At 38.3% G+C, this 72,089-nt stretch overlaps 3 protein-coding genes across 3 annotated transcripts in view; 2 read left to right on the top strand and 1 right to left on the bottom strand.

The window, feature by feature from the left end:
• Nucleotides 1-23,039, top strand: part of LOC140230849 (protein FAM227B-like) — a 28,038-nt gene extending 4,999 nt beyond the window's left edge. The window contains exons 5-17 of the mRNA XM_072310996.1: nucleotides 1,361-1,473; nucleotides 2,198-2,302; nucleotides 3,205-3,303; nucleotides 4,038-4,142; nucleotides 4,912-5,038; nucleotides 5,720-5,851; nucleotides 6,516-6,655; nucleotides 7,585-7,739; nucleotides 8,708-8,785; nucleotides 9,727-9,871; nucleotides 11,209-11,271; nucleotides 13,792-13,824; nucleotides 22,883-23,039. Of these exons, the coding sequence (XP_072167097.1) occupies nucleotides 1,361-1,473; nucleotides 2,198-2,302; nucleotides 3,205-3,303; nucleotides 4,038-4,142; nucleotides 4,912-5,038; nucleotides 5,720-5,851; nucleotides 6,516-6,655; nucleotides 7,585-7,739; nucleotides 8,708-8,785; nucleotides 9,727-9,871; nucleotides 11,209-11,271; nucleotides 13,792-13,824; nucleotides 22,883-23,017 (1,430 nt within the window). The 3' untranslated portion in view covers nucleotides 23,018-23,039. The remainder of the gene's footprint in view (nucleotides 1-1,360; nucleotides 1,474-2,197; nucleotides 2,303-3,204; nucleotides 3,304-4,037; nucleotides 4,143-4,911; nucleotides 5,039-5,719; nucleotides 5,852-6,515; nucleotides 6,656-7,584; nucleotides 7,740-8,707; nucleotides 8,786-9,726; nucleotides 9,872-11,208; nucleotides 11,272-13,791; nucleotides 13,825-22,882) is intronic.
• Nucleotides 23,040-30,395: 7,356 nt separating this feature from the next.
• On the bottom strand, nucleotides 30,396-54,845 carry LOC140230586 (N-acetylgalactosamine kinase-like). The gene is made up of 9 exons (XM_072310729.1): nucleotides 54,759-54,845; nucleotides 48,917-49,005; nucleotides 41,267-41,390; nucleotides 40,420-40,657; nucleotides 34,643-34,741; nucleotides 33,572-33,724; nucleotides 32,666-32,876; nucleotides 31,345-31,552; nucleotides 30,396-30,609 (listed from the first exon to the last, which is right to left on the bottom strand). Exons 1-9 carry the CDS (start codon nucleotides 54,818-54,820, stop codon nucleotides 30,396-30,398), a joined length of 1,398 nt encoding a protein of 465 aa, XP_072166830.1. The 5' UTR covers nucleotides 54,821-54,845.
• Nucleotides 54,846-55,282: 437 nt separating this feature from the next.
• On the top strand, nucleotides 55,283-59,712 carry LOC140230584 (large ribosomal subunit protein mL65-like). Its single transcript, XM_072310727.1, has 4 exons — nucleotides 55,283-55,972; nucleotides 56,214-56,322; nucleotides 57,286-57,447; nucleotides 58,088-59,712. Exons 1-4 carry the CDS (start codon nucleotides 55,283-55,285, stop codon nucleotides 58,354-58,356), a joined length of 1,230 nt encoding a protein of 409 aa, XP_072166828.1. The 3' UTR covers nucleotides 58,357-59,712.
• The last annotated feature ends 12,377 nt before the right edge of the window (nucleotides 59,713-72,089 follow it).

Raw genomic sequence — 72,089 nt, 5'->3', positions numbered from 1 at the left:
TGAAGTTGAATCTTTATCACTTTCATGTGATGCTACCCAAGAAACTGATCTCATTTACCACGCTCCCCCACTACTTGATTTGGATATGCAGAAACAAACAGTAAATAGATGACCTGTAAAATCAACAAAGAGAAAATATGATGGATTTTTTGTTTCTTGGAGAACTGTTCCATTTGCAAGTGCATGTATTTTTTTTTAAAAATCATTGTCGGAGTAGATGCTGTTGTGTTCTTTTTGTAGTTTTCTTTGCAATTGAGCAAAGTCTTTAGTCTCCACATTGCTGCCTTTCGTCTGATGCTGATTTGATGTTTCATTTCTAAGTGAAAGGTAGTCAATATTACTATTTTATGCAACAAAAATGTAATGAAGAATTAGCGGTAAGACATCAATTTGTTTAATGCATGCAAGACATGATTGCATTATATGTGTGGAATTTCTGTCTCTGTATTGGACATCAATATTTCATGCATAATTCCATCATTAAAGGGGCTGTACAGAACTGGTCAAGGTGCGGATTCATGCTTTGAACATTCCTAAGTGAGATAATGAGAAACCTCCTATGAAATATGAAAGAGCATGCAATTTTAAGAAGAATTCAACGTTTATTTGATGAAAATCGGCTGCCAAATGGCTGAGATATCCCAAAAAGTACTTATAATAAAAGGCGACATGCCACAACTTTATTAGGATCTCTTTGTTTCACCTTGTTTTTGGATATCTCAGCCATTTCAAAACTGATTTTCATCGAATAAACTTTGGGTACCCCTTCAGAACCAAATGCTCTTTGACATCCCATAGAGTGGTTTCTGAATGTCTCGCAAAAGGTTAAAAGCTAAATCCTCACCTCGACCAGAACTGTACACACCCTTTAATTGCTTTTTGATATAAAACCATACAAACTTATGTCTTGTCAGTCAATAATGGAAAAAAAAAATCAAATGACGGGTCTTTTGATTTACTTGAATAGCATTTTGTGTGTGAAAGAAAGAAAAGAGAGAAATTTGGGGTTTTTTTTTTTTTCCCCCACAAAGTGCAGATCTACTGAGCAGTGTCCTTACAATACACATCAAAGTATGAAGATGATACAAAGTTACCATTCGAATCACTCTTCACATTGATACCTGTTGAGGACGAGTCCAGAGTATACTCAGGCAGGTGTGTATGGGAAATGCGTGTTGTAACAAATCAGCCAGTCCTCAACGGGTTAAAACAAAAACACACTAGTATACCCCATACATGGAGGTGGTACACAATTTTGATGTGATACAATTTCATCTTACTTTAATGATTTTCCTTTTTCGTGTTATTGTTTTTGTTCATCCTCCCTTCATCATTTTTTCCCTTTGATCATGAAAAACAGTCATGCAGCGAGCTGCTAATAGCGACATGGTGAAAGCGCACCGCGTGCAGGAGAAAGACAATAACACTGAACTCCGGGCACTGATCCTTGGTAGCAAGGCCAGGAGTATGGAGGTACGTCACCAGCGATATTCTCCTTACCACCAATTTTGATTGATGTCATGGGCCAAAAACTGACCATAATGAATTCAGATATTTCCATTAGAGAGATCACCTGGGCTACCCTTTAAACGCAATTGTATCAGCTTTTGCATGACACAGCAGTAACGAATTCTTGCAGTGTGGATACCGATAGGTGAGGCAAGAGAACTTAAGTATCCTTTAACTCATTGCGTTATGAAAACTTGGCGTGCCATGTAGAAAATCAACATTTGGTGAGATGCAGTAGGTTAAGTAGTGAATGGGTAGCCAGTTGTAGTAGTACTTGTACACACGGATGAAACTTCTTTTGTCTCCTTGAAAGAAGCGCACTTGAAACTATGACAAAGCTGTGAAAAGAACAAATTAACTCCTTTTCTGGAGAATAGATGCAGTAGGCAGTTCAATGTTGTAGTCAAATTTATACATGTTTTCTCTCACAGTGGATTACTACCATACAGTCCTGTGATACTGACACAACAATGATAGCATCTCCAGTCTGAAGTAAAATAAACAAAATGCATAATTTAGTTGATACTATTCCCCTCCAGTCTGTGAAAGGTAAGAGATGCTAAATGAGTTGATTTTGTTCTTGAAAACCTTACAAGGATGTTGTTGCCTTGTTCGTAAACCAGAAGATACTATTGATACTGAATATGAGTGAAATCTTGGTATCATCATGTCCATGTCTTTGAAACAGATGATGAGCTATCCAGGATTCAACCGGAATGAGCTGAATGAGCTCCCCCACGGCTTGGAGGCACCCCAGATCCTGGACAGGGTCACCCGCGCCCAGGATTACAATGTAATTCATTTTCACCTCACATTCAACCCCTCAGAGTCAGTCATGATTATTTGTTAGCCTGAAAATATCATGTTAGATCCAACAAAATGTCAAAAAAAATGTTGAAATAGATGAGTCTATGTGCACTGGAGTTCTGTATAAGAATGCATTGATATGATACTGAGCTTCATACAGTGCAAATTGCTGCCACACCACAGCTATCCCTTTGCATAAAATTGTCCTTGTTTGTAGGGCCTTATGTGTTTTTAGAAAAGAAAAAGTAATTGGTATTTCTGATTAATGATATGATTGATGTACATTGTACATTAAGAAATAATTCAAGGGGGCAGAGATGAGGGTAAGTGATAGAAAGCAGGATCACAAAATATTAAAAGATCGTAAAGACATGTGTTTGTATGTTTCATTATCCCTTTCATAACCACCATCACTAAATGCCCTTGACATTACACACAAGTGGGTTGAAAATGGTAATGATGGACAGTTCAAGATCCTTGCGATTTCAGTGTTCATGCATCTTCAACAAAAGACCGTTTCAGTAATTTATTACAATTGCTGCTCCCTCCCATTACGTTCCATTATTAGAGGAATTCACCTAGTCATTGCCAGGTAGGGCAAGCCTCTGACAAGCTTTATGGTTTTTAAAGGCAATCTTTTTTGAGCAAAGCATGCATAAAATCTGAATACAAATTTTCAGAGCCAGTCTATTCTGTGTGATCCATCTACATGAGACTAAAGTGGATAACCCTGTAATACATGAAAATTATTGTCATCGGAATATCCCACTTGAAATGGTACAGTGTACTTTCATTGTGAATCACTGTCAAGTGCTGATTAGTTACAAAAACCATGTGAGATGGTTTAAATGATCTAATTGCTGCAGTGTTTTGTTTTCTCTCCCTCAGGCTGGATTTAACAAGTTTTGGAAGAAACTCTTCCTCTCAGAAGCATCAGTGGCTGTCATGCAGGACATGTTCTGGTGGCTCTTCTTGGATAAGTATGAGGTAAAGTTTGCAGAACACCTCACACCACACCTTCCACAGGATGTATAACCAAGATCATTCACTTCCATATTCGTGGCAACTAGAATATAAACAGGAGAACTTCATTATGAGATTTCTAAGGGATGCGTATATACTTTTCACTACTGAATAGATAACAGGTAATTCAAATTCATGAAATTCTTCTGTCGAGGTTTTTTTTTTATTGACACTGATCGACAAATTGCCCCACATCGAAATTGCCCCACATCGATGTCGATGTAGGGCAATTTGTCAATCAGTTGCAATAGATAACAGGTGATCTCTTCAAGAAAGAGTTAAGAGGAAATATTGTTTGATGATTTTAATTGATTTTTTTTTTTTGATATGTGATTTTCACCTCTGAAAAGAAGCCTTCCTTATCAGAGGTGAGTATCACAAATAGAAAATGAAATAAATTATTTAAAGACTTCAAGACTTTTATAGGAGGCTCTTTCACTTTTAAGTTGATATTAACAATCGGAGGCAGTTTGATCAATAACTTTGGCTGTTGCATTTTTCCTTCTCATGCCAATATTGCAGTCTGGAAATAGAATTAGATAGAGGGTAGATAGCCAGCAAATTAGAGGTGGTACCTTCCTTTGAATTAGAAATTATAGGCCTTGTCTATAGTATGCCATGCCTACTTAACATTGTAATTTTCACACCAAGTGAAATGATGTGTCTCTGTATTTGAGGTGTGTGTGTTTCTCCTATAGCCTGGAAAGGAGGAAGACAAGAAGAAGCTGTTCAACCGAGTAGCAGACAGCTTTGTGGCCCTGTTTGTCAGCGTCAACCCGGAGATAAAGGACAAGTTCTTTGCAGTGAGTGTCACAAAATGAGATGGCATTCTTTTTGTATAGTGCTATTCTGTATCGTTGAAGAGAACACGAAGGCAAGGTCCATGTATGTTCAGACCATACTGGTGAATAATCTTTGTGCATAAAAATGATGATATTGTGCATCAAACTTAATAATGGACGATAACATTCTTTTCAAACTCTCTTGATGCTTTGTATTGACAAAGCAGTCAGAATTAGGAAATTTTATCATATCAGATAATATAATATTATAGTAATTTGAAATGAAGAGATAGGGCTTACCCTTAAAACCTGCTCCAACATAATGTAGCAAACAAATCTTCCAGTTTTGCTTTGATCATCCTGTGTCAATGTCAAAATGGTACTTCATGTCACACACATAGATCTTGTATCTTTAATGTAAGGTGTTAGATGTTCTTGGTGCCACTGTACATGCTCTGGTCAAATTTGACAATCATCACAAAGAATTTAGTAATGATATAGCAGACATCAAATAGTCTCAGTCATATCATATGATAGATACTGTAGATGTCAATAAATGAACTGCATTACTATGTAGGGATAGCATAATTGATGTAATGGAGAAAAAAAAATTGTGTTTTTTGTTCTGTTGTGTGCCCAAATCATATGCTGTAACTTTAAAAACAGTCATGCAGCTATTCTTTGAACTGAAGTTTTTATTTGAATAAGCATGAATTAGTTAAAGTTACAGAGATTGTAAGTATAAACATCAGTGTTTACTTTAAAACACTGTATCTGTCATGTGTAACAGGTGTATGCAGACTGCCTAGCCCAGGCCCTCTTTGCGGCTTACTGGGAGGCCTTCATCGACTCCCATCATCACCTTGGCGACCGCTTCCGCCAGCATGTCGCCTCTGTCTGTTCAGAACTTATCGCAGGTGGTAGATGTTCTCACTTTAATTATCTTTGTTTCTTATTTTTGTTGTTGTTGTAAATACAATGTGAAGACTTCATGTTTAAAGCTGGCTAATCTTTCACTTTAGATGAGTGCAACATGTTTATGGCATACACATCAATGAGCACATTGATCAGATTAATATCTATAGAGCACATATGCTGCTACACGTACATGATGCTTTGATGTTGTTCTGTAAACAAAACTACAGTTATATGCAGTTTGCTTTTTCTTTCTTGTTGAGTAGATTGATACTACAAATATTTTCCTTCATGTGACTACTCTAGCTGTCCTCTTAAATGAGTTAAACCTCACTGTCAACAAAATAGACACCTTAGAACAGGCACCCTTCAACAGAATCTTTTGCAAAATGTACTTTGTGCCTTTCCCAAAAGTTTAGTGTGAGGGATGTGTATACAGTGAGTGCAGTGATTTCTGCATGCACACTTTGCAATGTAGATAAATTCCTTATTATCGGTACTTAAAGATGACTTTAATTCTCAGTTTTGCAGTAAGAGTACACCTATTAAGCTGCAAAGTGTCTCAAACACACTAAGAAGCGTGATGACATATCTAATTAGAGTTTCAATCATGATAAGCATTCATATTCTGTATAGTGAGTGAATGTTTGTGCAATGTGTTTTTGATACATGTATGTACCAAGGTGTCAAGCCAAAACCGTTGTCATGGAAGCACTGGGATGTGAAGCGTCTGCAGCCAAAGAGCATGAACAAGGAGAAGGAGGAGGACAAACATCGGGTGGTCCTCATCAAGGAAGGGCAGATCAACAAGGATGGTGAGCAGTGCATCATGGGTCAATCCCATAATGCACCCTGAGTATGACAAAAGTTTTGTGATATAGTAAAACAGATAATAAGCTTTGCTTTCCATCAGCTCAAATGGTCTCAATCAAAAGAGTTTCTTAGCCCTTAAACCAATTAGGAAACTTTTGATTTCACAGAAAAGGGGCAAACTGAGTATTCTAGTAGATACTCTACTGTATGACTTGATTGAGAAAACTCAGCACGAAAGATCGCATTTGCCAAATGTAGCTATTATAATATCCTCCTGTTGTAGATTTAAAATTGTCAGTTCTTAGCCTTCCAAGCTCTTGCTCTTTCCCCAAAGAGAACATTTTCTTTTTGATGCAGCTTTCAGTGATTACAAGGGAGGGAATCTCCTATGGGTGAAACATTTACCTTTGCAAAGCTGTAACATGGAATAAAGAAAAGCAAAAATAGATTATTATTGCATAAGAAAGAATTACATTACTGTAAAAGTGGAAATTTTGTGTCATTGGCCTTTCTAGCAAGAACAATGCAAAATTAACAACAGTCGTAGAATGAAAACAAAAACTAAACCCAGAGCATTGCCCATATTATGTAGTTTTATAGCAACTCTGATTATGCATGAAATGCCCAGATAATTACTGATGCTTGTACAATGTGTTCTTTCCACAGCTGACTTTTCCGTTAACTTGGACATCCTTGATGAGACAGACTCACTAAATGACGGCTCGACGGTGTCTCGTGAAATGACGCTCGCCAACAAGAGTCTTCGCTTCCAGCCCACCAATGTAGAGGGAGCACAGGCCGCAGAGGTAAATAACAGGAGGAATCCAAAGTGGGGATTCAGTGTTGCATTGTGCCTCAATTTATTACTGTACGAGCTGAAATTTTCGCGGTGGTTTTATTTTCGCGAATTTCGCGAATCGCCTTTGAACCGCGAAAATAACAACGCGCAAATAACTAAGTTCAGTTAGACCCTCGAAACCGCGAAATTAAGAACACGCGAAAATGTCCTCCAAGTAGCAATTCACGAAAATATCTGTACGCGAAAATTTCAGCTCGTACAGTAGTTACTGTAAAAGTGGAAATTTTCGCAGTGTTGAAATTTTTGCGCATTTCGCGCTATCAGAAACTAGCGCGAAAATAAAACGTGAATATTTTTGCTTGCCATATGTTCCTGTCGCTGATGTCTTGATGCCACGGAATTAAAAACACGCGAAACTCTTCTTATCCGGCCGAACACGAAAAATTAGTCGCACGAAAATATCCACTTTTACAGTAACTCTACAAATGAGAAGACGCCAATGATATAACTGTGTAAACATTGCTTCATTTCTGTGAAAATGAAATCATGAGTCATAGTTCATGTGATGAACAATTTAATATTATTCCTCTTTTAGATTATCAAAATATTATCCTCAGTGTATTAATTTAGAACTTGTAGAGCATGTCCCTGTCATTTACCTTGCATAAATCATGCTGAGTGTTTTATATTTCCATAATTCTTTTTTTTTGGGGGGGGGTGGGGTTGGTGATTCAGTGGCATTTAATTCCAGCCAGTATGTATTGGTACAAGTATTAAACATTCAGTCAATTTGAAAATGATGTTGTGCTCTTCTGTGGAAAAACCTACATATTTTCTCGAATGAACTCCTCCGATATGTCGTGCTATGATGTTGAAATGTAGAGTACAGTATAATTCAGTTGTGTAATACCTTTGCATGCCTTTCATTTCCGTCAGTCCCATCAAATAGGACCTGGTCCCGACTTTGAGCGGGTCCTGTTCAACATCAAGGGGCGGAGTCCGCTGGTAGCCCACTACCTTCACATGAGGCAGCTCGCTGGCAACAAGAACGTGGGCAGACACGTCCGTAGGACTGAGATTGAGAAACTTCCGTATCCTTTTGAGACACAAGTAGTCCCACTGTTGAACCAAAAGAGCAGAAGCACTGTACAAACTGCCTTTTGATTCTGAAGTGCTTCTGTAACAGTCAGTTGAGAGCAACAAAGGCATTAGCGATGTGCTAGATCTATGTACCAGTACAATGTATATAACTGCCTTCTGGTTTTCAGCTGTGATATCTGGGACCCCCTTTCATGCACTTCCACAGAAATGTAACATTGTAACCTTTAAGTGTACAACCTGTAGCTCTGTGGCAACAACTAGGCAATAACCAACTAAGCTCTGAGTTTGCTGTTGCTATGGAAACTACAGCTATTGTATTTTACAGTCATAGCTGTAGTGTGTTTTATTACTGTCTTTCTTGCTTTAATAAAATTAGGCCCTTGCCAGTGTTTTGATAGTAATACCTTCAAGAACAAGCAACAATTTAACAAGTGTTGAGGTGTGCATTATAAAGGAAGCCACATTTTACCCTGAAATTAATGTTTGTGTGTTTCGTAACTCCAAGGTAATGATAGTTACAAATTAAGTAACTCAGGGTCAAAATATGTGGAAGTAGTATTATCCACCAGTTAGAAGAAAATCAAGGAAGATTGCTCTGAAGGATATTACTCATTGCTGAAACTTCACCATTTCAACTCTATTCAATTCAAACTTTATTTTCATTTTTTTGTTTCAACAGAATGTACAAAGAATATGTGAAATTTGACATGCTTTTTATCGAATGATACACAGGTAGCAAATAATTACCATATGATCATGTGTATGGTCAGAATAAGAAGAGGCAACATAGTAAGGTACAGAACATATTTATTTATATATTTTGCACCCAAAAAAGAAGAAAAAAAAGTGAACAGGTAAAAACTTGTTAAGCAATTTTATATCATGATCATGAAGTTTGTGCTGGATTTTACAGTGGTAAATAGTACATGTGTATTCATGACCCTTAACCTATGGCCAGTCCTCCAGCTCCAACTTACCGTGAGGTCATCAAAGACTCCAACCGCATGGCCAAAGCCCTCAGCACAGAGTACCAGAAGTGAGTGAATCAGTGGATAGATAGATAGGTAGATAGATAGATAGATTAATAGATTGATAGATAGATATAGATAGATAGATAAATAAATAGATAAGATAAGATATATACAGTTCTGTAGATTTAAAATACCCTCAAATAAAGGGATGGATGAATGGATGAAAAGGTCTGTGGATGAATACATATATGAATGAAAAGGTAGATATATAGCTAGATAGATAGCTAGCTAGCTAGCTAGATAGATAGATAGATAGGTAGATAGATAAATAGATAGATAGATAGATAGATAGATAGATAGATAGATAGATAGATAGTAAAGCATACAGCTGCAGACAGACAGATGTACATATAGACAGATACATTAATATCTGTGTAGATAGATCAAATTGAATGTAATAATTGTATGTGCATTAAGAAATAGAAAGCCAAGAAAATCACATTGAATCATTCTTTAGAGGATTCTTTGCTTCAGAGAGACAGTCATATGTGTATACTATGTGTATTCTAAGTTGTTCTTCACAGTCCTTCCATCATAGCCATGATTAAAAGGAATTCATATATATTTTCCTACTGAGCATATACAGCATTAATGCAAATGAGTTTTGGCAATGCCCATTTGACATACACAATCAATCAATGTTGTGTACAGACACAGATGATCACAACCTTAAAGCATTGATGTCTACCCCAACTTTAAGTTTATCATCCTCTGTAAACAATGAGAGATTTGGGATTTTGATAGATCTGTATCATTAAAATCCTTCATTATCTGTTGCATACATCTGTGAAGATTTAAGACATGGAAAGAAAAGATGTCACATAGTTGTGCCTTCACAATGATTGTTGTTTTAAGAATGAAAACATAACATACTTAGAAAAGGAGAAGTTGCATCAGAGTATGTCATGTGATATCCATCTTCTCTTTCCCACCACGATTTTTTCAGGATCAGTGATATCCTGAGCAAGGAGCTTGCTGCCATTGAGAAGCAGCGGGCCCAGCAGACCAGGGAGATAGAGGCGTTGAAATCACAAATCCTACAGAGATCCTTTGACACCAAGATCCTCAGCGAGAAGATCCTAGACTTCAGGGTAAGGAGTAGTCACCAGCTCCAAAATCATTAGTGCCAGTCATGTCTGATGGAAATGCCTCTTTCAGAACTGTTGGAGGGGGGAAGGGGGAAGGGGTTATGTAATTTGCCCCTCCCCACATTCCTCCAAAAGATTTCAAGCCTGATACCAATGACAGGGAAATCCTATCATAGCAAAATCTCTGGGACCTACAGATTTTACCTCATTTTAAACATACTAAAAAAAAAAAGACACTAGCTAAATACAGAAATGGAAAATCATACTGCTGAGGCTTCATTAAAAGCAGCACCATGTCAAAAGCAAACTGTTTATAATGTTTGCTCCCCATACATATCTGCTTCGCTGTGTTTGGTTGCATGATTCAAATTAATGATTTGTTGTAGGGCATGATAGCAGTTGCTGTGAAAGAAAGCTGATGGATGGGGAAGATGTGTCGTGGTGTTGAATTGAATTAACTTTTTAAAACTCCGTCAGCAACATAATGTAAATGGTACACTGAAATAATGGTTGTTAAAGGGTTAAAATGCTTCAGGGATGATGATTAAATGGTCCCTTTATAAATATTTGCTGCTCTTGTTTTGGTGTGAAACAAATTTGACCGTGAAAGTAAAATTCACAAAAGATGTTTTTTTATATTGCCTAGAGCTGTGCCGTAGATTTGGAATTCACTCGTTGCAGAAAATGTTGAAGTGTTTGCTAGATACATTGCAACCCTTATTCACGACTAGAGATCTTTTAAGGTTGGGGAGGGGTAGTGTGAAGGTCATACCAGGTGTGTACAGTGCGGCATAGCTCTAGGAAGAGCTGTATATGTAGAGAGAAATTTGCAAGGCAGAATTGACTTGTATCTCTGTATGATAATGATTAATCACGTACAAAAAGTAATTTTATTCGTAAATCATTTCTTATAAAGTGCTATATCTAGTTACAAACTACTTGGAGTGCTTGCTGCTCTCTCCAGGATAATATGAAAGAAAATAGAAAATAGAAAAAAAATCTTGATTAAAAAAAAGTAAAAAAAAATAGTACAATACAAAACAGTGCCATGCCATACAAGGCAATACAATACAATGACAATGCCTAAGAAGAAATGAAGAAATGACTAAATATGTACACATATTGGGTGTAAGGCAGTGTTTGATCTGTGGGCAAATGATTAAAGGGATTAATCAAGGGGGAAAAGTCTGTAAATTGTTCGTACTGTACGGTGTAGTAGTGAGAATGCTTGTAATTTTTATTGTCCCCTTTTTTTCGGAGGTGGTGGGGGGATGGGGTGGAAGGCATGGGTATCAGTTATTGTTGTTTTACTGGAATGTGCTGACTTCCTTTGCCTGTAGGAGAGTGGTAACAAGAGTTTCCAGAACATTCTGGATATATCCGAGTATACAGCAGTCGGAAAGGTAAAACTGAATGTCGGGGATTAGGCCCCCTTCCGGTTCTTGGCATGCCTAATCAAATTTTTGTTATCTTGCACCCTAACAGCATGACTTCGTTCTCTCTTGTCCTAATTAAGATGAGACTGAGATTCTTGAGCAACATCAAAAGAATTACGAAGTTGCTCCACGCATGTTGATTCAGTTGTTTGTATGTTGGTATGTTGGTATTTTTTTTTTTATGTCTTTCTATTTTTTTTTTCTTACTGGATTTGCCTGAGAAGGTGGTATCAATGACCGACTAATACTAGATTGCATGCCGATTGTTCTTTGCACATGGTCATGTAGGATACTAGCACAATTCAATTCAATTTGATTCGCAGGCCCAGTTCAATTTCTTGTGATTTTTCAATGTACTTTTGGGGAATAGAGCAATGGCATCTATATATGTAATGGGAATGTATTAGAACAAGGTTCATTTTTAACTGTCTGCAAGTTTCCAGAAAGGTGCCTACCACAATGCGATGCAAGAGTTGTTACAAAAATTTAACAGAAAACAGAACTTTTGTTTGATAATCTCAATCTTTTCTTTATGCTAGGTTAGTTTTTCTGTTGTTCTGTGATATATGTGTAATGGTTTCTTTCTGGATTTAATTTGTCTTTAATATGTGAAGCAGATTGTTGGAGGATGATTCAGACTCTCCCATGAAGTCATCCTAAAAACTGAAAAAAAACAAACAAACAAAAAACAAAAACATCAGTTTTCTGCAATATTCAACTGGCATTTTCCTGTACCAGTATCAAACTAGAGAAGCACTCGTAGAGCGCAGACTTCCGCCAAGCAGCTCATTTCCACCACTGATTTTTTTCTTCCATGGGGATCAGAGATCCACAGATCCACAGGGATTTCCACCCATACGTAGGCATGCTGAAAGTCGCCCAATTTCCCTGTACAGATTAGTTTTTTGTTACATCATCAACCTCCAGCTGCGCGACGTGCCTTGTCCCAGCAGAAACTAGAGTGTAAGCATGCACCTTAGTGTGCGTATATGCAAACCTAAAAAAATCTCTCAAGTTCATTAACCCTATCTGCCAAAATATTGAAAATCCTTCATAAAATCTACAAAAATTATTGTATCACTACCAAACTTTAATCATCTGTTCCTTGTGTCATTCTCAACCTTTCCTGTAAGTTTTATTTAAATCTGTTGACTACTTTTTAGTTATTTTGCACATGAACAAACAAACAAACGGTGAAGAAACATAACCTCCCCCTTGGCAGAGGTAATGAACATGACTTAATAACACTCAGAATGCACATGCATGCCCTGACAATGTTCTTTGATTTTAGAAACTAATCAGTGAGATTCACTGACTTCTCTTTCTTAACCCACTGAGGACAGGTTTGGTTTTGTTACAACACGCATTTCCCATAGACACCTGCCCGAGTATACTCAGGACTCGTCCTCTATGGGTTAATGCAACATCTCACGAGAGATGGTGTATTTGAATGAGTTGAATAGCCAGGCATTTGATAATACACAGTTAATACACAAATTCTGTTTGATGAACTTTGATGTACAACATACGTGGTGGTTGAGGGCTGATAATGCCAAGAAGCAATAATCTGCAAATTTGACACACTTTTTTTCTTCCAAACTGACTCAATTGTCCTGAGATTTTCTTTGGATTACTAGGTTTTAGTATTGCTATGTTGACATTGGCATTTCATTTTCTCAAAGCTGATTGAGCACTAGTCACAGTTTGGTCTCTACCCAAAATTATGTTTGCTGTGAGCAGCGAACATAATTGTTCATTCTACGTGCCACATGTATCAAAATGACTGCAAACAAACCTGTGGTGAAGTAGCAGGAAGTAAATGTTTTTTTTTAGATTAAAATGGAATAGGATTAAAGATGAGTATGTATGTACATGTAGATGGTACTGCTTAGATTTGTACCATGAATGTGATTGATCCTGCAACAGTACGTGTATATAACTAGTGTAAGTATTTCCAAAGGAGATATCTCTGCATTCCAAAGTCTCCTTCAAAGACAAAGAAATGTGTCACTGCATCGACGAATGCATGTAGACGGCAGTGTGTGCTTCCTTCATAGATTGACTTGCGAGGTATTGGAAACAACTTCTAGACAGGTCAAAAAAATGTTCTAGCATACTCAGCTCTGGAATTCGGTGGTATCCAAATACTGAAACTGTACAGCGAGATCAGCAATTTGTGAATTATCACCCCCTATATCTCTGTCTGTAAAGTGACTTGGATATTTTGCATACCATCCTTGCAGGTAATGGGTAGACAAAACAAATGAACAAACAAACAAAAATTACGTAGGTGGTCAGTGCTCAGCAGCAGTCACCTCAAGGTGCCTAGCTATTAAAAAGAAAAAAAAAATTAAATCCTGTATGGAAAAGCTTTTTTTGCTTTTCTTGGAGAACTGTGTTTCACCAATCACCAATAGCCTCAACAGCTTCTTCCATCTCAAGTTTACTCATGAATATGTTTGAAATCTTTCTATTCTATCTTTACAGGGCAAGGAAGGGATTCTGACTTTGATGAAACAGGTAAGTGATGTGAGGCCCCTGTTTTCACAGTGTCCTCTGTTTACTGAGTGCATTATAATCACTTTTAACACACAAATGCAGTCATTGCAACTGATTTACAAATTGCCTTACATCGATGTAAATGCCCACCAGTTTATTCAGTGCCATTGAGAAAAAGCAATAATCATGGACTGATGTATTGGGATGGGAACACTGAAGAAAAAAGAAAAAAAAAAAGCATTGACTGTTTGGTGTGTCTGAAATATGTTGATGAAGGGCAAATTTGTTATTGAAATCCAGGGAGGTGGGAAGAGATCTCTTCCCACCTCCATGGTTAATCAGTTGCAATAAAAAACAGCTCAATGCAAGAGTCATTCATGTGAACACCAAGCCATCACTCCAATAATTAACTCAACATGTCCTCTTTTTATCCCTATGTGTGGCTCACTGCTGTGTGTTTAGAGCTTTCAGAGAAATTGAAGAGTGAGAACACACAGTAAACATTTGTGTAATTTCCCTTCATGCCCTTTCCTTTGCGTGTGAAGGGCGTTAAAAGTAAGAACACACTCTAGATATTGCAACTGATTGACAAATTGCCCTTCATCGATATCTCGACGGAAGAATTCCATGACTTTGAATAATTATGCAGTACCTGCTGCATGCTATACGGATTAGAACCAACACCTGCTATCGGGTGGGAGCTCGGTGGTCTAGTGGAGATGACGCCTGTCCGGTGATCAGGAGGTCATACAACTGTACACAGTGTAGGTTCAAATCTTGCTCGAATATGTACGCCCATGGTTCTTTTATCATGGCTACTAGTAAAACACTGATCATTTCAGTGCTTATTTATGTCGATGTAGGGCAGTTTGTCAATCAGTTGCAATGAAAACATCTCAACGGAAGAATTTCATGAATTTGAATAAGAAAGCAGTACCCGCTGCATTCTATAAGGATTAGAACCAACACTTGCTGTCGGGCGAAAGCTTGGTGTTCTAATGGAGATGACACCTGTCCGGGGATCAAGAGGTCGTAGGTTTGAATCCTGCTTGAGTATGTACGCCCATAATATGATTTCTTTCATCATGGCTACTACTAAAACACTGATCGATTCAGTGCTTATTTACGTCAATGTAGGGCAATTTGTCAATCAGTTGCAATGAAAACATCTCAACAGAAGAATTTCATGAATTTGAATAAGAAAGCAGTACCCGCTGCATGCTATAGGGATTAGAACCAACACTTGCTGTCGGGCGAAAGCTCGGTGGTCTAGTGGAGATGACACCTGTCTGGAGATCAGGAGGTCGTAGGTTTGAATCCTGCTTGAGTATGTACGCCCATAATATGATTTCTTTTATCATGTCTACTATTAAAACACTGATCAATTCAGTGCTTATTTACGTCGATGTAGGGCAATTTGTCAATCAGTTGCAATGAAAACATCTCAATGGAAGAATTTCATGAATTTGAATGAGAAAGCAGTACCCGCTGCATGCTATAAGGATTAGAACCAACACTTGCTGTCGGGCGAAAGCTCGGTGGTCTAGTGGAGATTACACCTGTCCGGAGATCAGGAGGTCGTAGGTTTGAATCCTGCTTGAGTATGTACGCCCATAATATGATTTCTTTTATCATGTCTACTATTGAAACACTGATCAATTCAGTGCTTATTTACGTCGATGTAGGGCAATTTGTCAATCAGTTGCAATGAAAACACCTCAACGGAAGAATTTCATGAATTTGAACACTCTAGATATTTGTTTTGATTTCATTCCTACATGAGGGTTTTGTGTGTTAGAGCATTCAGCAGAAGTGTAGAGTAAGAACACACTCTAAATATTTGTTTTGATTTAATCTCTACATGTACTTCTTGTGTTACAGCATTCAGCATATTCAAGTTCAGAGTGAGAACACAGTCTGAGACATTTTATTTTATTTCATTCTTATCTGCACTCCCTGTGTACGAGTGTCCAGAGCAAGTTAACCCTAAAGGGGCCGGGCTTTTTTGGCTATGCTCAGGCCGGGGGGGGGGATGGATTCCGCCCCCCCCCCCCAAGATCTCGGCCATCGGTGGCGCGATCGCGATGAAATTTTGCATGCGTGAGACCTGCGTCATAATCTACAAGATTGTGTCATAAGATTTTTTGAAACAATCAATTTCTAATTTTAATTAATTAATTATGCAAATTAAGCTCAAGATCATATTTTAGCCTAATTAAAAGCATTGAGAGTCTAATTTTTGGTCTGTAAATCTGTTGCAGCATATTCAACGATTGTACATCACAAAAACTTTCAAAATTCATTTCAATTCTTATGTATTTTATTGTGTTCAGAATTTCTTATGTATTTCTTTGTTTTTCAACTTTTGTTTTTTCTTTGTTTTTTCATTGGAAATTGTCACTGACCACTTTTCTACCATAATTAGCACAAAACTAATCAATGAAAGTGATTAATTGTAAAAATAATCAGGTTTTTATGACTTTCACGACAGAGCACTGTTTTCCATAGGAAATGTACACAAAATCACAAAATTGTGCCCGTTTTGGGGCGACATTCCGTTACAAAAATGGGCGTGGCTTCGCAAAAGTACGCGCGGACGTCGCAAATTTGGTCTCAAAAGTTGCGCGAGACTTGAACAAACAAAGTCAAGAAGCCTCGCGACGAGGCCTTCTCGCGTAACAGAATTATAGCGCGAAACGTCGAGGGGGGGGGCGGATTCCGCCCCCCCCCCCCCCCCCCCCCCCCCCCCCCCCCCCCCCCGGCCCTTTTAGGGTTAAGAGTGAGTCACACGCTGTAGACATGTTTTTTTTTATTTCATCCTTCATAGTGCTTCCTGTTTTAGAGCATTCTGAGTAATATAGTGATGAGTGCCTGGTAAGAACACATTCAGACATTAAAGGGATTGTACAGTTTTGGTTGAGACATTTTTTTTTTTGGTGAGATAATGAGAAACCTCTTATGAAATATGAAAGAGCATGTAATTCTATGAGGAATTCAATGTTTATATGATGAAAATTGGTTTTGAAATGGCCGAGATATCCAAAAAAGAGCTATTCTAATAAAGTGTGGGACCCACACTTTATTACGATCACTTTGTTTTACTTTGTTTTTGGATGATTCAGTAATTCCAAACCCGATTTTCATCAAATAAACTTTGAATTCCTCTTAAAATGGACAGTATACTTTGCACTATATCATAAGTATTTTCTTGGTATCTCGCAAAAAAGTTAAAAGCCCAAATTTCATCTTCACCAATACTGTACCAGCCCTTTAAAGGGATGGTATAGTATTGGTGGAGATGGGGCATTAAGGGATGGTATAGTATTGGTGGAGATGAGGATTGGGCTTTTAACTTTTTGTGAAATACCAAGAAACCACTTGTGAAATAATAAAGAGCATACCATTCTACAAGGACATCAAAGTTTATAAGATGAAAATCAGTTTTGGAATGGCCTAGACATCAAACACAAAATAAAACAAAGCAATCCTACTAAAAGGTGAGTCCCACCTTTTATTAGGATTGCTCTGTTTTGGTTATCTCAGCCATTTCAAAACCAATTTTCATCAAATAAACATTGAATCCCTCTTGGAATTACATGCTCTTTCAGATTTTATAAGAGGTTTCTCGTGATCTCACTGAAAAATGTTAGAAACCTGAAGTTAGGTCTCGACCAAAACTATATGATCCCTTAAATTTGTATTCCAATCCAATCTACACTTCCAGCATGTCCGTGTTCAGTGTATTAAAGTTAAGAGTGAGAACTCACTTGTAGACATTTGTTTTAATTTCTGGGGATTGACTCCATGTCTATCTAACAATAAACTTTCATTGAAGAATATAAAATGTGAAGTTTAAAGGTCATGGTTCATTGTCCACTGGAGGTCATGTCTTGGGTTGGGGGGGGGGGAATCCAATTTTCGTCCTAGCTGATGAGCTCCATTTCATTAAAAAACAAGTCATGTTTTACTTTATTTCATTTTTAGCATGAGTACTTATGCAACAAAATCTAAGAAATCCCCTCCAAAACAAAATTAATTAAAGCAAAAAACAAAAACGAAAACATAAACACAAACCCTGGAACAGCAGACGCAATAGGAAGGAGAATACGTGTACAAAAAAACAGGATAAAGGTATACTGCATCAAGATATTATTTTGGTAGTTCGTTCTTTCGTTTCCGGAATTACTTAAAAAAAAAAAAAAAAAAAAAAAAAAAAAATCTTGGTAAAGCAATTAAACATAACTAGATCAGTTCTGTTCTTTGCTTCTGGGCTTTTTCCTTTTTTTATATTTGTTTTTTATTTGTTTCAAAAGAGAGAGACAGAATGGGAGGGTAGCCAGGGCTGGATTCATGATGTATCCACTGATAGATCCACTGTGTCAAATTTCTCACTCGCTCAGGAAGACATTTAAAGTTGTGAGGAGAATGTCGCTGCATCATTTACCGGAATAAAAGAAAAAAACATAATCCCCCGGGGGGAAATGAGAAGAAAGAGAATGATGCATCGCGAAGAGGAAGGAGAGAGGTGGAGAGAGGCCATCGCAGGATGTCTCAGTGATACTCAGACAGGAAGCGTGGGTGTCATCAACTGGGTGTCATAGACAGAGAACCATGTTTAGAGAGGATTACAGTCTTAAAGGACAAGTCCACCTTCATATAAATGTGAATTGAGTGAATGCAGCAATATTAGTGGAACACAACAGTGAAAGTTTGGGGGAAATCGGAGAATACGTTCAAAAGTTATGAATTTCTAAAATATATGCACAGTCACTGCTGGATGAGAAGACTACCGGTACTAAAGTGTATGATGTCACATGCATACAACAGTATAATATAAAGAGAATTTCACAAAATCTGTCTTTTTGAAAAAAGTGTTCATTTCCTTGACTTGTCACTGATGTATGTTTAGGGTAATATTATTCCCCCTTACCTTCTGAAAGAGGGAAATCAAGTGTTCTTTTTTTTTATGTGAGAAAAGTGAAAATATGTTGAATTTTCTTTATATTTTCTTTATATTATTTACACATGTGACATTACAAGCTGTAGTAGTCTTCTCATCCAGCAGTGACTAAGCAGAAACTTCAAAAATTCATAACATTTAAACGGATTGTCAGATTTTCCTCAAACTCTTGCTGATGTGTTCTATTAACAGTGTTGCATTCACTCAGTCCACAAGTCTATGAAGGTGGACTTGTCCTTTAAGTTAAATGCCAACACAAAAGAACGAAGATAACAACAACAATAATATTAATAAAAAAATGAAACATTATAAAAGTACTGGACGGAAAGTGAGAGAGGAAGAGATGGATCAGCAAGAGAAAGAAAGAAAGTGAGAGAGAGAGAGAGGGGAGAGATGAAATATATCCAACGACATATTTTTAAAAGGATGACATGAACTGAAATAGTGGTGATAGAGGTATGATTGAGAAGTATGTTTTTTGTCAAGGGGGATAGAAGGAGAATGAATCCCAAATATATATTTGGATTGATTCAACGCAGCAATATTAATAGAACACATCAGTGAAGTCTGAGGAAAATCGGACATCCTGTTCAGAAGTTATGAGTTTTTAAAGTTTAGGTGCCGCCGTTGCTGGACGAGATGAGTGCAACATTTTGACGTAACACAATTGGACAACAATATAAAGAAAACATAAAATTCAATATGTTTTTATTCTCTAGCACATTTAAAAAGCACTTGATTCACCTCCTCCAGAAAACAGGGGGAAAGTAGATTACCCTTAACATATATCAGTATCAAGAGAAGTGAATGTTTTACTTTCATAAAAAGTTAAATTTGATGGAATTATCTTTATATTTTCCTTATATCACTGTCTATGCATTATGTCACAAATTGTTGTAGTATTCTCATACAGTGATAGCTACACCAAAACATTGAAAATTAATATTGTCTGCAGGAATGGTCAGGTTTTCCTCAAACTTCACTGATGTGTTCTACTAAATATCGCCTCATTTTAATATTCAGTCGATATTGGGTTTTATTCCCCTTTGAAAGACAAGTTCACCTTCATAGACATGTGGGTTGTGTGAATGCAGCAATATTAGTAGAACACATCAATGAGAGTTTGAGGTAAATCGGACAATCCGTTCAAAAGTTATGAATTTTTGAAGTTTCTGCTCAGTCACGGCTGGATGAGAAGACTATTATAGCTTGTGATGTCACTTGTGTACAATGATATAAAGAAAGTATAAAGAAAATTTAACATACTTTTACTTTTCTGGCATTACAAAAGAACACTCAACTTCTTTCATTCAGAAGGCGGGGGAATAATATTACCCTTGACATATGTCAGTAACAAGTCGAAGAAATGTGCACTTTATTTAAAAGGTACAGTTTTGTGAAATTTTATTTTTATTTTCCTTATATCGTCGTATGCATGTGACATCATACGCTGTAGTAGTCTTCTCATCCAGCAGTGATTGCGCAGATTCTTTAAGAATTCATAACTTTTCAATGGATTGTCGGATTTTCCCTAAACTTTCACTGATGTGTTCCATTAATATTGTTGCATTCACTCAATCCACATGTATATGAAGGTGGACTTGTCCTTTAAACTCAGTCCTGCAAGATAAGTTGTCACATAGCAAAAGGTAACTTCTGTGAGGCTGAGACAGCAACATGAATGTGAGACTGTCGAGAAGGGGACGGGGGAGTGTTAGAGTCCAAAAAAGTACGTACACTGGGAAGCTGAGCTGCAATTTTAGCCCACATCACATTACGTATTCCCAGGTGTCCAGGGACTCTGAACTGTAAAGAGCCTCTGGCTTTCACTTGCAGAGCAACGTGGGAACTCAAAAGTGCAATATATCCAGTCGTGCTTTTGGCTCTGAATCAGGATGCCTTATATTTTCATATCACATTGAACTCAAAAGGACATTTGAGAGCTCTTTAAATGTTAAGCAGAGTAGGGGGATATGTTAAATTCCATCTCATTATTCTTTTTCTGCACTTCATGGGTACATTACGGAAACCAAGGATACATTCCAGAATAATCCATCATTTTAAAGTCACATAACAAAAAAGTAATATGACTTTAGAGTGTAGTACATGTACTTGGTATTTTAATGCCAGCTTATGTACCAACCACTCACAAAGGCAGTAGCGTCCAAAGTTGATGTATTTTCTATAGATTACTGCACGATGTAAGATTCAAACATTGTGAATGAGAAAGGTCAAAGAAATTCAGTAGATGCAGTCTGCACATCTAAAATTATCAAGTCATCAACTCACTAATGTATATCAGTAGGACAAGGTAACTTCTACACTTTCCTTTTGCTCTGCCAAGTTGCTTCATGTATTCCATTATTGTGCAGATACTTTCCAAAGGTTGATCACTTATCAGTTCCATTAATTTCCTCTCCTCTCACACTTTAAAGGAAAACTCTGCATGATTAATTTCAGACTTTTATATTTGAACAACTATAAATTGGTTATTCTGGGAACAGAGTTCCAGAATTGATAGTGATTGGGATATTGAAGAAATGAGAATGTTTTCAAAATCTACAGAGCACTATGAACAAGAATGGTGCTGTAGCAGCTTCACCATAGGAATGCATGAGTTTGGACTCAAGGAAGCAGAACAAAAGAAGAAAGCATGTATAAATTCTACATACTAGGTGACCTTGTTTAGCAAGCAGCATTTTAGTGGATTATATTGCTACATTTCATGCATTCTTATGGTGAAGCTGCTATTTCATCATCCTTGTTCAGTGTGATTTGTTTTGGGTTTTCAGAGTATTGGTTTCTATGCTTTAAAAGACCCCTGGGCCAGTTAATTCCACAAATCTAAACATGGAGCTGCCAATGTACGTCCTACATGATATGAAATTATGAAACTTGCCTGGCCTTCCCCTTTTTAACCGGTGCAAAGGCAACATGCTCGGGATATCCCCTTCCAAAGGGGCCATTTTGTTTGTAAAACTATGTCGGGTGGTAGAAGGCTTAGCGGTGCACCACATATTCTTTCTACACCGTAGGTAAGGGCCAAGCACCTACCCTAGAAAAAATGTGGTGCACCATTGAACCTTCTACACCATCCAACGTTCTACCGCCACGGAAGCCTTCAAAGATTTCATTAAAACTATGTCATCTTCCAGAGCAGATTAGCTTCCACAAGCAAATCCCATTATCTTGCAGTAGGTGTTTGCTTTCTTTCCATCGGATTTCCTGCTTGAAATATTATTAAAAGGTAGAAATTGATGCATCACTTTGAAACTGGAGCCAATTTCGTTTGGCCGTGCCATATGGTGTCCATATTCACTTTCTTGTTCCAGCAATTTTTTGTCCTTTCGTGCAATTCCCCAAGCAATTGACATTCCACTTGCTGCTAGCAAGAGTTATGAATCAGTTTCATAAAACAAAGCCCAGTAAAGGGAGGCATTCCTTATCAGATTTCATCAAGTGAGCTGTGATGGTACCACTGATCGAGCTGGTATGATGAATGTACAGTTATGATTTTAAAGAGAATTTTGCGACATCGGTCGAAAGCTGTGTATTGATTTTTGTTGGTCGCATGTTTGCCTCATCACACATCTACTGACGTACTCAGACCTATGTGCCATATTTTGTACTGTAGTGTATATTTGAGCTTGCTATATTTTGTACTGTGGTGTATATTTGAGCTTGCTAACCTATAATTCAAGGGAGAGACATGAGTTTCTACTTGAGTAAACCTTGGCAAAGAAGTACATGCAGTGACTACTGTAAAAAAAAAAAAAAATAAAATAAATAAAGAATCAAGACAATAAACCCAGCCATCAAATGTCAACCATGTACTATAGTCATAGGATTCAGATGGTGTAATTATTGGGAAACTTCTACATAACTGAAATCTAGCACAAGGCAGAGGTATGATGACACAAGTACCTGTTATTTCATACACATTCATCAAGATTCTTGACTCTGTGTCAAGTTTGGAAATTGCTGAATTTTACTGAAAGTAAAGTACCAGTACTTATGCAGTCTTGTCACTGTTTCATCAATCCAAGAGTAGACTTTTGTAAGCTGTATTCACCTTTTCATTTTATTTCTCTCATTCTCCTCTCTCTACCCCCCCTCAAGGAAAAGGCCGGACTTGCAAAAGCCAGACCTCACAGTCGGAAGACGGAGAGCTACACGACGGGGAGCTCGCAGGCAGACGAGGAGGAAGACGATGAGGAGCAGGATGTGGATGATGAAACGGATGATGGCACATAGGGCATCTTTACCATTGTCAGAGAGAGAGGAGAGTGAGCAGAGGAGATACATGAAAATGGTGAATGAGATGACACATTATCTGCTTTTGTCATAAATGCAAAAACAGAGACAACTAGAGAAGCACTCTGAGAGCGCAGACCTCCGCCAAGCATGCAGCTCATTTCCAACACTGATCTTGTTCTTCCATAGAGATATCAGTGATTTCCACCCATACGTACTTAATATAGCATTGTGTTCTGAAAGCCGCCCGATTTCCCAATATAGAAGCCTTTGTTATGTCATAAACCCTCAGCTGCGCGACGTGCCTCGCCCTAGCAGAAACTAGAGCACGCACTTTAATGCGCGCATGCAAACCTCAAATACGCGCAGCCTGAACTTGACCCTACCTTCCAAAATATCAAAAATCCTTCATAAATTCCCCCAAAATTCTCAGATCACTACCAAAAGTTAATCGTTTGTTACTTCTGTCATTCTCAACCTTTCCTGCAAGTTTCATCCCAATCCGTTAACTACTTTTTGAGTTATTTTGCACACGAACAAACTAACAAACGAATAAACAAACCAACGCTAACGAAAACATAACCTCTTCCCTTGGCGGAGGTAATAAAGAGAAATTGAAGTGTGTGTGTGTGTGTGTGTGTGTGTGTGTGGAGGGGAAAGGAGGTCGGAGAGAGACAAAAATAGAATGGTGGGGGGAGGGGAGGAGGAGGAGGAGAGAGGTGTTCCTGATAAATTCTGAAGGCATTCATTGATGCATTTAAAATCATGGTCTGTAGGAGGCTGTAAAGAGGTTGTGAGGCCTTACAGGAACAGGAAAGGGGACAGCTTTCACACCATCCAGTCTTGTATGGTTCTTTGAATGTGGAAGTTAAAGGCATGTTTGCCTGCAAGAAATGTGTGTTTAACCCGATCAGCCATAGATGGTGATGTGTGGATTATTCCATGATAGGTGTCAGATAATTAAAGCGTGCGGCGTAACGACCAAATTTCTGTACAAAAGGATTGCGGCCCTAGGGCAGATTAGGGAAAAGGAGTTTAATACACTGTGGTGAAAATTAGCACCATCAATCTTTGATCATTGGTGCACACTTCCAGAAAATATTACCCCATTCCGTATTATATTGCTTATGCACTCGAAGTGCCTTTTCTGTAGTCCTTTTAAAACCTTCATGTTTCTGTGAGCTATGCTGAAACTTTCCAAGCTGTTTCAGTAATATACCGTATGGTCAAATGCCCCTAAACTTAACCAACTATAGCACAGCCATCCTGTTTGGCTGAAACTGATAGTTCTACGAGTCTTGAAGAAAGGCTGTTTGCAATGCAACATGGATTTGAATTTATTGAACGCAAACATCAATAGTTTCCAGGCCTTCCCCGTAAACTGCCAAAGAAAGAAAACCATCTTGTGAACGAAGCACAAAGAAGATTTTACAAATTAGTGTCATTTTACATGCTAACTCATGCACACTTTCATCTCAAATGTCAATTGTGACAGTGCTAAAAGCATGACTGCAAATTTGCCAGGGGCTAGCTTGTTCAGCCAAGCTACATTGAGCAAGTATTTCAAACCGAACAAGTCCTGCCAAGTTTTCTATCTTTCTTGTTTATACACCGAAATTGAATAAGTGTGCTCTCCTGTTTATGCACTGAAATGGACTAAGTGTGAACGTGTAGGTGGATTGAATAATTCAGTAAGAGACATTTTAGCACTAAATGTCAATTTACCCCTAACATGCCATGTTTCCATTTACATGTATGTATAACAGGCATTTCATTGCATCGCATTTGTACATGCAATTGGAAAACAGTCATTGTATATGCCTCCAGATTTTGGTGAATTATATTTGTATGCACGACTGATTCCATTGTAGTTACCCCCACCCCCCTTACACAAAATCAGTGTGACTTTTTGTTGGTTTTGAGATGCACGGTCACATATATAGATAGAAAGATAGATACGAGTAGATAATATCTGTATCCAGATCTGTATATCATACAGATGTAGATACACTTGTACATACAGTGCTTTCCCATTATAACGAAATTTCGTTATCAAGAATTTTTGTGTAGCCAACAATAAAGTATGATTATGAAGATATTTATATGATAATTTTGGGACCTAAATTTTTACACATACAATGAGTAACAATTATGTTGTTACTAGTGTGTTTGCTGTAATGGGAGGGCACTGCACAACATTTTGTCTCAACGAAATAAAAATTTAAGTCCCAAAATCATTATCTATACATGAAGAGTTTGTTCGCAAAAACCGATAAGTCCATATTTGCCAAATGGAGATATTTGCGATTAAAGGTCAAGAAAAATAAAGAGAATAATAAGAAAATTTTTGCTTCTTTTGACCATAACTTGAAAAATGTACCTTTATATGTAGTGACCAATAAAAGGTATTATTTTGTACTTTATGACAGAGACCGTACTTCAAAATCTTCAAAAATGGACTTATCGGTTTTTGCGAACAAACTCTTCACATCTTCTACTTTATTGGTTCAACTAAAACAAAATTTCGATTTTAAAACAAAAGAAAACTGCTGGTCTGAAGGACTTCGTTATACTGGGAGTTGCTTGTACACATGTATACAATGCATGACTGAACAGAATACATTATACATGTATGCATATATTCCATGTATATAAAAATAAGTCTTTCTTGAAATTGTTGCCTTTTAATTTATACAGAAAGAGTATTTATTGTAAAGATTTATTTGCAAATAAAGTTATGTTCAGTTTGACAAGAGCAAATACAGTAATCACTTCCCGAGTTGATGCTTTCATTTCAGTTGTAATACAATCTTAATAATGTATAGTAAGGCTGGTACCGGCAGCTTCATACACAGGACAGTAAAACTACTCACAGATCAATACAGATACAGTCTTGCTTTTTTCAAAACAAGGACCTATAAAAAACAAGCAATAATAAATCATATTCTTCTGATGACAAGACAATGCCAATGGTATGGATTAATTGGAGCTATTCTACTTGTAATGCTCATAGGAGGGTACAATGTACAAGCGTACGCTGCAGCATTGTCTTCATACTTGTTTAACGATATATACAGTGTATTTATTTATTTACTTATTTATTTATTTATATAAATGAGATGATATAAAGAGATTCATGCATTTCTGTCCAACAAGTTTAATCATACCAAATTTCTGATGCATCATGTATCTTCTTCAGGGTTTCGGACACGATACTTAAAACTTTATCCCAAAACATGTATCTGTAGGTACCAAACCATGTAACTGACTTGAGTAAAAAAACAAAACAAAACTGGGCCCTCTCGCACATAAAGATGCAATCAAACACAAATCAGGTATCAGCCAATCAAAATGGAGCATTCACAGATTTATGATTGATTTTTTTTTTACATAAATTTGATCTTACCTTTTATGCAAGCAGTCTCACGGACAAATGATGTATCATAAAAAAATTCAAATAAGGCTTAAATTAATGACAGAGGCCATAAGAGCTAGTTGGGATATTGCTTCCTTTTTCATTACAAAATGGAAAGAAAAAAAAAAAGATCTACACATTTCATTCTACACAGATCAAATATGAAACGATGAATATACTTGATAAGGCACAGATAATAAAAGGAATATAGCATGTTTGTCCAGAGCTGGAATGTCTCGAGATCATTAGACTACACCCACCAATGTACAACATCTGAGTTTTAAGAAAATACATAGAGTTTCTTCCTTTTTTGAGGAGGGAGACTAATGCACACCACCATTTTACACATCTTATGTAAATTACAGTATTACCATATACATATATCAGAATGAGGTCAGCCATGAGTAAAATGCTAAGCCAGCTCTAAATCGTTGCATTACATGTAATCAAGTTTTGTTCCTCGGCAAGAGGCAACTGAAAAAGTTAATTTCCGCAGAAAAAGTGATTTCTGGTGAAAAGTTCTTTCCTTTGTCCACTTGGACTTGACCAACATTATTACAGCTAAATGGAACTTTCATGATCATCAACCACAGCTATTGCACTGATGATTTAACTTTTTGTGTGCCCAGGCACTTGGATTACTTTGCAAATAGTCCAGTAGATGGCCTCACAGACCATTTACGTGACCTGGAAAATACTGTACACTGTACAAGTTTTTTCATTGATTCGTATTCTAGAATAGGGTATTGAAGTACACTTTAATAGACTGAAGTCAGAAATTGAAGCAAACATAGATGATACCAAGTACCATTCTCATAAAATGGAAAAAAAAATTCACTTCAATGTTTATTGATTCGTGTTCCAGATGGTTAGATTTGTTACCATCTTGGCAACCTTGGGCAAATTTGGTGCAATCAATTTTAACCCGTTGAGGATGGGCTGATTTTGCTACAACACGCATTTCCCACAGTCGCTGACAGACACCTGCCCGAGTATACTCGGGACTCGTCCTTAACGGGTTAAGCACGAAGAGTTGATTGGCATTTACAGTACGAATGTATACAACATTGTTGCCATTGTTTGTCTAGAAATATACCGGTAGACAAAATTGTTTGGGGTAATAAGACGCAAACTATATTTAGAAAATTGCTCTTTTCTTTGCTTTTAACTTTACTTGCATGAACACCATGTCATGCATGTGCTATATCCCACCATCAAGTTCCTAAATTATTATGTCCATAAACTTGCCAGTCATCAGTAATGATATGGGATCCTGGCAGAATACTGTACACGTATAAGCCATAATTTCGCGAGTCTAAATTTTCGCAAATTGGAACTGCCCGACAATTTCGCAAGTGGTTAAAGGACAAGTTCACCTTCATTAACATAAGGATTGAGAGAATGTAGCAATATTAGTAGAACACATTATTGAAAGTTTGAGGAAAATCGGACAATCCGTTCAAAAGTTATGAATTTTTAAAGTTTTTGTGCAGTCACTGCTGGATGAGAAGACTACTGCAGTGTACGATGTCACATACGTACAACAATATAAGGAAAACATAAAGAGAATTTCACAAAATTTCATCTTTTGAAAAAAGTACTCATTCCCTTCACTGTTACTGATATATGTTATGGGTAATATTATTCCCATTGCCTTTAGAAAGAGGCAAGTCAAGTGCTCTTTTATCATGCGAAAAAAGTGAAAATATGTTGAATTTTCTTTACATTTTCTTTATACTGTTGTACTCATATGACATCACGAGCCTTAGTAGTCTCCTCATCCAGCGGTTCCAACACAAAGATTTTTACAATTCATAACTTGCATCTATTGTCCAATTTTCCTCAAACTTTCACTGATGTGTTCTACTAATATTGCTGCATTCTCTCAATCCTTATATCAATGAAGGTGAACTTGTCCTTTAAATTCGCGATCATGGAGTCCTGTACGAACGGACAAATGTGTACGCGTACACACATCCATATCGGCATCAGAGTCAATATTTTCGCGTGTTTTTAATTTCGCGAATAGCAGCTGACACACGAAATTCGTGAAAATAAAAACCTCGCGAAATACTCGGCGTATACAGTAGATCTCCGAGTGATTACGATCATCCATGATCTGCATTAGGAACCTGCCCGTCTCTCTCAACTACCCAATGTCCATCTCCATACTCTCCTCATGCCTCAGTTGTCCTTCGTTTGGAAGCATTTGGTTTCACCTATTTTGATGATTCTACGCACACCATTGTCTTGCAATCCTCCCAGTTTGCAAAAATTTGCAATAAGTACAGATCCTGGCTACAAATGCCTATGTATTTTCAATGGCTTTTAATATTCCATCCAAACGTGACCTATAGTAGTTGAAAATTAGCATTCCCACTATACAGGTGTAGCAATAAGGCGCGTTTTCATTAGACAAAGTTCAAACTATTGGATTATTTTGCAGTTTGAGAAAATAGCCCAACATTACGCATGTGCGTCTTCATTACCTTGAAAACAGCCTGCTTGGGAAATTAGCCCGAAATTGACACATTATAATACTTTGCATCAATACTCAGCTCAATGTGCTGTCCAAAATTGGCTTCCCCAGTATGAATGTGTGATGGGGCTGAGAAAATTTCAGGCTGATGGGGACGCAACCCAAATAGGGCGCTGATTCACAAATTAGCACACTACTGTATACGCTATAATTTTCGCGTACATAAATTTTCGCGAATTGCCGATGTCACACATTTTCGCGAGTGGTTAAATTCGCGACTGGGGGACCAGAGAAAATATAAAGTGGCAAAGAAAGTGTGAATTTTCAACTTACTAGCAACGAATGCTACCACAGCGACTGGGCTGTGTATAGTAAATGTAGTAATCGTTAGTCAGACGTGGACATGCATATGTACGTAATCAAGCTTAGCCAGTATGGTCTGTTTGGTAAGCCGTAAAATGTTCGTATCGTCAAGGCAAGGGATTCATTTTGGAAGGTAATATTTTCGCGTGTTGTTAATTTCGCGAATAGCTCCCGACTCGCGAAATTCGCGAAAATAAAACCCACGCGAAATATATAGCGTATACAGTACTTCAAGCACTAGACCAAGGTTTCGGAGGAAAGCTTTCCTGATCAAACAGTGCATTATTTGCATTTACATTCATGTAGCACAAAAAGCAGGTAAATTTGACATTGTGCTTATTTCCTAACCACAAAATAGCGTGTTATTTTGAAACTTTGGTCTGAGGAAGACAGGCCTCATTTGCCTCAATCCTGACAGAAAGGCCATGGTGACATAAATAGGGATCAAAGGGATGAAGTTAACTCCTTCTTTAATTGCCAATAAAGTGTCTGGATATTTGTGCCAATCAGCGAAAAAAGCTTTCCAGTTTGTGTGTCAGTCAACGGAAAGCACAGGTAGGGTTACAAACCCGGTAGCCAAGGGGATTCACTGGTAGCCCCATTCATTCGCTGCCAAACAGGTTACATTAAAAAATCAGGAGTAGCACCAGCCAGCAAATATATGCATCGAAGCTAATGCACATCAGTATACACACTCCAGTTGGCATTCTTGGGCTATGTGTATACTTTATGTACACATGAAGAGTTTGTTTGCAAAAACCGATAAGTCCATATCTGTCAAATGGAGATATTTGCGATTAAAGGTCAAGAAAAATAAAGAGAATAATAAGAAAATTTTTGCTTCTTTTGACCATAACTTCAAAAATATACCTTAATATGTAGTGACTAATATATCATTTAAAAGGTATTATTTTGTACTTTATGACAGAGACCGTACTTCAAAATCTTCAAAAATGGACTTATCGGTTTTTGCAAACAAACTCTTCACATGTACTTATGCAGAGATCAGTGATAAAGCAGTACACAATTCATTGTAGGAATTCTCAAATATACCCCAGCTGAGACAACTTTCCCACTTGATGCTTTCCCCATGCTACCAGACCTCTAAGACTGAGTTATTTTCACAAGGTGAACCCACTGTAAATGACAGCCCCTTGACCCGGCTGGGTAGCAAACAAGCTCTCCTTGACTCGGGCCTTCCTCTCAGCTGTCTTTCCATAGAACTCCTCCTCCACCTGTTGCAGGAATGCTGGCACAGCATCAGCGGGTACCATGGAAACGGTGCACCCCGCCCACCCAGCACCTGTCAGTCTGGATCCCAGTGCTCCAGCTTTCCTGAAAAGGGGGGGGGGGGACAAAAAAAAATCAAGTTATACATAATAGGAATATTCACTCAAAGTTACAGTCAGTGGAATATCATAATTCCTACATATGACATACATTGTAAATGGGCTCCTACGAAAAAAAAAAAAAAAAAAAACAAGGAACAAAACTTTTTTTCAATACATCCTGCATTGCAATGTGTAGACAGGAAAGGCAAGTAAAGTGTAATTTTACACAAACAAAACACAAATTGCCCACAACCTAAGTTTGTCTAGTTTATGTTAAAAAAAAAAGAGCAATAACAGTTTTTGTATCAATAAAAGGTATATGTATGTGAGCTTTTGAGGGAAATGAAAAGACAGACTCCAAATGGGTTTCAAGTGCTGCTACGATGTATGTGTAATCAGCTGCTGACCCATCTCGGCTAGTATTGCAACAGAACACAATCAAAAAAAAAAAATGTGAATTACGGAGAAAATAAGATGTTGCCCACTGCTACCAAAAATAATATTTTTTTCTCAGTGAAAGTTTCATAACTTGTATGTCTTAATTCTTGAACATTTGCAGGGACCTTGTGTTGACAATCAGAAAATATCCACAAGCGATGTTTTTATACATTGCATAAAATAACACCTGATGCAAGTAAGAGAAGAAAAACAGAAAAAAAAAAAGCACAATTCTGTGACTGGAGCAGAGGCTAAAAAGGATTTAGTGGCAGTCGGATCTGAAGCTGCATAGCAATCTCACTTGCACACTTGGGTGAGTTCATCCAGTTCCGGACAGCTGCACTGGTAGAGGTCCCGGCAGCTGGCGTGGCTTTCGTCCATCAGTCTGCCCAGGGAGGCTGCTGTGTCGGCCCCAGCATCGGGCTGGCCACACAGGGCCTTGAATTTCAGGACTCGGTTGGCCTCGCTGAAGACGTGCATGGCACGGTCGTGAAGCTTGAAGGATTGGACTGGGTGATGAATTGGATGTTGGATGGAGAGCCATTACTCATATCATATTTTTTTTTTTTTTTCTATAGAGATATTAATCTCTTGATTCATGTTTAAACCTTATCTATGACCAATATCATGTACCATTTCATCTTCAGGGAAATATGAAGTGGCCTTAAAGTTTCAAAGCAAATGATAAGAGTACAGAGTATGCTTTCATTTACTATTTGACTTCAGTTCTGCTCATATGGTACCTCCTGTAATTTTTTAACAAAATTTTGTAGCCATAGTGAATCGCCCTGGGTGACTAGCAATAGTCAGCAAACGGTATCCACCAGGCACACTGTGACATTGTGCCATACGCTAGAAGAAGAAGAAGCCATAGTGAATAGCGTTCTGTCAGAACATTTTACCATTTCCCTTTATATTTGGATGATCAGCCACTTCTTTTCACGATTTGCTATCATTCCTATTTCTATCTGTGCTTGTTTTTGTCCTACACATTTCATTTTCATTTGCCAAGCTGCTTTGAAGGAGAGAGATGCTTCTCTCCTGAGTTGCCTTGGACAGCCATGTGATATTTTGAACATAGGAGCCTCTTTGATATACACGTAACAAACTCCATGGGACCAATGAAATCACTTTGTTAATGATTTTAAATCAATGTAGTGTTGTATCAGGGTTTATACTCAATATGGAAGTTTGAGGCAAGAAATGTCACTTTGGTAAAACAAGGATTTTTTGGTTTTGGTTTTTTGTTTTTGGGGGGTTGGGGGTTGGGGGTTTTTGTTTTTGTTTTTTTTTTAATAAGGTTGAACCTCGTTATGATGAGGTCAGATAAAATCCTCTCATAACAAGGTAATTTTGCCGGACCCAACTCCTTATACAGTCAAACCTGTCATAGTGGCCACCTGTCCGTATCAGCCTCTACTTTCATCTCCCGAAGATGACTGCTCGATGGACAGGATGACTGTATATCTTTGTTCTTGTACCCTGACATACTGAGGAGCTTGATAAAACGAGGCAATTTTCCTGGTTTATAGGTGCTCGTTTTAATGAGGTGTCCCTGTCTAAGAGTCTCTCGTTTCTATATCATGAGATGACCATTGTCTCTGTCGTGGGTCAGAACTCACCATGAAGGGTGTTGGCGCTGAGGCTGTCCCTGGCTAGTTCTTCCTCTGTGACCCCCAGGACAGAGCACACCTCTTCCTTGCTGTAGGGGTCAGTGTGCAGGACACTGGACACCAGTGCCTCCATGTCCGAGAGGGAGAGGTTGAGTGCCTTCTGGACATCCACCAGGCGCTTCATGGTCCTCCAATCCAGCCCCTTGGCTTTGGCAAGCACCTGGCATCAGAGAGAGAAAAACAAGCTCATATTCTAAGGTCACAGTTACACAAACATTTAAAAAAAAAAAAAAAAAATGGGATCAATTAAACCACTCTGTTTGCATCAAAGTGCTGCCATACACTGTATTGGACCTCCAAACCTTTTCTAAGAAACTGAAAATATGGATATTTTCACTCAAAAGTAGGAGAGAAAGAGCAGTTCTTATAGAAGTGTGTTGTAAAATTATCAAGAAAAATAGGAAATTCCTGTTGATGCACAAGTTGGAAATTAATATCACAATTCAGATTCTTTCCTCCAAATTCAGAATGGTTGGGAGGTATGCTATAAACATGTATATATTAGAGTTTGCAGTCTCGGAAGTTTGAGGCAAGAAAAATTAACCATTATGACAAGAGTTTCTTTTACTGTAGAATCTCACTACAGACAGGTCATACACTGTATATAACAAAGCCCTCTAATAACAAGGACATTTTGCAGGACAACTGTTCAAGACTTATACAGAGTGTGCAAGAGTTAAGATGGCACAAAATGTATTTTATATATATCTGAATCCTGGGCTCTGCCTCTTTACACTTTGAACAATCATTGCAACTTTACTGATGAGAAGAAAGAGAAGAAGAAGCAAAGGATTAAAGAAGAAGATTCCAAAGAGAGGGAAAAAGTATGAGGAGGAGGAGAGAGAAGAATCTTACCCTTGTTGCCAGTCTGCACTCAACGACCCGGATGTTATAGTGGGACGTGGCAGCTTTCTGCATCTCTACACAGCTGTTGGCGATGACGAATGCAACACCTTCCGGCAGATGGACATCCTCAGCACGTATAGGGTTAAATTCAATGTGCTTGGCCTGGCAAAGGAAAGGAATGAGCACAGAAGGATTTTGATTCATATCAATGATCCTTACATCAACTCTGGGCTTGATCACAACTGATTGACTGAGTACCATTTATTGATGTAAATAAGCACCAGTTATTTAGTGTTTAGAGTAACAGCCATGACAAATATCATGGGTATAACATACACATATTTGGGTATGCAATCAGTCAATCATTGCAATCAATGATTTTGATGATGAAATACATAACAACAATTGCATGACATGAAACAATATCAAAAGTGAATAAATGATTATGATATAATTTGATGTTAACAGTGATGTTATTGTTGGTGGTGATAATGATGATGGAGATGAGAGTATTCTTCAATCACATAAAACAATGATTAAAACACATTTTCTAATTTAAAAATGTTAAGATGAACTTCCACTTTTCCTCAGAAAAATCTTCACCATGACTGCAAGTGGCCAATGCAAAATCAGCATTTAAATGTGATGATAAACCGGATTGTAAGTGTATAATTAACTTGATATCATTTTAACAATTGCATCTATTCACAAGCAATTGAATTTACTACTCGGTCTCATAAAGGTTTATATTCCATTCCATTTATATTTCATAGCTGTTAAATGCCTACACAGAGAATATCCAGATTTATTTTTTTCTTGTTAGCCACTCAACCTCCAAACTCATCACAACCACTTATGGTATGTATATTTGGTCAAAGAAAAACAAATGATTACAAAGAAAAGAGAGAAAGTAGGAACAGAACTATACATGTACAGTGATAACTATACATGTACAGTGAAAGAAAGATAGATAACAAATGATGGGAAAGAGAAATAGATGTATACAGACAGACAGAAACAGAGTCAGAGACAGACAGACAGACAGACATAGAGACATAAATGAAGGCTCCAAATACTTACAGTCCCAGCTTTAGCAAGGAAACAGATAGACTGGTCCATACCTCCACCCTGGGTCCCGATGTAGTGTTCACATCGCATGCAGATGTCTGCGAGCTCAGTCTGAAGTTAAAAGGAACGAAGACAGACAAAAAGAACCATTTTAATTCAGAAGGCTGAACCAAACAGACTGTATCAACAATTCATTTCTAAAGCTGTGATCTCAGAAATATTACCACAAATCTCTGTAGAACCAATGAATGGCATACCAAGTTTTCACACAATGTAAAGCAAAGGGTAATGGCCAACTGTACACCATAAAGGGATACATTTGAGTGAAAGATGAGCAAAATCAGAAAAACAAGGAAAAGTAGAAATAATATATGTCCCCGCCGGAAGTAGCATTTTGTAGCAAATGTACAATACAGGTCAAAAATCAAGGTCAAAGAAGTCAAAGGTCAAAATTCTGTGTAGAAGTTCTGAAGCCCTCACCTAGTGCCATCACATAAAGCAAACGGAATGGAAATCGGGTTAGAAATGGTGAAGGAGCAGCATTTTGTAGCAAAATGTACAATACAGATGAAAAATCAAGGTCAAAGGTCAAAATTCTGTGTAGAAGTTTTAAAGCCCTCACCTAATGCCATCACATAAAGCAAACTGAATCGAAATCGGGTTAGCAATGGTGAAGGAGTAGCATTTTGTAGCAAAATGTACAATACAGGTCAAAAATCAAGGTCAAAGGTCAAAGAAGTCAAAGGTCAAAATTCTGTGAAGAAGTTTTGAAGCCCTCACCTAGTGTCATCACATAAAGCAAACGGAATTGAAATCGGGTTAGAAATGGTGAAGGAGTAGCATTTTTTAGCAAAATGTACAATACAGGTCAAAAATCAAGGTCAAAGGTCAAAGAAGTCAAAGGTAAAAATTCTGTGTAGAAGTTTTGAAGCCCTCACCTAGTGTCATCACATAAATCAAACGGAATTGAAATTGGGTTAGAAATGGCGAAGGAGTAGCATTTTGTAGCAAAATGTACAATACAGGTCAAAGGTCAAGGTCAAAGGTCAAAGAAGTCAAAGGTCAAAATTCTGTGTAGAAGTTTTGAAGCCCTCACCTAGTGCCATCACATAAAGCAAACGGAATCGAAATCGCGTTAGAAATGGCGAAGGAGTACATGTAGCATTTTGTAGCCAATGTACAATATAGGTCAAAAATCAAGGTCAAAGGTCAAAGAAGTCAAAGGTCAAAATTCCATGTAGAAGTTTTGAAGCCCTCACCTAGTGCCATCACATAAAGCAAACGGAATCGAAATCGGGTTAGAAATGGCGGCGGAGTAGCATTTTGTAGCCAATGTACAATATAGGTCAAAGGTCAAGGTCAAAGATCACAACTGAAATTCTGTGTAGAAGTTTCAAAGCTCCCATGTAGTGCCATCATATAAAACAAACAGAATCAAAATCTGCTCATAAATGACAGAGAAGTAGCAAATTGAACATTTTGATCACACACGGACGCACAGACGGACAGACGGACGGACGGACGGACACACAGACACACACACGTACGGAGCCCGTTTCATAGTCCCCTGCTCGAACTCGTTCGGCGGGGACAAAAAAAAATATTTAGTTAATGAAGTCATGGGCTCTGAAAAGCATTTTAAAAAGTAATCAGTCATTTAATTTCCTACTTTTTAATTTTAGCATTTTAAAAAGTAATCAGTCATTTAATTTCCTACTTACTGATTATGTCAAGATAGATTTAAAGTCACACAACCATGCCGCAACATATATGTCTCTATTTTGTTTTATTGATTTTCCCACTGCGCACACCCATTCATATTCTTTATGATTCTCTTCACAGTACACAAGGACATCATTCAATTGCACACGTATGTGACATGGATAATTCACAGTGGAACACCTTCACCAGAATAAAAAGCAAAATACTCTAAATTTGTCATTTGAACAAGCTATTTTTTTGTTCCACATTAAATGATATATCTTTGTAACATGTTTGATAACATATTATCAATTACACATCTTTAAAGCTGTAAAATACACAATTATTTGGCCTCCTTTGATTCTGCCAACACTCTTATTAGTGAATTACTCCATCACACTGTGTTTCAAGCTTGCTGAACTTATAAACAAAATGTACATTCAATCTGTGAACAAAGTGGATATATTCACATGACAGATGGATAGAAAAAAGTCAAAACTTATCAGTAGTCACTAGTGTTTCTGATGTCCTTCACGTGGGGGCATAATGAAACTACCCTTTCAGCTTACAATATCAAAAGCTTTAATATTGATACTACCCTTAACATTTTTGGATTTTTTTCTTTTTTTTTACTTGCAAATCATTGGCCAGCTGCCTTTGAGTGTAAACAAGTTCGTGCCATAGTCTGTACTTCATCTAGTATATACATTACATCCCACATAATTATTATTATTTTTTTTTTTATTCTCGGAAGAGCTGTTGATGATCACAAATTTCTGGAATGGTTTGCTAAACAGACAGAGAAGGTATTTTATTGTTTCAGGAATTTCTTATGTATTTCTTTGTTTTTCGACCTTTTGTTTTATCATTTTTTTTTCGTGAAATTTATGAGAGAACTTATTTCAAGCATAATCATGCTAAAATCTGTACTGCAGACTTCATATGCGTCACATACTGATTTTTTTTTTTTTTTTTAATTCTCGTAAGAGCTGTTGATGATCATGAATTTCTGGAATGCTTTCCTAACCAGACAGAGAAGCTGCTGGAGAAAAGAAAGAAAATAGAGATAGTGGCACTAGGGAAGAAAAAGAAAATGTCCCCACCATCTCTTGACAGTACATAGTGGAGACCAGTGCTGCTGTTGCAGGTAAGAAATCCTACCACTCTACATGTATGTCATTAAAATAAAACCACACACACACAAAAAAAAAAAAAAACCACACACACACAAAAAAAAAAAAAACTACACAAAAAAACAAACAAACAAACAAAAGAGAGACAGGAGGGAGAGAAGATATGCCTGAGGCTGACTGTGCTTTAGTGCTCATCCTTACTTGATGAGGTTTACTCGTGGCAGCCCTAGGTAATTAATGGGATTGCTTACTGTAAAAACTGGCCCCCAGACAAGAGTGATTGTGTTAGCCCCCCAGGACTGTCTGGCTTGCTTGAACCGACTTGAAGGGACAATATGAATTTTGATTGCACAGAATCGGTCAAAATATAAAAAAATAACAGTAATGAGAAAAAAAGGGAGAAAAAAAAACTAAATAGAAAGGTATGGATCCTACTACAAAACTGCTCTGAACTCATACAAAGGAGATCATGCTGAAGTCCACGTGTTTTGTGTTTGGACATCATCGTACACAGTGACACACACGTGCATGCATGCAAATGTTCTATTTGTTTTGCTATATCACCAAGTGAATATTCTTGACAAAGACAGCATGCCTCGGAATGATACACACACACTGTAAAACCAGAAATATTCTCGGCATGCAATTTTCACGAATTGCTCCTGGCATTCAATGCATACTGTGTAGACAAGAGCTTTTGTGTGCATCTTACTTAATTACAAATCTTGACTCTTGCAAAATTTGCGAAATCAAAATGACGCGAAAATTTGTTTTCATAGTGAGCAAAGTGCATGGTTTTCATAAATACTGGTGATATTCGAAGTGTGTTTGCTTTTAACAAGTACAAGGTACAAATGGCAAATAATGACACAATTCTCATTCCATTACATGTTGAATCACACACCAATATCAGAGCTGAAGTAATTTTTTTACAGTGAGCAATCTTTAATGCACTTCTGTAATTTTGTTTACGTGCATCTCCTTAAACTATGAGATTTATGAACTGCATTGCAATGAATCAAAAGTGAACCCTCATTCTTGATCTTTTCATTATCATTTAAAACGATGCCTATGATTTCCATCTGTACATTAGAATTGTTTCTTTTTCTTTCTTACAGAAGGAAAAAGGTGAAGGAAAGAGGAAGAAACACTTGATGTTTGACATATTTCATCGGGTACCAAGTATTTTCATTTTCAGTATGTTCATACAGGGGTACATTAGAAAAAAAAAAAAACACAACTAAATTGTGAACATGCTACAACATTTAATTCAGAATGAATACATAACAATAGGTAATTAGGTTTACCACTTTAGCCACAAATGTTGATTTAAAGTTATAAGGTGTTGATAGTCATACTAAGTTCATAGCCCCTTTATCAGTTTCTATGCAGTTTTGAAATATGCCATTATGAAAAAGAAGTTGTTGTAGTGTAACATTTGTGCAAGTCGAACCTATACTATTTTTTACGATATGTTGATACTGAATACTGAACTCTAAAACATGAAATTTTTATCTTGCATTAATAACCGAGCATGCAAAAGCAGTAGAGCAAAAGTTCCCACCTTTAAAGTGCACATGTGCTGACAGAATAAACTCTTCTCTACCCCCCCCCCAAAAAAAAAAAAAAAAAATCACAGCCTTTGTATACTAAAGGGCATGAGTGGGCTTTCTTCATCAGACATGGAAAATTTGTTGACATTAAACTTACTATGTAAACTGTGGAACTAAAGGTCTCTCCCAAGCCACCATGCCCCAAGGTGGCAGTCGTCCACTCACAAACAACTGTCAGTGGTCAGTTAATTCATTAGGCTGGTCTGGCCAAGTGTTTGGCGTTCCCAAAGGGCTGACCTACTCCAATTTCACTGATTATAGGCCTACAGCACTTGGACAGGTTGCAGAGGTGGACATCCTCTCAGAAGTTCACAGAGAGTATAACACGAATCATAAAAGTTGCCTCTCTGACTTTTCAGATTGTTCACCTTTATGATAAATACTAGTATGATTCAGATGTGTACCACAAGTCTAGGGATGAACTCATTGAAAACTGAAACACACATACAGGTTACACACATACAAAGACATGTCAACACACAGGGTATTTCATGAACAGGAAAATGGGCATGTATGACTACATCGCATGCACAATGTACAATAAATACGAGACATACTTATTCAGGCAATAATTCGTACTTTGAATAACCTTACTGGGAGGCCACTTGTGACATGCCCTAGCACCACATCAGTATAACCCCCCCCCCCCCCCAAAAAAAAAAAAAAACACAACAACAACAACAACAACAACAACAACAACAAAAAACAAACAAACAAACAAACAAACAAACAAACAAAAATAGCAACAACAGAAAATTGTGTGAAGAAAGTCTTTTGGTTGCAACTGATTGACAAATTGCCCTACATCGACGTAAATCAATCAGTTGCAATGAAAAACATGAAGAATTTCATGAATTTGAATAAGTCTTTTGGTGTTGGTAAAAACATCAACTTAACTAGCAGTTCTGTCCACTTTGCAGTGGGAACAGTGGGAACTAAGAACATTGAATTGTTTCATACAAATGCAAAACTCATCTCATACACGTGTAGCTTCAAGGATGGCATGATCTACATTTAAATCTAGCAGGCAAATCTTAACCTTTGACCACTCATGAAAAGTGTAATATTCTTACAACTCATCCTCTGGAATGGAACTGAGCATACATAGTCTTTTGCTGGTTCTGCAAGCCAGCTGGGTATCATGTCACATATGGTGCACTACAAAACCTTTAGAAATTCAATTGTCAAAAACTTATGTAGATGTGATTTAGCTGTAGGCCCTTTCATTGTCTGCGTCATTATGACTACATCAAAAATATATTCACCTGCATTAAAAACAGAATACTTGGGAAAAAAGACAAACAAAACAAATGCAGAAGACAACAAAACACAGCAGACTCACTTTTGGAAGGGAGAGATTATTTGCGTGCATAGTGGCCAGACCCGCGCAGCACACGAGAGCGCTAGAACTGGACAGACCTGCACTTTTGGGGACACACCCGTCCACTACCGCATTCAGGCCAGTCGGCGCAGCGATGCTGGCACGCTCAGTGACCCCTCGCACCCCACACAGGACATAGTTGTGCCACTGCGGCTTGGACTGGTCAATGTCAAAGGATGTCACGTCAGTGGAAAAATCCCTGCATGTATAACGATAGAGAACAGAGGAATTAATACCTTTGTTCTGAAATTGAAAATGGCCCTTTTCACTCACCACATTTTGCCAAATGATCTCAGAAATAAGTGCTCTATACAGTCGTCACATAATTTCCACACGATCAAGTCTGAACAAATTCCTCAAAGTGGTTCCACATTTACTATGCATATCAATGTACAATTTGTACTATTAATTTTGAGGTACAATTTTGGTAAAATTGTTCAAAAGATTATATGCACATAAAATAGGCAATTATGATGCCAGATATATGTGAATATTTGACCTTTCATTTATACCCTTTCTGGGGTTTTGCTGGCAAATGTGACTACATTATTGCTGTTTTGCACCATATTACACAGACCCTGTTTTATATCTGATGTGATTACATGTTTTAACTTGTTGAACTGCATCATAAACAAAGAAACTTTTAAAGCATTTTTTTCAACAAGACTTTTATAGTTGATTTTACAAAAAATAACCAAGTTGTTGTGAACATTTTTCATCTGTTCATGAAGCAAACCAATTCATCATACCATGTTGAACTTATCAAGTCCAATGCTATCTTGATAAACATAATTTCTGTTTGACTTACGCAAAAGATGGATTTGTGTTGGAAAGACACAGTTGACCATCCTTGTTTACTCCTACAGCCATCACAATGTCTTGGTCTATTGCCATGGGCAGTACTGAGTAGCCACAGTAGTCTATATGTTCACCTGACAAAATGGAGTGAAGTGTAGAACAGTTATACTACAGTGGACTCCCGTTATAACGAAGTCCTCGGGACCGCCAGTTTTCTTTCGTTATATCGAAACTTTGTTATAACCGAACAAATAAACAATAGAAATACATTTTGTACATAGAACGGATAATGTTGGGGCCTGAATTTTTACTTCGTTGTAGCCAGAATTTCGTTATAACTGTGTTCGTTATAACGGGAGTGCACTGTACATCATTCCAGACCAGACCTGTTGCTATTAACCCGTTGAGGACAGGCTGATTTTGCTAGTACAATATGCATTCCTCATAGACACTTACCTGAGTATACTCAGGACTCGTCCTCAACGGGTTAAACAAATAGAGGGAAGCTGTTGTTTTGTACATTGATAAACTGGCAATGTATTTAAACCCCTAGTAAACACAATATATCTAATGTTCTAATCACATGTATACCAGACACAACATAAATTCTGGCATCAAACAGACTCAAAACAGCAAGCAGGTTTTGAGAAAACGCTCCTCAATCCCTTATCTATAATTTATTTTTCAGTCATTTAATCGCAGTGCTTTTAGTACTACTTCATCATCTAGTTTACATTACAATATTCTTATCCTCATCTGAATTTAAATGAGTGATCATTTAACACTGAAATGCTCTTTAGTGACACTTAGACAAGCAACTGAAATAAAATGTTAGGCTAAGCGGTCATAAAGATGTCTTTCCTAAAGTTTTCATCAAGCTTTCACATACAGTGTACACTATACTACACACGTCTTTCCCAAAACGCTATTTAAACTGTGTAATTGATCAATAAATTTCAATACTAGTAGTCAGACATCTGCCAACAATCGTAACAATGGCATAGGCCCTATCTGTAATCTTCTCCATCATAGGGAAGAACGTTTTTGGAGATGCTCTTGAAGCTTCCATAGGTACCCAATTTGGGTAGCACCATGCTTACAATGTATTATTTGGTGTACAGACACAGAAAATACTTGAAGAACAGTCTTTGACCCCTCCCCCCCCCCTCCACACACACAAAAACAAAAACTTCATACAAACACACACACACACACACACACACCATTCCACAAGCAAGGTCTTTTTTAACAACATAAAATTATCTTGATTCAGATTTCTCTTAACCTTTCCTGTGCCAGGGACTCTGGACAAGATTTATATGTGACCGGCGACAACAGTTTCAGGCAAAAGTCGCAAATTTTGAAAATTCATTTTTTCACTGAATCACATTGCCCATTTCGTAAGCTTTGCATTGATATAAAACACTTGTATTCTTCGGCACCATAAGTGGGCATAGAAAGAGAAATAAAATACACTTTTTAAGTTGTTAGCCTGACAAAATTGCGAGAGAACAGGGTTTGAAGATTCACCTCTTTCTCAAAGACAATGTCCGAGCGGCGATGCGAGGGGAGAATCACCCATCCGTACGATGGTGCCAATTGATGTTAAGCTCCACCTCTAGCAACCACATCGCCTTCTGATTGGCTCACTGAGAGAGTCAAATTTCCCGGGCACCTTCCTCGGAGCTCAGCGTATGGAGCCGAAAAACAATGCGTTTCGCTCGGGTTTGTTTACCAGTACGTCTTTCAAGATGGCGAATACGATAATTACACGTATGGTGTACATGTACATGTGTATGGTGCACGCATTACGCAATGGTATCCACACGCCATGTCCGTGTGCATGTAACAGGAGCGGTGGCGAATCCACACATTTACAAATCGCGTTTTCATTGTGGTTGATTTGTCTTTATCATTGGCGACCCTTTTGAAGGCAGAAAATTGTTAGTGCTGACAAGGGTCACGCTTCCTGTTTGTTTTGCTTTTACAAGACATGCATATATAATAATGTTGCTTTGCTCGGTGGTGCTAATTGAATTAAAACAAACAAACAAACAAACAAACACGACTCGTAAATTTGGTGCGAACTTGACGTGTAGTATTTGAATATAATTGGTCACATGTGACCGTTCCTTTCCTCTCATCTACCTTCCATTGAGTCAGTCTGCTGTATAATTTATACTACATGTACAAGTAGACAAATTTGAGAATATTTACACTGTAGTTTTCTTTTCACACGATTATGTTATGCTACATGATTTTGTTTCACTTCCATTGTCGAACATTGCGGTAGAATAGTTTGGATAAAAAGCCAAACGAAGAGCATGCACTATACAGAGCGAGCGTACATGAACCACTATACCAAGAACAATGGAGCATGTAATCGTACGTGCACGCGTGGAGAAAGCATTCCCCAAACGCTGCAACTGGTGTCTCCAAAAGCCGAATTATGTAAATGTGTGCGACGCACCAGCCAATCGCGTGCGAGACCCTGCGCCATAGCAACGCTGGGGATATTGGCGCGGCGTTCAAAAGAAGCTAAAAACTGAAGAGTGCGATCCAACATAGGGTGCTTAAAATTCCATTTTCGATAGGAAAAACTTAGTCTAGTGCAATGAAATTTAGTGTAGATGTAGAAAACCGTATCAGGACAACTCCCCCGGAGGACTAGTCCCCCGGGGACTACTCCCACCTGACAGCTCCCCCGGAGGACCACTCCCCCGGAGGACGTCTCCCCCGGGGGACAACTCCCCCGGGGGACAACTCCCCCGCGGGACTACTCCCCCGGGGGACAACTCCCCCGGGGGACAACTCCCCCGGGGGACAACTCCCCCGGGGGACAACTCCCCCGAGGGACCACTCCCCCGGAGGACCACTCCCCCGGAGGACCACTCCCCCGGGGGGCAACTCCCCCGGGGGGCAACTCCCCCGGGGGACAACTCCCCCGGGGGACAACTCCCCCGGGGGACAACTCCCCCGGGGGACAACTCCCCCGGAGGACAACTCCCACCTGACAACTGCCCCGGGGACGTCTCCTGGGGGACAATCCCATAACTGAACAGAGATGTTTCTTATTCGTGTCCTAGAAATTAAAATTGAATTCATCTGTGTAAAAACAGTATTCTTTTTATACAGAATTTAAATTAAAGTTAACGTTACCTAAGACACGTCCATTTTAATAACAAAGTTTTTGAAATCTCAGCACAAAGTTTTTACTTTTGTACACGCTACATGTAATGTCGAAAAAAGTAGAAACGCAGGTCCATTTTATCACTGAAAGTTGGTCAAGAGATAAACACATTGACGGAAACACGCTTTTGAGGGGAGAGTTCATTCCTTAGCATGTACCTGTTATTCTTCATTATTTTATAATATTTTAAGAAGTCCATTCTTTGATGATTTTCCTTTTCTTTTTGCAATTCATGATTATGATAAGGAATATGTTAAATGAAAGAAAGATATTATTCAGAGGGGTGAAGGTTCAAGTTTTTGAGTTTCTTCAGTTTGTCTCCCTCTACAAAGGAATATGTTGTTAGAAATACCCTTTTAATGGGGTTATGATTTTCATCTTAGATTCTTATGATAGTTACTATCCTATATGTCACTGTTAGTAATACTTTATTGTGCAATTTTCGTTTGTTATGTTGACTGTGAATTTATCTGAACATCATTACAATTCTTAATGTCGGAGAAATAATTGACAGAAAAAGATATGAATATTCTGTGCCTGAAAAGACTTGAACGTGTAAAAAGGTAATATCTTCCAACAGCCCTGGGAAAGCACACCCGCTAGACCAACACAAATCTCTCAACCACAAAGATGGGATGATTAGAGTTTCAATTAATTGAAAATTGAGTTTTGTTTCACACAGTTTTATTTGATAACGTTTGAACATGGAAAACAAAAAAAAAATGTCTAGCGTAAGAGTAATTGAAGTTAGTATGCAAACAACACTTTTGCACGTAATGGTATACCGAAGATTGTGGTATCAGATAATGGTACACAGTTTACAAGAGACCAGTTCAAAGAGTTTGCTTGTCAGTACCAATTCAAGCATGTCACGTCTTCATCACTTTCTACATAGCAATTGGAAAGTTGAAAAGACAGTACAAATCGCAATGTCTAATGAAAAAGACAATGAGAGATGGAACAGATCCAGGTTTGGCATTTCTTGACTATGGGAACACACCGATCGATGGGCTAGATGCTAGTCCTGCACAATTGTTGATGCAGAGGAGGACAAGGACCACCCTGCCAACAGCTAGTCAGCTGCTGAAACCAAAAGTAATAAAGAATGTGCAAACAAAGCTGACCAAGAAACAAAAGTGCAGTAAAATTACTTTGATCGAAGCGAAAAGCGTTGTTGTTTCAAAGACAAAGTTTCCAAGAAGTTGCATAGTGGAATGTGAAGGAAAAATGCTCCTGTCAAAACAGAATTTACATCAGAAGAGGTACAGCGAAAAACAATCCTTAATGCAACAAAGCTAGATGACTCAACATAATATCGTATCACAAGATCAGGTCAAAAATATGGACCAGTGTAAAAACTTATCTATTTTATAGGATAGATACCGGAATTTGACGGGAAATGAAATGACAATGATCACGGGATTGTGATAATGTTTAGATGTTGAACTATTCATCTGGAGAGTAGAGTTGGTTACATTTTGAGTGCAATAAAAGTGTTTCATCTAACTTATCAAAAGTAACAGCTTTGTTGATTATTATAAGAGAAACAATGATTAACGTTTCTTCAAAGACAAAAATAACACATTTCTAAAAGTGAACAAAAGTACAGTTTACAAAACAATCACAAGTATTCCTCCAAGTGTGAAGAGCGAGATTGAACTTACGTCGTTATAAGAGTGCGTTGTAATGTGTCATACAAAGCCGTGATATCTCAATATTGAAGTGAAGTGTTACTCACTTTACAAGTATCAGTAATGTTTGTGTTTATAAGATGTGTTGCTATGATTACACATGTAGTAAAGTTGAATGTTAGATATAAGATATGGCAAGTCAAACACGCCCATACAAGACGTATTTCCATGATCACTCAAATAGGACGAGTATATTGTGTGAACAACGTATCAGATAATTGCCATGATAATCCTAAAAAGACAATGGCTTATTAATTAAGTTTCAGTGGTAGTTGATAAATGAAAAAATCTGTGTGAAAAAGAGAAACTTATACTTTTCAAAAAAAAGGGAGATGCCAAATGTTTGAAATTAGTACAGTTTGAACGCAGAGACTAGTGCCTAGCTATGCAGCACCAACCAATCCCCACAGAGATGATGCTGTTGCTATGCTCTATAGTTACCCCTCTCGAGAAACCCCGGAGGTAGATGTACTACCTCAGCAAACTTCCTTACTTGCACCCAAGACCTAGAAGAATAAAAACATATCAACCTATCACCTGCGTGTTAACAAAATGTGCACATATACTTTTTGACCAGTGTCCGTTTCTTCCCTTGGGCATCCGATGCAATCGATATCGCTAAAGCATTTGCATTGTTCAAACTCGTCATGATTGTAATACGTACAACAAATTACTGCCAAGATCGTGTGCTTATTCTGACTGATTAAAGAAACAACTAAGGAACTCTCTAAATAACAGGCTAAATATTACAGTCGTCATCCCTTGATATCTTTTAGAGATGGGCTAAAGAGGATGACATTTTCAGAACATGCTCATCACACCTTAGTTTGATGACTTTGTGCCTACTGACACCATTTTTGAAAAAAAAAAAAGAACGAAAAATGCGAAATCCAGGGTGCCCCGGCCGAAAAGCTGGGGGGTGTTTCATGAAACTTTTTGTCGGTGATTTACACCGACAAGTGTTAAAAGCTACTAAAATCCTTGCGTCTGATTGGCTGATAGCAAATTTGTCGGTGAGAACCTCCGACGAACTCGTTGATGAAACGCCCCCCTGGTCGCCGTTTCGGCTTTAAAAAGACATTTCTGGTTATAACTCGGCTATTTTTTGGTCAATTGTGATGGTTTTGGTGTCTAACTCCATGCTTTGGGGGTCAAGGAAATGGATTATAATGATAATTTTAGTGTAAAACCTAATCTTCCACATGATACTAACCTTTTGCCCATATTTAGGCATAAAATTTCCTTGCCTTTTACCCCTACCCCAACTGCCATTTTTTGCATTTTTTTCTGTATTTTTTTCAAGTAGTATTGGCTACCATACTCTTAATAACAAGTTCTAGCTATCAATCTGGTGTTTTCTACCAACAATAGTACAGCAAGGTATATGTTATACGTGTGTCATGCAGATACCGGTAAGTGGCTGGTGCATTCAGGATGCATGGTAACTGTGCAACCAGTGCTAAAACTGTTTCTGCATTATAGTGCCTAATGCCGGCTGGAAGATATTACCTTTTTACACGTTCAAGTCTTTTCAGGAACAGAATATTCATATTTTTTTCTGTCAATTTTTTCTCCGACATTAAGAATTGTAATGATGTTCAGATAAATTCACAGTCAACATAACAAACGAAAATTGCACAATGAAATTACTGACAGTGACATACAGGATAGTAACTATCATAAGAATCTAAGATAAAAATCATAACCCCATTAAAAGGGTATTTCTAACAACATATTCCTTTGTAGAGGGAGACAAACTGAAGAAACTCAAAAACTTGAGCCTTCACCCCTCTGAATGATATCTTTCTTTCATTTAACATATTCCTTATCATAATCATGAATTGCAAAAAGAAAAAGAAAATCATCAAAGAATGGACTTCTTAAAATATTGTAAAATAATGAAGAATAACAGGTACATGCTAAGGAATGAACTCTCCCCTCAAAAGCGTGTATCCGTCAATGTGTTTATCTCTTGACCAATTTTCAGTGATAAAATGGACCTGCGTTTCTACTTTTTTCGACATTACATGTAGCGTGTACAATGGTAAAAACTTTGTGCTGAGATTTCAAAAACTTTGTTATAAAGATGGACGTGTCTTAGGTAACGCCAACTTTAATTTAAATTTTATTTAAAAAGAATACTGTTTTTACACAGATGAATTTAATTCTAATTTCTAGGACACACACACACACACACAAATCTCTGTTCAGTATGGGATTGTCCCCCAGGAGACGTCCCCCGGGGCAGTGGTCCTCCGGGGGAGTGGTCCCCCGGGGGAGTGGTCCCCCGGGGGAGTGGTCCCCCGGGGGAGTGGTCCCCCGGGGGAGTTGTCCCCCGGGGGAGTAGTCCCCCGGGGGAGTTGTCCCCCGGGGCAGTCGTCCCCCGGGGCAGTCGTCCCCCGGGGGAGTCGTCCCCCGGGGGAGTCGTCCCCCGGGGAGTCGTCCCCCGGGGAGTCGTCCCCCGGGGGAGACATCCCCCGGGGGAGTAGTCCTCCGGGGGAGACGTCCTCCGGGGGAGTTGTCAGGTGGGAGTAGTCCCCGGGGGAGTTGTCCTCCGGGGGACAAGTCCTAGACCCGTAGAAAACATATCAAAGATTTCATTTCTGCAAAAAACCTAAATCGACAAAAATAATGGTCAAAATCTTTGTACCCCGCCTAGGAGGGAATTTGCTCTTGCGACTTTTGCCTGAAACCGTTGTCGCGGGTCACATATGACTTTGGGGTTTTCAATGCCAATCAGCATTCACAGCACACAAAAGGTTTAGTAAGTACTGGATACCTATCAAGTTGACTCTTCCAGAAGCCCTGGCAAAAAGAGATGGCGCACTCTGATACTTTGCCTCATACTGCTTGGACAAATTTCGAAACCTGAAAGTGAAGCAAAACAGAGAGACACATAGGAGAAAGAAGAATAACATTTTTATAAAAGAGAAGTGTATTTTGTACGTAGTCTTGATGAACCCAGCCAAGCAAAGGGATCAAGATGAACACTAGGTAGATGTAGATGGTAAGTAAAGCAAGTTACCCTTGATTCGACCGTTTCCATGTATAGACCACTCTCACGAATAAAAATTCCCTGTGAAATTCATGAATAAAAATTGGCGCAAATCAAGTGCAAAATTCAAACTATGCAACTACCTCCACACGTGTTCCGAAGAGCACAACAGTGGGCCACGTTGCCGGACCCCCGAAATCATTGTCACGACCCTCCCAGGTCAGCTCTCATAAGCAGTTCAACGGGTAAGTAACGGGTAAGTTAAGTTGCATAGGAACAAATATAGACTTGTTTCATTCCAAGTTTTGAACAGTGAAGTTACTAGTCCGTTTATCTGCATTGAATCTGTACAGCGTGTACACCTACAGACACGATGGCAGCAGTTTCTGAGACAACTTGAGCGTTTACACGATATCTGATATTTTGCATGCCACCCGTACCAGAATTTGCGGTATCGCTATGGTTCGATCGCACAGCGTGGAGTACATGGAGAACCTGAATCCATTCAATAGGCAGGGAGAGCGCAAGGCACGGTACATCACGAATGTTGAAGCACGGACATATGGGGTCAAACAATGAGCACAAGCGTTCAAACGATGATCGCAGCACAGGGGTTCGAATTGTGCATGCTATTTTGCTTCCGCAATTTAGGCGGTCGAAAATTGGGTAACTTGCTTTACTGCATACATTAACTGTGACCAGCCTGAATGCTCGCTTCATGTTCAGGCTCTCACATAACTGTGTACAATGTGGTGTGCCCAGGGGTTATGCAGAACTTCTTAGTTTTACAACTCTGCATCTTGACCAACTCTTTTGGTGATCATTTCAACAAGACAACTTTCCAATGCTATTAAAGCAGTTGCAAAATGGTAAAATTAATACATAAAATTACAGTGATGCTTGGTTTATTTCGGCAAAGGAGATTCATTTTGTTACTTCAGAGTTCTGCATTATTTGGGAGAAAAAAAAGAATAGCATTTATAAACAAAGAATGACAGTGCTGAAAATGTATGATTTTCAAAAATTTGATTATCAGTGATCAATTCATGATGAAGAGTGTATTCATTTGTCACAAACAATTCATTTACTGAGGTATCACTGAGGCACTGCTTTCTAGAATTTCCTGTTCCATCTTATTCATGGATTCTTCCCCTAATTCTTCTTTTTTTAATACTCATGGTACCAGCAGTAGTGCAGTACAGTAGTCTATAGTATAGACACCAGGCCCAGGGCAAGGGTAATCTTCTAATTCTGGCAAGCCATTCTTTTCACCGTCCATCATCATGTCCATGGGAATCAGAAGACAATTCCATTCTATAAACTAATAAAGGTAGAGGTCTAGTTTCTGGCTTTTACAGATACAGAGAGTAAATATTTTGTCTTTAGAGTTCTACATACAAAAATACAGTGCCAGAGTACATTGAACCCCAGGGTGCTCCTTTAAGTTGTACACAGTTATAAAAATACTCTCTACACGTTGGGGCTGGTCGCAGTTTAATTTTCATAAGTTAGGACTTTTAGTACAAGTGGTAGGCCTATAAAGACAGTCATGAATCATTGAATGTAGGGGGAAAGGGGGTTCAAGGAGTGATGGTTGTTTCAAGTTTAGGCCTAACTTGTTAGGGATCTATACAGTTATAGGCCTACTTTGTACTTTAATTTTTAAGAAATAAAAATGGCACAAACAGCCGAAAGGTTTAACATGAAGTTGAGGAATGGATTTAGTTTTGGCCCCTAAAAGTTAAAACCCAGGATTACCCAGCAAAAGGCAATTGAATACATACACATATGAATTTATAGTCTAGTCTAAACTTTACTTGTTAAACGACATCAATTCAACACAAGTGTCTGTACTCAACGGTATTTTTACTGTAAAATAAGACTAGAAAGACCTACCAGTGACCAGTTCCCATGTTAACTAACTACTGACAGTATACACAGCCCAGTCGCCGCTGTACATACGTAGCGTGGCGTAGCATATTAATGGTACGTTCCCACTGCTGATCAGATCAACTCGATCAATCCCGATCAAGCTTTTTTAGCCTGGTCGGGCTCGCTCGGCATTGGTATTCGGGGTCGATCTACCTTGATCGGCATCGCTCCTGCTTCCTTCACGATAATTTTGGACATGTCCAAAATATTCGAGTAGGAAGCCCGAACATCAACAGCTCGGGTAGTGATCGAGAAGAGATCGAGCTGATCGGGAATCGGTCGTATAGAAATCTAGTGTGGTCGGGACGGATTTTTCCCCGAGCTCAGTTCCCGATCATCTCGAGTTATACTCGAATGCTACACGATTGATTTCAGATCATCTCGATCCAGGATTCATCAGTTTCATGAATAACTCGACCGCTACACGACCGATACAGGACTGCTATCGATTGATACTCGACTAAACTCGATCATGCTTCGACCGGCACTCAATCAAATACCGAGCACTTTTTGACAGTGGTTGCAGCAGGTGCAGACGTACTGTCTTAGCACTCATTTATTGTTCAGGTATTAAGAAAAAAATATGCAGTCCTTGGTCACGTTAAAAAGTTAAATGTCGTCAGTATCTTCAGCCACTCCTGGCCCACTGAAGAAAAGAAAAGGGCCACGAAGAGAGCCACGACAACAAACAGCAGACATGGAAAAATTAGACTCTCCAGACAAATATACCAGAAGAAAGAAAGGAAACACAACTGAAACTGAGAAAAATTCGGTATTCTGGCAATATGACTGTAAAGTGAAAGGAAATTTTCTAGATTATCTACTTTACTTATAAACTGAGAAATGTTTCTTGAATTCTTTTGCTAGCTTGTCTGTTTCAAAGTTGAAGTTGGTTACGTTGATATAAAATCTATTTCTTACGCTGACGTGTTAAAACAGTAGTTGTAACATAATTCATAAATGCTCCGTGACTTACTTTACTTTTATTTACGTAGATGTTACACTTTTGCTTCGCTTAATAAGGTTTTTTTTTTTTTTTTATTGAGAGTTGTATGTACATTGCTTGAAGTCCACCTTGATATCGATTGGCTGAGTTGACAAAAAAATAAACAACCAAGATTTTCATCTTGCTAGTGTAAAATGTTATATTGTTTTATTTTCATAATAATGTACTCTGTTCCACATATCAGCACACTTCATGAATTTAGAAATTAATGATACATATATTTTCTTTTACACACTCTTGGGCCTATACTTTATCAATGACTACATACATATTTTTCATTCACTTTTTCATTCTTTAGTAATGAGAACAATAATGACAAAGATAACAGGACTCATTAGGGTTGTAGAATAGTCATTTTTTTCAACTCTATATAATGGTGCATTTATGGGCATATAGGCCTATGTTTCATTTTAAACCAAATTAATTTCAGTCCACCTATATGTAATGCACTTACGAAGCGTGGCGGTGTAACATTTTTTTTTTTTTTTTTTATGAGACATCAAACTTAGATTTGCTATTCTTCACATCCACTGCAAATATCGAATACATATGAACGAACCTATTATACATGGTGTCCCGGCAGACAGAGTGCTACAAAACTGTCTCTTATTTAAAAAGATATGAGCGACTGAATGAAATTGTTACATTATTCAATAGAAAGAACACCTGTAACTGTAACTTTGGGCACTGATATCCTACTTGACTGAGCGATAGTGAAGCCGTAAAAACTGATAACGAATGCGTCAAAAATAGCTACTGAAAACGGATAAAATGAATGAATACAACTGAATGCATTTTTTGTACCTTTTTGGGCTCACAAACAGTAGTGATCAGTCTTTGTCATCTTTTTTTTTTTTCAGGAAAAATGAATAGAATCGAAACGCCTGCACGAGAATTGATGATTGTGGTTTCAAAATAGGAAGTGTTCTTCTATCAACTATAGGTTTTCCCGGCCAATTTCGCATTTTTGTCAGTCCAATTCCTAATTGCTGCATTCAATTTAGCAAAATATGTACCATAGATGACATGTTCGGTAGTTCAATTTTATGATCTCTTCATTCAAATTAATTTTGGAGCATTCAAATTACCTTTAGCCTCATTCTAATTAACACTTTTTCAATTGAAATTCGTAAAACAAGCACCATTTGGTTATTCACTCATTCAGTTTAGAATGATATAGTCACGTGATCACGGACATGCTGCTCTCGTTCATTCCAATTTATTTTTTGGCAATCAATTTAACATCTTTTGCAGTCAATTTAGCACGCATGCTTATGGTTTGCTTCTTTCTTTATTTTCTTAACATAGTTATTGTTTTCCAAGCGTCATTACATTTCATATTTTCGTACTCATTTCAGAGATTTTGGCAACATTTAGTGTCTCTTCAAGTCCGAAGATAGTGCAACATGTGCATGGCCACAACTTATCTCGCCGTTGAGCACTTTATTCCGTGTGTCGGCCAGTTGTAGGAAGTCAAGGTTATGATCATCAAATATTCCTATAATTCTTTTTCTGTCCCCTTGAGAAATACGTCTGTATCTAACTTGTGCCGTCATGACTGTAAGAAGATGAAGTTAAGCTAGAGTATTGGTACATGTAGGCCTAAAATGTCATGTATGAAAGACAAGGGGCGTTACAGAAGAGCAAACTCGAGTTATATGATATGGTCAAAAATACGATACTTTTACTGCTTAACAGTGCGTGGATGAAACAATAAGTCACATAGAAATACGCATTTAAATGTTATCACCTTTTCAAAACAGAAATAACATGACGTTAATTTCAATGAACATGTTATATAGGAATTTGACTGCCCATACGCGAAATTGAATGACTGAAATACCCCTTTCGCCAGTGCTGGCGAATTTGAATGACTGAAGAGCACGTGCCAATTTGAATGCCCGTTTTACGAATTCGAAAGGCACACGTTATGTGCAAATCTCATTGATCGGAATGCTAAATTGAACGAACAACTTGCAATTTTGAATGACAATTGACAGAATGTGCAGTGATGAGGATTTTCGCTAAATTGAATGAACCTTTTATCAAATGGACCGACAAAAGTGCGAAATTGGCCGGTAAAACCTATACTAAAGATAATCTTTCGTTCATTCATGCTTTTGCAATTAATAGTCAGTTTTATAGCACTCTTTTGGGCCACGCCGTATTCAAGCATAAATACTGAGTTGTCTCATATGATAACCAGACGAAAACTGTAACCAATTCTTCTTTCACTCGATCACTGTACGAACCTGCCGACCCGTTCGATGCAAGATCTTACACAGATCGAGTCATGTCGAGCTGGTCTAAGAAGTCTAGTAGAAATCGAGTATTGACCGTGTAGCGATCGTGTATTGATTGTGTGTAGATCGGGATGTTCGAGTAGAGATCTGTGTGGTTGTCGAGGAGAGATTCTGGAGATGTCGAGAATGGTCGGATGTGGATCGTAAAAGATCGAATAGCGGTCGGCAAGGGATCGTGTTGAAGGACGATCGAGCATTTGGTCGGGATTGGTCTGGTAAAAATAGGTGATCGGGATTGATCTCGCTTGATCGAGTTGATCTGATCGGCAGTGGGACAGGGTATAACAGCGTCTGGTCGGGCTACATGTTAACTAGCACATGACCATTGATGACGTACGGTTAGATCTAATTCATGCGAACACCCGCCGTACATGTCCATATTTACCTTTCAACTTGAGATGAAGGAACCTGACATACTATAGGTGGACAGTGGTCGCTGGCTTCCATCTTTCAACAAGACACAGCTCAATATCTCAAGAACAATTAAACATCCAAGTGAGGTGTAGATTCTACTCTGCCTGTCTGCTATCGCTAAGTCTTTCACGTACGGTACGGATAGTACATGTAAATTTTACACGCCCCCTTCCATGTGCGGCTGGCCAGGTGCTACAGCGAGGTACGGAATGCCAGCAAGCAGCTGCAGCGCTCTAGCTCGCCAGCCAAACCTCACTGCTCCTACACGATGCCACATAATCGGGGGGAAACTATCAGGTGACAATTGATGGCTCTTTCACACTTATTAATACTATTTGGAAAAATAAAAGATTTTGAATACAAATTAATGTTACAAAACTATTATAAAATACAACTAGACCAAATTAGATATTGACGTTGATGTTTTCATTTGCAGAGTATTTATCAAATGTATATCAGTGAATATTGTTGATTTAATTCGGCTGTAAATTCAAAATGGCGTTATCCATGAGCGTTACGTCTGCTGCCTCGTGCACTTTTAGAGTTGGCAAATTTTGCGTAATCTCTCTCCGAAGCCATGCGAATAAGTTGTATTTTTCTACGAAGAATATCACAATTCAATCAGATGAGCCACAATACCCGCCAATTCCTCCCCCAAAGGACAGCAAGGCGGAGCTGTTACGAAGGGCAGCTGCTCCCGTCAGAGACGCCGAGACTCCGGCGGAGATGATCTACGCGCTGAACAAGCGATACACGTGGAATTACAAGATCCACCCCTACTGCTTACACAATGGTTTCATTGACTTTTTCAAGCATATCACAAAGACCGAAGTGGTGGATGAGCTACCGGATCGGATAAAAACTCGATTGGAGAGTGAAGATGTGAAGAAACACTCGGAATATCTAAGTGAGCATGTTCGCAATGTTGTTTTAAATGACTGGGCAAGTACGTATCGACACAAACAGGATGATGTTCACCGAGAAAAGGACATTGGGAAACAGATGTGCAAGACTTTGATGGACAGCATGGTGGCGTACCTGGCCCAATTGAACCCTCACCTTCAGGATGCAGACGTGGATTTTGATGTAGAGATGAGGTCATTCTGGCCAAGAGGGTCGCACAAATTCCATCAGTTTCTTGGGCAGCCTCTTGTTAACATCAGAACACGGGAACCACTCGCAGAGGTGAATCAATCACTGTTGTGTTGTGAATGAAACAAAACAGCACTGTAAAAGCAACCTGAATCCAAATTTTTTCAAATGTTATGATACATGAAGGTCATGATTATGATGTGTGTGTGTTTTTATTCAGTATTCTTTTCATCCACTTCATCCAATGCTAAATTTAATAGCTAAATGTATTTTAGCATTCTAAAGTCTAGAATGTATTTTTGTTTTGTTTATATCTCTAATTCATTTTGTATAGTTTGCTAGCTTGAGTGATGATGTGTGTCGTGGATCTGTACCAGACTGGCCGTATGATCCCAATGTCATCAGTGTATTCCCGAAATCTGAGAATGCTGTGTGTTTTCCAGGTAAGTCATGTTGTGTCTACACTGTTTTTTTTTTGTTTTTGTTTTTTTTAATGGTGGCACAAGTGTCTAATAGTTCTGTACATGTATGCAAGAAATGAAAAGACACCATGTGTACATTAAATGTATTCAGAACTTAGGCAGTGGTAGGGAGAGGGGAAATCTCCCTGCTGTGAATGTTCAGTTTAATAAAATATGTAATGGTTTGTCACTGTGTGAAGGAACCTGCAGAGTATCATTGAGAACAGTTTATATCAGTCCATATCTTACCCCCAGGGCATTCCTTGTTCGCGTTCGGCTGTGTTTCGCAGTTCTCCATATCTATGGTCTTTAATAGGACAGTTTTCATAATTTATGAGTAAGACTCTAAACATGAAACACCCAGTGACCCAGATTACAAAAAATGTACAGTTTTGTAGGTCACTTACAGCAAGACTTGGTTCTGAGTACCGTCCATAGATTTTACAAGTTTCATACAGTTACCAATGAAATTGAGAGGGAGTGATAGGGATTTGTTAATAAACCTTCCTGATTCATGTTTTTCTTTCTACAACCTTTTTGTTGTCTTTGTTGTTGTTTTTTTCTTTGACTTTGTTTCATTTGCATCTTTATTGCGCATCAAGTTTACATGGTACAAATTCACACATTGCGTTGGTTTATACAATCAGAATAACAAAGGATTTTTATACAGAGTGCAAATTGCAAGTTACATAATGATTTTTTCTGATGAGTGGGATGGTGCTTTCTTAGTTTTAATCACATGAAATGTACACTATGTATGCACTTAATTTTGTGTGTGTGTGTGTGTGTTTGTTTTTTTATTTATCTATTTTTTTATTTTTTTTTTTTTGGGGGGGGTCTTTCCTTTGATTGTCGACTTCTGTAGAGCAAGCACACACACTTAAAAAGGACAAAGCCGAATGCTTTGAACAAAACATACAATCTAACCCTGCCTTCACCTCACAGGCTTCAAGCATGGTGGAGGATATTTGCATGCCCACACCCAGTTGTATGTGATGGACTACAAGCGGAGTAAGATGGAAGAGAGACGTCTGCTGCCAGAAGTCCTCATGGGCCAAGGGATCAGCACTTCCTTTGGATGGCTGAATGCTCTAGCTCTCTACCAAAGTAAGCCCAACTATGGATGGGGCAGGACATATCTGATCCAAAATCCCAATTAGGGCCTACATATTTTCTATCTTATAATTTATTTCATGTGGTATTTTGAGATCCATGCTGTTTTGGCTAAGAGCAATATTTAGATTTTTACATCATTGTAGCAAATTAATGATTTTGGTGCATCAGTTTTTACATTTGCTGATACCCTTCAGCACAAAGTTGACTGGAAATAGAGTGACATATTTTGTAGACTGAGACACTTGCCATTATTAACCATATTGAAGTTTTTGTGGGGTTTTTTCTGAATTTTAGCCACTGCTGTCCTTGCATTATCCCTTTGGCTATCATTTACATTATAAGATAATGCTCTTTGCTCTTTCACATACAAATTGTACTTTTGCCTGTGTAACAACAAAAAGGATGGAAATATCAAAAGTTCAATGCACAAAGAGAAACTGCCGGTCTGGAGAACTGCATTATAACTGGAGTGGTCTGCATTTGATTACTACAGAAGCATTTGAAATGAAATGAAGTTCATACTTTCTTTCCAGATAATGTGAAGCTCACCAGAAATATGACTGCATTCATATTCACTGAATATTGTTCTTCTCTTAATGTTATGTGTGTACATTGTATTTGTGTATCATAGAACATTGCTGCTACTTGGATATCCCACGACCTATGACCTGTCAGACGATTGTCACAAACGGCCCCTCCTTCTCCTTCTACTGCTACCAACTGAACACCTTAGCACTGGACCACCTACAGGAGGAGGACAACGACCTCCGCAATGTGTGCTGGCAGGTCGTTGACCTGCCACTCTTTTCCTCTGTCGAGGACAACCAAGTCCATGACTTCAATGAGGAAGTGGTCAAGTTGATGGTAGCTTTTCTCACAAACCCAACCTCTTCCCCATGAGTGGGCATAGTGTACTAACAGCAGTCAAGGGACATCATTTTTGGTATGATGAATTCAGCAGAGACGTGTATGCTTACATCACACTCATCCATTAGAAGGAAGTCCATAAGGAAGTCACAAGTTGGATGATTATATATTTATTTTGTTCAGAGACTAAAGATTCAAGTGTCTTATCATACTTCTGTTCATTCTACCAAGCAGTGTATGTGCTTTTGGTCTGAATAGATTTGATAATCTATTGGAAAAATAATCCCAGATTTCTTGTCAGTTGTTGTGAGGAGAAAAAAAAATGGGGGGAAAAAAAAAAACGAAGCAAACGATGAACTTTGAATACAAGGTCCATGGTTATGAATTACCTACATACTAGTATTTTCGATCACTCAGCCCTTCCGCGTCACGCTGAAGAGCACACGTGGATCCTGATCACAAAGATGTGTAGAAATATCTGCTTTGCTTCACTTTTGTGAAGACATCTGAAGTCAGATGTATTTTTTATGTTGTTTTTTGGCTGACACTAAATAACAGTTACAATGTGGTGCAACAACAAATTATGATTCCACTGTACATACACATTGTACTTTTACTACTGGTGTCATGTGTTTTCAAGGCAGGGTAGGGACTTTTAAATGTCACCAACATGACAGCTTTACAGTTAACTGGGCTTCAAAATTTATGTTTCATGTCTAAAAGTTCCAAGATTCCAATCTGGATATGAAAAGTGACACATTCACGTTTGCACACACTCGCGCAAGTATGCCAGCTACCCTGTTCGGTGCAGGGTACAATATTGGTGCATTGCTGAGCCAACAAAGCAAAGTTGTAGCAGCTGTTAGAGTTGTGACAATCATTATCATGGCAATCATGTCCTGCTCTGCAGACCTACTCAACGTGTCCATTGTACCTGGCTCAGATTAGTAGCAAAACTGGCAAGATTCTGTGATTATTCTATTGTGTTATCAGTCTTGGTTTGACTTTACCCCCAGCCTTGACAGTTAAACAACAATAGCAACAATTTCATTCATCATTCATCATTTCAGCAGGTGTGCTGAAATGATTATTCAAATACAGTGTACCTTTTTGTTTGCAACCTCAAACAGGTGGGGTCATTCCTTTGTCATGGTACAAATAGGCCTACCTATTAATCTAGTGATTATACTTTTCTGTGGCACCTATCATGCTTCAGCACATTGGTGTTCCAAATGCATATCACGATATTTGACTTTTAGCACACTGAAATCCACTCCTTGCCTGAATTGGGTTGGAACAGACTGTGAGAATTACCAGTACAAGTATTAGTATTATTGAAAATGTGATCTAGAAAGTGGTGATCCATCATTAAAGAAATATGAGTCAATACATCACTCTGATCCAGTTTTCTTTTGTGTGTATACGTAATATACAATGTATATGTGGTACATCGTAGTACAAGGTACAAGTAATGAATGTTTATGAGTGCAATGGACAGAATACAATGTACTGCATTTCATGAGGTTAAATATGAATTGAGCCATTTGACAAGGATCAATAATTTCATCTTTCCAGAAAGAAATATTCTGACCATTGCACAAATGAAAACATTTATTTTTGTTTTATATAATAACACCTAAAAAATATCTTTGTCATTTGATGTTTTATGAACATAGAAACAAGAGACAATGTGCGAGATCTGACTCTTAGATCGAGAGAGTGCTTTCTGAGCACTGTAAATGGAGCCACAATTGCACAAATGATAACCAAGTAGTAAAATGGTACAAAATAATGATTGATATCAATTAACCGATCAATTAACAGGAAATTCTTGAGATGAAATGGTGATATACAATTGTAATTTGTATATACAGTGAATACATGCATAACACACATTCGGGATATACAGATGGTTTGTACATACATACATACACACATACATGTACATACATACAATGAATGTGTACGCACTGCAGACATTGCCTTTTTATCATTTTTATCTCATGTTGCCCGCATGAGCGACTTCAATCTTTAATCAAACTGATGAAATTCCTGCGTCGAGTTGTGTTTATTGTAACTAATTGACAAATAGCCATAAATAAGTACTGAATTGATCAGTGTCTTAGTAGTAGCCACAAGCTACTCGAGCAGGATTCGAACTTACGACCTCCTGATCAACAGCTCGACGAGCCCGTTTTAACAGAGTCTTTCAAACTAGAGCTTCCGCGACGTCAGGGTAGCGTCCGGGTAATCTTTTTTACCCTGCCTATTTAAACGGTTCCCGTAAAATGTTGCTCGGACGTTGTCGCGGTTACTTTGACAAATTCTACCTTAGCCAGCGAGGGCAATTACCCCGACATTACCCAGTCTATTAGAATTAACGCTCCCAGCAGTTTATTCCTTTGATACACTCAACAGTCATGCGCAATATATACATTAGTTCAAACGGATCATGTGCATCCTTGTAACCACACCCCCTTCCCGCATGAGTGGGTAGGTTTTTATCAAAACTTATACTGGGAGAAGGTTTTCGGTGTTTTTTAAAGCGATACCCTCGCTCTCTCCCGCGGTTTTATTGAATGTTGTTATCCGGACGTTGTCGTGACATTGTCACGGTTAGATGTGTTAAAACAGGGGCTTCTTGCACAAACATACAGGGACCAAACACATGCTCTCTGAATCAATTCATCCTGCTAACAGTCTACATGTAAATGAAACCTGGTTCAAGGGTTAAAAGACAAGTTCATCTTCATTAACATAAGGATTGAGAGAATGCAGCAATATATTAGTAGAACACATCAGTGAAAGTTTGAGGAAAATTGGACAATCGATGCAAAAGTTATGAATTTTTAAAATTTTTGTGTTGGAACTGCTGGATGAGGAGACTACTAAGGCTCGTGATGTCATATGAGTACAACAGTATAAAGAAAATGTAAAGAAAATTCAAAATATTTTCACTTTTTTCTCATAATAAAAGAGCACTTGACTTGTCTCTTTCTAAAGGCAATGGGAATAATATTACCCATAACATAATCGTCAGTAACGAGTCAAGGGAATGTGTACTTTTTTTCAAAAGATGAAATTTTGTGAAATTCTCTTTATATTTTCCTTATATTGTTGTACGCATGTGACATCATACACTGCAGTAGTCTTCTCATCCAGCGGTGACTGCACAAAAACTTCAAAAATTCATAACTTTTGAACGGATTGTCTGATTTTCCTCAAACTTTCAATGATGTGTTCTACTAAATACTTATTGCTACATTCTCTCAATCCTTATGTTAATGAAGGTGAACTTGTCCTTTAAACACTCAACATACTTGGGGTTGTGCCGTCAAACTTTGTAATATGCCATTTCAACGTAATATTTTGTCAATCATGTGAAACTGTTTGTTTTCTAAAGTTGTCAAGAAGCACTACAAACATAATAGCAGACCTATCGAAAGAATTATGCGAGTTGTCGGAGGTATACAGTCGTCATAGCGACATTACAGATTTTCTAGTTCAGATGTGAGAATGAACTTGTTTACCACTCAAGTATACATACATCGTGTTTGTCGTTTCCGTCTCAGCGTTTAATGGTCCACGTTTCACAGTGTTCCTTGTAATCATGGGAATGCTTCACTATGTGAGTGGGATCCACTTTACACGCATTAGCCATTAGTTGAACCGAAATTGGGCTATGTAGCTCCAGGGCATGTTTCCACGTTTGCAGAGGATCGTCAACATCTGAGAAAATCACCCGAGGAAAACGAGAGATCATCAGTTATAGAAAGAGCGAAGAGGAAGTGTCCCCAGACATCGTCAACATGGAGAGCCTGTTCAAGGTCAAGGACGGCCCCTCCAGTTTAAAACCATGCTCCCTGGATTTATAGTGTCGGCAGGTGATAGAACATAAGTGAACAAAAATATTCACTTTTAGAAATTGCATAGTCCAAGCTGATGATGTGTGGATCATACACGATAATTCCCGTTTCGGTGTTACATTTAAAAAAAAGAGAGAGAGAGAGAGAGAGAGAGAGAGAGAGAATGTCCAAAGTGCAATGTTTAGAATGTGTGATGGTTTCATTAGTAGTATAGATACAACATTGATATCATGACGCAAAATTTATTCGAGAAGAACATAATGGGGCATCTGACTTCCAACAATGGCCTAACGTCTCATTCCACTCGGGTGGGAAGGAATCATGCATGCTCCGCATTGCTAGTGTACAGTGCACTCCCGTTATAACGAACGCGGTTATAACGAAATTCCGGTTACAACGAAGTAAAAATGCAGGCTGCAACGTTATCCGTTCTATGTATTTTAATTGTGTATTTGTTCGGTTACAACGACATTTCGATATAACGACAGGAAACTGCCGGTCCCGAGGACTTCGTTATAACTGGAGTCCACTGTACCAGTCCACGTCTTACGAAGACGTCCCATCACATGGAGGTCGTGACAATTCTCCCGACTCCTGTTTCTCCCGACTTCATGTGATCACGCTCCCTCAAATTGCCTGCGTGTCACTGACCGTGTAACGAATTAAAAAAACCCGTGGAGGCTTGAATAACAAGTAAAAAAAAAAAAGGGGGGGGGTAAAATGCAGACGACAGCATCGGGAATTGTGTGGTGGGAGAGATGTATGCATATAGGTGCGAAGAGGACTGGGGCAACAAACTGATGAAAACGATCATCGACAAAAATACCCCGCAAACTCCGAGAAAAACTGATATCCAACAATCGGTTATGCGTAGTCACATCAGAATACAAGAAGTGTCAAGACTCCCCTTCAGTCTTAACCCAAGTCGCTTGGGGTATAACAGGTTAAAACTTCAAGTATGACAGTTTAAAGACAAGTTCACCTTCATAGACATATGTGTTGAGTAAATGTTGCAATATTAGGCCAAGTAAAAAAAGAAAGTAGTTTCTCGTCCGGGTTTTTTGAGCAAGGCGATGAGGGAGGTCCTTACTATTTGATATCTTACTATTTTTTTTGAGGATTGTCAAAATGAAAGTAATATGTGTTTCTCGTCCAGTAATTTTGAGAAAGGTAACGAGAGATGGCTTTACTGTTTTCTATATCCAATTTATGAAATGAAATATCACTCTGGTAGCTGTGTTATGAGAGACCAGGCCCCAAGTGTATGTCTTGCCTGCACTCTGTGCATTTTCAAACAATATTAATAGATATACATAATATGTACCATACTTGAAATGAAACTTCATGCGTGCAGAAATACATTTTGCTTTTTCTTTCCACTACAGATGTCAAGGGAAAAATGACCATCTTAATACTGGTATTTAGTGTTGTAATGGCATTTCTGATACCAGTGCACTTGCAATTCTGATGTATTGTGCTATTAATTGAAACAGGTATAAAACATTCTATCAACAAACGACTGAAATAAATTCCATGATATTCAAAACACTGCTTTATCATTGGTGTTTGTGACTTTTTGTGTCCACACAGCTGGCATATTGTATCTGCATCTCTTCACAGTACATTTGTAGCACATTCAAACTGGAAACTGGCTGGTACAATTGCAGATGGATGTCAAAATGATACTGATATGGCATATAGCATTAAACATTTAAAGATGTTTCTTCATATTCTAAAAAGACATTTGATAATCACTCATCATTTGGATGATGAATAATTGTATCACACTACAGGTGATACGACTCACGGCCGTGTCCGTTAATTTACATCGTAAAGAAAAGTATCCCGCAGAAATACGACAAACCAGAATCCGTGGAAAAGTTATTTATTTTGTAGATACACCCATTTAATAATTCTACATTTGCAGGGCTGCCAACATTGGAAACTACTTGAGAGTGAGACTCCCATAGGCCAATGCTATAATTTCGGAGTCAAAATGAGTGAGATCAATAGAAATGCATGCAAATGAAATAAAGTTTTAGAGTGAGAAAGGACCAAAATGAGTGAGTCTCACTCTCAATGAGTGAGAGTTGGCAGCCCTGCATTTGCTGGAAAAGCGCATTCATTTCTCTTCAAAGTAGAACAATACATCGCCGTCAGATGCAACGTTAACAGAGCAGTGTTTGGGCCTCTACACATTCGAATGTGTTCATGCGTGCGTGCAGACAGCCGACAGACCAGGGGCCCGTTGCATAAAACTTACCGTTGAATTTCAATGGTTAACTACCGTCAAAATTAGGCGTCACAGCCAATCAGCATCAAGGATTATAAAATTTACCGCTAATTTGAAGACTTACCGCTAGAAAGGAGCGATAAGTCCAGCGGTAAGGGTTTTATGCAACAGGGCCCAGGGGGATGGGGACCCTGGCAGCTAGTAGTACAAACACGCATATACGTATACCGTAATACTAGTACGCGGCCGGCACGGCCACTGCATTGGCACCGTACCTTCCGACACTGCACAAACGTGCACATAGTCACAATGACATGAAAATGTAAACTCGATACAATCCTCACAAGCATTATAATTGTACAGTACAATTCATCCCTTTAATATGAGAAACGGGGAAAAATACGAACAATGCGCGAAATAAAAGTGGAATACTAGTATCAGCGATCGTTCGCAAAAGTTCACGACGTACCGAGTGCGCTGTACATCACAGCCCAGGCCCGCGCCCGCGCGCCCATCCAACTACAGTTCGACTGCTTTGAGGGTCATTCCTTCTTGCCGAGCTCGCAGTGTGATAAATGCATGCGTTATTACATACGCACTACGGAAGTTACAGCTGTACTCCAGCTAAGATAGAGGACGCGTACACATCACGATTGGTAGGTGAATTGTCGATTTTGTGTTTTCGGCGGCCGAAAAAATAGTAAATATCAAAAAGGTCGATGCGGCAACTGGAAATCGATGCGGGCGGAGAGCGGGCTGGGACGAGAATTATGAATTTCTTGGTATTTTCAGCGCCATTTTGAAAATAGTAAATAGTAAAAAAATCGATGCGGCGGCCAAAATCGATGCGCGCGAGGACGAGAAGCTGGTTTCTTTTTTTACTTGGCCTTAGTAGAACACATCAGTGAGAGTTTGAGGAAAATCGGACAATCCGTTCAAAAGTTATGAATTTTTGAAGTTTCTACTCACTGAACGTTTGATGAGAAGACTACTATAGCTTGTGATGTCACATGACTTGTGTACAACGATATTAAGAAAGAATAAAGAAAATTCAGCATATTTTCACTTTTCTCGCACAACGAAAGAACACTTGACTTCTCTCTTTCAGAAGGCAAGGGGAATAATATTGCCCTTAACATATGTCAGTAACAAGTCGAAGAAATGTGCACTTTATTAAAAATATGAAGTTTTGTTTTTCTTTGTTATCGTTGTACGCATGTGACATCATACACTGTAGTAGTCTTCTCATCCAGCAGTGACTGCGTAGATACTTTAAAAATTCATAACTTCTGAACGGATTGTCCGATTTTCCCCAAACTTTCACTGATGTTTTCTACTAATATTGTTGCATTCACTCAATCCACATGTATATGAGGGTGGACTTGTCCTTTAATGTTGTGCTCTTTGCCCATGATAATCCCCCTATATTTTCTTGGAGTATGTTTGGGAAGATGCATAATGCTGGGTATATGATTGTCTTCTGATATCTTCTACTGCTTGGGATGAGAGTTTGATGAAACGAGTCAATATAATGTCCAATGAGAAATGACAGGATGAAGCAAAAACAGATGTAGTAAAAAAAAAAAAGACATCGGGACGGATATAGGTCTAATAATCTCTCTCTCTTCAGAGCAACGAACTTTTTTCGGCTTACATTTCCGGTTATTATGTAGTGACTGTGGTAGTGTTAGGTGTGTCCAGTTATTTGATCGTCTGTTCTAGATCTCGTTGCCATGATTCATTAAGAAAACACCATGACATATAATCACGTTTACTTGGCTAAAGAACGTGATATCGTCGCATGCCCGGCAGAAGGACCCTCGCCAATATTCCCGGCAGAAGGGCCTTTACACTAAATTGCCTATAACTTGATAACCATTGTCTGTTTTCACATGAAATCAAAGTAACGTGATGGTTTAGGCCTTTTTGTCAGTCTGTCAAGTGCAAATATCAAATACATAAGGCAATATTTCTCAAAATAGAGCAAGTTTATAGTTAAGGCCCTTCTGCCGGGAACATCGGCTAGGGCCCTTCTGCCGACGATATTGAGGTGAGGGGCTCATGCACCGCTACGATTTAGGGTAAAATGCCGCAGGGTCAAAGGTCAAAGTTCACTGAACTTTGGCTAAGATACATCATTTCAACATACACTTTTTTTTTCGTGAAAGGTCTGTCACTTAAATAAACTACGACTTAGAAAAAAATTTTATTTACCTGAAATAACTTCATTTTCGAATGTTGAATGATATATGTCATTGATAGCAAGGACATCTATGAATATACACCGAAACACAGTTCATGAACTCTTAATGAATTTGGTATACAGGGTCAAATATCAAAGTTAGAAACCTGGGAGCGTGTGGATTTCATGGGTGTCCCGATTTATTCGCTGCCCACCGGGTTGCCTTTCGAACACCATGAATAGCACCGGTCAGCGAATATGTGTGCAGCGAAGCGTACGCTCATCGGTAACGGTCGACTCCAGTCGAGATTCTTCGGCTGTGAGGTCAGAGGTCAGTGATAAAAACTGTCCACAATTCGTTACGGGCATTCTCGAATATATCCGAGCCAGTCCAGCCTTCCCACTTTTATACATGATATCCCTCTGCTACCGCGGATCTTCAAAGTCCGTTTGATTTGACCAAGTGTCATCTTAAAACTATGATTCAGACAGAAAGTCCAACTGGACTCTTACTCGAGCTTAAAGAAAATAAAGAAATGAGTAACAATGTCGGAATTTTGGAGCTTGGGTAAGTAGGGCCTACGTTATATTTTGTTCCATGTTCATCGTGTCACTGGCAACCAGGGACAGCCTGGTGGTGATGTCGCTACCCGGAAAGCAGTAGTTGACAGGTTCGAGTCCCACTGGTTCCTTTTTTTCAGACATGTTTGTTAATTTACAGTTGAGGGAGACAAATTATTGAAGAGACTCACACCTGAACCTTCACCCCTCTGAATAATATCTCTCTTTCATTCAGGTTTTTTTTTTTTCCTGACATGTTTGTTAATTTACAGACCAGCAGTCGCGACAGTTGCGATCTTAACAAATTTCTATTATTAAATTTTTGTAGAGGGAGACAAATTGAAGAAACTCACGCACGAACCTTCACCCCTCGGAATAATATCTTGCTTTCATTTTCTTCCTCATTTAGGAATAAAGGTTAGCTCATCGTCAGAGATGAAGGACATTCTGTGAGTTTCCATTTTATTATTTTGGATGAAAATGTATAGTGACCGTGTGAGAAGGCGAAGTCATCTTCTTAGTTATACTGTCGTCCGTTTTTATTTCTTTTACTTTCATTATTCTAGACGGTGTATAAAAGTGAGCAATGAAATGTATTCGGGCTGGAAATCGTATACCCTCTAGTTATAGTAAAAACGTTTTTTGTTCACAGTATTTGAAATGGTGTTCTGGGTAATAAGTTTATCATTTTTTTTTCTCGCGGGATGTTGATTCACGTTGTAGCGGAGGGTAGAAGAAGAAGCAGATTGTATGTTGTTGTTTGATATTATGATGATTAATGTTGAGTATAGTTGATTTTTGTTGTTAGAAATGAATGTTGACTTTTGACGTACAGAATAGTATAATGTATAAGTGAATGAAGAGTTTAGTGTAGATAATAGTTTTTGATTTGGTAAATTGATAGAAAAAAAAAATAATGGTTGTATAATTTTTTCTTCACAGGCATGTATATTTTGATATATATGATATATTTATATTCATTATAAGGGGTGCATTTTTCTTTATAAACTCAGACAGTAAGTTGTATTTTTTTCCATCCCGGTTGCAAACTGCTACATTTAGTCTCATTCTTCATTTTCCCAATGTTATGATCAGTTCTGTTGTGTTTGATGTACTATTCGGAGTTATGTAAATGTTATTTGTTGTGATTGTTACCTTGTATGTATGTGTTTACAGGGCCCCCTGGAAAACAGTACTTGATTACTGACGGGGCCACCCTGTATAAATAAAACGAAATAATAATAATAATAATAATAATAATAATAATAATAATAGTACAATGATCTAAACTCAGTTTCAAAGAGTGTAAAGCTACATGTTTTGTTTTTCTACATTCAAAGCCCTTCCTTTTACCCACCCCCTCACTTTCTCCCTTTTTTTTCCACTACTTACCCCCCCCCCCCCGCTCCCTTTCTCCAAAATTCAAAGGCTGATAACATCACAATCCCTTAATCTAACCGTCTCCATAATTCAAAAGAAAAAAAAAAATAAAATAATTGTCACGCTATGCAGGTTGCGCACATTAAAGTACATGCTACCCAGGGTAACCGCAATAATGAATTCTGCCATGTAATTGAATGGAAATGAGGACGCCCGAATTCTAACACTTTTGAGTGTTCGCCTTTCTCTTACGAACACGTGTTATTGATATACACCGGGCATGTTGTTTTCATTTGCACACAAACTTCGATTAACATGTTTTGGGTTTACAGAAATGAAATTCCATCTTAGAAGACGGACCTATAAATGCGTGACCTAATTACCCGGTCTTTTCTTAGAAAACGGCTTAGAATTTTAAAGATTTAAGACCTACCTCATCAAACTTGGAAACGAGTTTCTGTTTCTACTGGGAATTCGTGCAAAACCGAACAAAGCAAAGTAGATACAAATCAAAACGACAATGTTGATAATTTTAATGTCTCCTTCGATAAACTTTTGCAAATATGAAAACTTTTATGTTCAAATTGTTTTTGGGTTTTTTTTGTAATTTCATTGCGATTAGCAACAGCATGCGAAGAAGATTTAATCAATTTAGTTCAGTTGGACTTTCAAAGAAACAAATCCAGGAAGGCAATTCCACATTATGAGTTATATCGCAATCCGTATGGCCTGAAAACCTGGAAGATCTTACCGACGTCTAGGATTGTGCTGATTGAGGCCTTGAAGTGCAGGAAAGAGACCTCCCCGGTTGAGGTGTACTTTTTTGTTACACCTTGCAGGGAATTTGGAAAAATACTCCTGCATAACAAAAAAAAAAAAAAATAATAATAATAATAATCGTTGTTAACAGTAACCTTAATTTTTGACATTAATCTATGAACGACAACAACAACAAATCGTAAAACTGATCTCAAATTAATCTCGATTGTACTTTGCTTTGCGCGCCCTTTTTAAACATAGTTGCCATCCTAAACTGATTTTGATTTCTGGACATAATGTGTGCAAAGCCAAAATAAAGAATTATGCGTAATGTGTACCACTACATCAAATTCTTGACCCTTAAATGTAATTATGCATGTAATTAGGCTGCACCTTAAAAATGATAAAATACCTCATCATATCGACCCCTCAAAAAAATTCTGAATAAATCCATTCTTCATCCTTAACGCGCAGGCTGACAACAGAAAGTAGAAAAAAAAAACAAAAACAAAAAAATATTCATGAGCGGTACGACGCACAGGTCTAGCCTGATTAAGTCATCTCTGATTAAGTAACCTCAAACGTGCCGCAAGAACGTGACTTGCGTTAAACAAGTTGTCTTGCATGGGACTAAAAGGCGAGAAAGCAATTCTAGCTGTTTTAACTCACCTGCGCTGGACACCTTGGTGACTAACCTCCTAGGTATCTATAGAATAGCTGTAACAAGTCTCAGTGCTTGCATACCCTGAACAAGGCTGCAGCTTTTGTTGTTTCCTCAGGTCTCGAGTATCAACAAGGAGACTTCTTGTTTTCTCGTCCTTGATGCCAAGGTGTCTTGGCGAGTGTCAGCAAGTTACCTTCTCACCTCACGTGGTAATTTCACGTGAACTTGAAGATACTATTATGTACCTCTGCCTATATAGGCGCCCTTCTACAGAACATGATTATTCCTCATGACGCATTACCCCAATTCAACATCGTGTTTGTTTGTTTGTTTGTTTGTTTGTTTGGTGTGGTTTTTTTTTTCTGGAATGGCTTCGAAATCATTTGCACGAGGCAGAGTTGCCGGTGGATTATAACAAAAGTCCAAATGCGACTGCAGCTACTATTGCAACGATTACACAACAGGTCATGGTTAACGTATCTTTACTTGAACGATTTCTGGTCTTAAAAATGGAGGAACCCTTAACGTGCTCATGTTGTCGCCTTCTCTCTGTAATGCTTACTGGAATGGGGGGGGGGGGACTGTTAAGGCTAGCAGGCTCCTCTTTCTAACAAAACATGGAAATAATCAGCAGGAGTCAAAGAGTTCACTGTCTTTTTTATTGCACCACATCACACATCGATTCGACTAGATGATATTCAGCTGAAGAAACAAAAAGACGGAAGCAAACGTGAAAACGCATTAAGATTTCTATTATATCAATATAAGCAGTCAAAGCAAACGAAATTACTCAATATTTCTTTTTCCTGGTTTAAAATAATTTGAACTAAACTTATATTCACCTTATTACACGCTAACAGAAAAGTGCTTTCAGCAGTATTACAACCATGATTAGAGGAGATTCCCCCTTTTTTAGATGCCTTAAAAAGAAGGATATTAGATGTTTCAGTGACCTCTGTTGAAGTAAAACTATTACCTGTGATGCAATGTTGTTTTAAAGACAACTAAACAAACTATAACATTTTTTGGTCCCTCCCCCTCCTAAAAAATGAAAAGAAAAAGAAAACCAAGAATTAATTGAAAGATGCAATGAAAACCTTGCGACACCAACGAAATATCAGTTTTAGCTTTGGTAAGGTCATGTGTACTATGATCTATACATGTTTGATATGCTATAAGAATCTGTGCCATTTCAAATAATTATATCCTGATGTGCGAGCATACTTCGATGTGAAATTCATCAGCGTTTTCGGTGGCGGTCGCGCCAGGCCTTAACGCCTGGTGATGTAAGGCCTTTACTCCTGGTGACGTAAGGGTAATTTAATCATCTTTTGTATCACTTCCCTCTTCTTAGCAAATTACCACGGGTGTGAAGATGAGGAGACTTTAGATATGCTGTAAACGGGTATCCCCGTGCTCATTAGAATGGGGACGTTCACAGTTCGAGAAGTCACGATCATCAATGATTCATGGCGATCGCCTCGAATGCACATTAATCACGCAGCCATCGAACATGCACGACTGTACGAAACGAAACGACACACTACGACACAACTCATCACCTCTTCCAGGAAATCCATTTACGTGATGTGCCTGTAGAGATCATTCCTATAATCACGAGATTACATTCACCCTGGCACACGGGGCTCTCGTACCATTTCCCCCCGACCTAAATCTGCGAAACTATGATATCAGCGGCATAAAATATGGATTTTCGGCCTAATCATCCAAGACGACAGTTGAAGGACATCATAAACATCATCAAAACTAATGTCATAACCGTAACGACGATCCGCAACATTAGACTCTTCGCACTGGACAATGTAAAGAGAAAAAAGCCAAACAAAACTTGTCGCATTTTCGTTTGCCATGATGTTAACTTAAGAAACAGAGCAAAACAAAATAAGCTGAACTTTCTTTTGCAATTTTGTTTCGAACATCTCAATAGGTTAATGCAAAAGAGAAACAAGAAACATTTACATTAATGCTGCAAGATTTAATGACCTGTTAAAAGGAAAATGAAATGAAAAGGCAGAAGTTAATGCCAACAAGGCCAATTTGTCTTGAAGTTTATGCCGTAATATTTTGTGTAATGTCTTTCTCAGTTGACTGTTCGTATTC

Source organism: Diadema setosum, chromosome 7 (assembly GCF_964275005.1).
Source record: "Diadema setosum chromosome 7, eeDiaSeto1, whole genome shotgun sequence".
Lineage (NCBI taxonomy): Eukaryota > Metazoa > Echinodermata > Echinoidea > Diadematoida > Diadematidae > Diadema > Diadema setosum.
This window is presented reverse-complemented; position numbering and strand designations above follow the sequence as displayed.

What these genes read in the sequence shown, in the direction of transcription:
- LOC140230586 (XM_072310729.1), bottom strand. Translation starts at nt 54,820, where the DNA reads ATGGAAGCCAGCGACCACTGTCCACCTATAGTATGTCAGGTTCCTTCA. An exon ending in CCTTCATCTCAAGTTGAAAG is followed by an intron (nt 49,006 to 54,758) that starts GTAAATATGGAC and finishes CTTCACTTTCAG; the next exon opens with GTTTCGAAATTTGTCCAAGC. An exon ending in GAACTCACCCAAGTGTGCAA is followed by an intron (nt 30,610 to 31,344) that starts GTGAGATTGCTA and finishes CCCCCTTTTCAG; the next exon opens with GAAAGCTGGAGCACTGGGAT.
- LOC140230584 (XM_072310727.1), top strand. Translation starts at nt 55,283, where the DNA reads ATGGCGTTATCCATGAGCGTTACGTCTGCTGCCTCGTGCACTTTTAGA. An exon ending in CACGGGAACCACTCGCAGAG is followed by an intron (nt 55,973 to 56,213) that starts GTGAATCAATCA and finishes CATTTTGTATAG; the next exon opens with TTTGCTAGCTTGAGTGATGA. An exon ending in TGCTCTAGCTCTCTACCAAA is followed by an intron (nt 57,448 to 58,087) that starts GTAAGCCCAACT and finishes TGTGTATCATAG; the next exon opens with AACATTGCTGCTACTTGGAT.